Source organism: Purpureocillium lilacinum, assembly GCF_023168085.1.
Source record: "Purpureocillium lilacinum CBS 284.36 DNA, scaffold_1, whole genome shotgun sequence".
Taxonomy (NCBI): domain Eukaryota; kingdom Fungi; phylum Ascomycota; class Sordariomycetes; order Hypocreales; family Ophiocordycipitaceae; genus Purpureocillium; species Purpureocillium lilacinum.
The window spans coordinates 7,038,504-7,098,921 of NW_027072111.1; the positions used below are offsets into that span (position 1 = coordinate 7,038,504).

General features: G+C 60.6%; 13 protein-coding genes across 13 annotated transcripts in view; 6 read left to right on the top strand and 7 right to left on the bottom strand.

The window, feature by feature from the left end:
• Positions 1-1,078: 1,078 nt before the first annotated feature.
• Positions 1,079-8,050, top strand: PLICBS_001741 (acetyl-coenzyme-A carboxylase; the record flags this gene model as incomplete). Its single annotated transcript, XM_018317165.2, has 3 exons — positions 1,079-1,255; positions 1,326-6,456; positions 6,510-8,050. 3 exons carry the CDS (start codon positions 1,079-1,081, stop codon positions 8,048-8,050), a joined length of 6,849 nt encoding a protein of 2,282 aa, XP_018182690.2.
• Positions 8,051-8,459: 409 nt separating this feature from the next.
• PLICBS_001742 (uncharacterized protein) lies at positions 8,460-8,990 on the bottom strand (the record flags this gene model as incomplete). The annotated part of the gene is made up of 1 exon (XM_018317164.2): positions 8,460-8,990. One exon carries the CDS (start codon positions 8,988-8,990, stop codon positions 8,460-8,462), a length of 531 nt encoding a protein of 176 aa, XP_018182689.2.
• A 5,468-nt stretch (positions 8,991-14,458) lies between these two features.
• On the top strand, positions 14,459-17,298 carry PLICBS_001743 (uncharacterized protein; the record flags this gene model as incomplete). Its single annotated transcript, XM_018317163.1, has 3 exons — positions 14,459-14,575; positions 14,645-15,010; positions 15,145-17,298. 3 exons carry the CDS (start codon positions 14,459-14,461, stop codon positions 17,296-17,298), a joined length of 2,637 nt encoding a protein of 878 aa, XP_018182688.1.
• Positions 17,299-17,780: 482 nt separating this feature from the next.
• Positions 17,781-18,092, bottom strand: PLICBS_001744 (uncharacterized protein; the record flags this gene model as incomplete). The annotated part of the gene is made up of 1 exon (XM_065599898.1): positions 17,781-18,092. One exon carries the CDS (start codon positions 18,090-18,092, stop codon positions 17,781-17,783), a length of 312 nt encoding a protein of 103 aa, XP_065455970.1.
• A 1,689-nt stretch (positions 18,093-19,781) lies between these two features.
• On the bottom strand, positions 19,782-21,080 carry PLICBS_001745 (uncharacterized protein; the record flags this gene model as incomplete). Its single annotated transcript, XM_018317162.2, has 1 exon — positions 19,782-21,080. One exon carries the CDS (start codon positions 21,078-21,080, stop codon positions 19,782-19,784), a length of 1,299 nt encoding a protein of 432 aa, XP_018182687.2.
• A 1,261-nt stretch (positions 21,081-22,341) lies between these two features.
• PLICBS_001746 (uncharacterized protein) lies at positions 22,342-25,885 on the top strand (the record flags this gene model as incomplete). The annotated part of the gene is made up of 2 exons (XM_018317161.2): positions 22,342-24,103; positions 24,150-25,885. The coding sequence occupies 2 exons, from the start codon at positions 22,342-22,344 to the stop codon at positions 25,883-25,885; spliced, it is 3,498 nt and encodes a 1,165-aa protein (XP_018182686.1).
• Positions 25,886-26,193: 308 nt separating this feature from the next.
• PLICBS_001747 (uncharacterized protein) lies at positions 26,194-27,546 on the bottom strand (the record flags this gene model as incomplete). The annotated part of the gene is made up of 6 exons (XM_018317160.1): positions 26,194-26,340; positions 26,662-26,811; positions 26,951-27,030; positions 27,100-27,203; positions 27,376-27,415; positions 27,474-27,546. 6 exons carry the CDS (start codon positions 27,544-27,546, stop codon positions 26,194-26,196), a joined length of 594 nt encoding a protein of 197 aa, XP_018182685.1.
• Positions 27,547-29,048: 1,502 nt separating this feature from the next.
• On the bottom strand, positions 29,049-29,690 carry PLICBS_001748 (uncharacterized protein; the record flags this gene model as incomplete). The annotated part of the gene is made up of 2 exons (XM_018317159.2): positions 29,049-29,110; positions 29,177-29,690. The coding sequence occupies 2 exons, from the start codon at positions 29,688-29,690 to the stop codon at positions 29,049-29,051; spliced, it is 576 nt and encodes a 191-aa protein (XP_018182684.2).
• Positions 29,691-35,832: 6,142 nt separating this feature from the next.
• On the top strand, positions 35,833-36,480 carry PLICBS_001749 (uncharacterized protein; the record flags this gene model as incomplete). Its single annotated transcript, XM_018317157.2, has 1 exon — positions 35,833-36,480. One exon carries the CDS (start codon positions 35,833-35,835, stop codon positions 36,478-36,480), a length of 648 nt encoding a protein of 215 aa, XP_018182682.2.
• Positions 36,481-37,758: 1,278 nt separating this feature from the next.
• On the top strand, positions 37,759-39,462 carry PLICBS_001750 (uncharacterized protein; the record flags this gene model as incomplete). The annotated part of the gene is made up of 4 exons (XM_018317156.1): positions 37,759-37,934; positions 38,024-38,666; positions 38,784-39,262; positions 39,363-39,462. 4 exons carry the CDS (start codon positions 37,759-37,761, stop codon positions 39,460-39,462), a joined length of 1,398 nt encoding a protein of 465 aa, XP_018182681.1.
• A 438-nt stretch (positions 39,463-39,900) lies between these two features.
• PLICBS_001751 (uncharacterized protein) lies at positions 39,901-41,823 on the top strand (the record flags this gene model as incomplete). Its single annotated transcript, XM_018317155.2, has 1 exon — positions 39,901-41,823. One exon carries the CDS (start codon positions 39,901-39,903, stop codon positions 41,821-41,823), a length of 1,923 nt encoding a protein of 640 aa, XP_018182680.1.
• Positions 41,824-44,877: 3,054 nt separating this feature from the next.
• PLICBS_001752 (uncharacterized protein) lies at positions 44,878-46,578 on the bottom strand (the record flags this gene model as incomplete). Its single annotated transcript, XM_065599899.1, has 2 exons — positions 44,878-46,547; positions 46,572-46,578. 2 exons carry the CDS (start codon positions 46,576-46,578, stop codon positions 44,878-44,880), a joined length of 1,677 nt encoding a protein of 558 aa, XP_065455971.1.
• Positions 46,579-60,138: 13,560 nt separating this feature from the next.
• PLICBS_001753 (uncharacterized protein) overlaps positions 60,139-60,418 on the bottom strand; it is a gene marked incomplete at both ends in the record, with an annotated part of 1,955 nt that continues 1,675 nt past the window's right edge. The window contains 2 exons of the mRNA XM_018317150.2: positions 60,139-60,326; positions 60,413-60,418. The exon at positions 60,413-60,418 is cut by the window's right edge and continues 572 nt beyond it. Coding sequence (XP_018182675.1) covers positions 60,139-60,326; positions 60,413-60,418 — 194 coding nt within the window. The remainder of the gene's footprint in view (positions 60,327-60,412) is intronic.

Here is a 60,418-nt window from a genome sequence, read left to right on the forward strand (position 1 = left end):
CTCCTCCCAAATCCGGCCGTTGACCTGCCGGGCCGCCCATCAATTCGTCACGTCAGTCGCTGTCGCCGGTATCGTCGTCGGTGAACGGGACTCGGTGTAAGTTCCGCACCCGCCTCCACCGAGACCCAGGGACCGGTAATTGCGGCCGCTACTTGGTGCCCGCGACCGACCTCCTCACGAGACACTGTGCGCGCTGGGGAATCTAGAAGGGGAAGGGGTCCAGTGAAAGACGCCAGGCGGTCCTCGTCCCGCCCATTCAGCGGGCCTCCATCGAGCTGGCGCGGCCAGGCACTGTACCGCTGCGGCAGTACCGCCACCTCCACCGGGCCTCCAACTCGTCGCGGCAGTGGAGTGGCAGTTGGCACGTTGCAGCCCAGCAGCCCTGGCCGGCCTGGCGCCTCCCCGTCGCGTCCACCTCAATTTTTTTTTGGGCGCTCGCGCGCGCCGCACCCAAGATCGGACAGTGCCAACTGACGAGCCCCAACAGATTGCGATACCTGCCGTCCAGGTACTCCCCTGCGCCGGCCCGCCGCCAAAAGCTCCGTCTCGCCCCAAGTACCGCCGGTACCAAAGTACACGACACACACGTCCCCCGTCAAGGTTCCTCGCCGCCCGTCTCGTTCCCGGCCAACGACTTCCGGGGCCGCCTCCAAAACACTTTTCCTCGACCTCAACCTCGTCCCCGGTTGTCCGTCTTCCCACCTTATCCTCCCGATCCTGAACCTCCCTCTCCCTCTTCGCGAGCAGCCTGCCAATCCACCAACAACCCCCTTGACGCCCTACACGCCTTCTAATACCAAATCTCGCGGCGCGTCTTGTTCTTCTCTTTCCATTCTTCGTGCCTTTCTCTTAGCGGGTTGTGTAGGTAGTTGGCGTGGCGCAACCGCAACTACCCTTCCCCCCCAACGACTCGTCGAGATCCCTCCTTTGCGAATCACCTCGAACCTCTTGTCCTCCCAAGGGTTCATGACGGCTTGACGGGACAGCTTTCGCCTGCTGCGAGCCCGCCCGATTCGCTCTCGACACTCCCATCTTCTCCGACGCAATATCCTCTCCCTCGTACTCCATACATCACATCATGGCAGACGCCACGACAAACGGGCGGACGGTGCCCGTCGTCAACGGCAAGGCCTCGTACGCCGAGAAGCACAGCCTCGCAGACCACTTCATAGGGGGCAACAAGCTGGCCAATGCGCCTCCGAGCAAGGTCAAGGACTTTGTCGCCCAAAGTGACGGCCACACCGTCATCACAAACGTTGGTCTCTCCATAACCCCTTCCGGCGCCGGCGGGCGACCCTGAACTGGCCTACTGACGCTTTCCCCAGGTCCTCATCGCCAACAATGGTATCGCCGCCGTCAAGGAGATCCGCTCCGTGCGGAAATGGGCGTACGAGACGTTCGGCGACGAGCGCGCCATCCACTTCACCGTCATGGCCACCCCCGAGGATCTCCAGGCCAACGCCGACTACATCCGCATGGCCGACCACTACGTCGAGGTCCCCGGCGGCACCAACAACCACAACTACGCCAACGTCGAGCTCATCGTCGACATCGCCGAGCGCATGAACGTACACGCCGTCTGGGCCGGCTGGGGCCACGCCTCCGAGAACCCCAAGCTGCCCGAGTCGCTCGCCGCCTCCCCCAACAAGATCGTCTTCATTGGTCCCCCAGGATCCGCCATGCGCTCGCTCGGTGACAAGATCTCCTCCACAATCGTCGCCCAGCACGCCGACGTCCCCTGCATCCCCTGGTCTGGCACCGGCGTCAGCGAGGTCGAGCTGGATAACAAGGGCATCGTCACCGTCTCCGACAAGGTCTACGCCAAGGGCTGCGTCACCTCGTGGCAGGAGGGCCTCGAGAGGGCCAAGGAGATTGGCTTCCCCGTCATGATCAAGGCGTCAGAAGGCGGCGGTGGCAAGGGTATTCGCAAGGCCATGGGCGAGGAGGGCTTCGAGGCTCTTTACAAGGCCGCCGCCAGCGAGATCCCGGGCTCCCCCATCTTCATCATGAAGCTGGCCGGCAACGCCAGGCATCTCGAGGTCCAGCTCCTGGCTGATCAGTACGGCAACAACATCTCCCTGTTTGGCCGTGACTGCTCCGTCCAGCGCCGCCACCAGAAGATTATCGAAGAGGCCCCCGTCACCATCGCCAAGTCTGACACCTTCAAGGCCATGGAGGACGCCGCTGTGCGCCTGGGCAGGCTCGTCGGCTACGTCTCCGCGGGTACCGTCGAGTACCTGTACTCGCACGCCGATGACAAGTTCTACTTCCTCGAGCTGAACCCGCGTCTGCAGGTCGAGCACCCTACCACGGAAATGGTCAGCGGCGTAAACCTGCCCGCCGCCCAGCTCCAGATTGCCATGGGTGTTCCCCTGCATCGCATCCGCGACATCAGGGTGCTCTACGGCGTCGACCCCAAGACGACGAGCGAGATCGACTTCGAGTTCAAGCGCGAGGGCTCGTCCCAGTCGCTGCGCCGCCCGACGCCCACGGGTCACTGCACGGCTTGCCGTATCACCTCTGAGGACCCCGGCGAGGGCTTCAAGCCGTCCAACGGTGTCATGCACGAGCTCAACTTCCGCAGTAGCTCCAACGTCTGGGGCTACTTCTCCGTCGGAACGCAGGGTGGCATCCACAGCTTCTCCGACAGCCAGTTTGGTCACATCTTCGCCTACGGCGAGAACCGACAAGCTTCGCGAAAGCACATGGTCGTCGCGCTCAAGGAGCTGAGCATTCGCGGTGACTTCAGGACCACCGTCGAGTATCTCATCAAGCTGCTCGAGACGGAGGCCTTCGAGGACAACACCATCTCGACCGGCTGGCTGGACGAGCTGATTTCTAAGCGCCTCACCGCCGAGCGGCCCGACACCATGCTCGCCGTTGTCTGCGGCGCCGTCACCAAGGCGCACATTGCCAGCGAGACGTGCATGGCCGAGTACCGTGCCGGCCTGGAGAAGGGCCAGGTCCCCTCCAAGGACATCCTCAAGACCGTCTTCACCATCGACTTCATTTACGAGGGCTTCCGCTACAAGTTCACCGCCACCCGGGCCAGCTCGGACAGCTACCACCTGTTCATCAACGGCTCCAAGTGCTCGGTGGGCGTCCGCGCCCTCAGCGACGGCGGCCTTCTCATCTTGCTCGACGGCCACAGCCACAACGTGTACTGGAAGGAGGAGGTCGGCGCCACCCGTCTGTCCGTCGACAGCAAGACGTGTCTGCTCGAGCAGGAGAACGACCCCACCCAGCTCCGCACTCCCAGCCCTGGCAAGCTCGTCAAGTACTCGGTCGAGAACGGTGCCCACGTCAAGGCTGGCCAGACCTTTGCCGAGGTCGAGGTCATGAAGATGTACATGCCTCTGGTCACGCAGGAGGACGGTATTGTGCAGCTCATCAAGCAGCCCGGCGCCACGCTCGAGGCTGGTGACATCCTGGGAATCCTCGCCCTCGACGACCCTAGCCGCGTCAAGCAGGCTCAGGCCTTTGTCGACAAGCTGCCGCCGTACGGCGACCCCGTCGTTGTCGGCAACAAGGCTGCTCAACGCTTCGGTGTCCTCAAGAATATCATCATGAACATCTTGATGGGCTACGACAACTCGGTCATCATGGCCCCTTCGCTCAAGGAGCTCATTGAGGTGCTGCGCAACCCCGAGCTGCCCTACAGCGAGTGGAACGCGCAGTTCTCTGCCCTGCACGCTCGCATGCCGCAGAAGCTGGACTCCCTCTTTGGCCAGATTGTAGAAAAGGCCAGGTCGCGCCATGTCGAGTTCCCCGCCAAGGCTCTGCAAAAGGCTTTCCAGAAGTTCCTCGACGAGAGTGTCGCCGACTCTGACGCCGATATGCTGAAGACGACGCTGGCGCCTCTGACCGAGATCCTCGAGATCTACGCCGACGGCCAAAAGGCACGTGAGCTGCACTTTGTGCAGAGCCTGCTCGACGCATACTGGGAGGTCGAGCGCCTCTTCTCCACCCAGACCCAGGAGGACAGCGTCGTCCTGAAGCTGCGTGACCAGAACAAGGACAGCATCAACAAGGTCGTTCAGACGGTCCTCTCTCACAGCCGCGTCAGCGCCAAGAGCTCCCTCGTGCTCGCCATTCTGGACGAGTACCGTCCCAACAAGCCCAATGTCGGCAACATCAGCAAGTACCTGCGCGACTCGCTCCGCAGGCTTACCGAGCTGTCGTCTCGCGCCACCTCCAAGGTCTCGCTCAAGGCCCGCGAGATCATGATTCAGTGCTCGCTGCCCTCTCTGGAGGAGCGTACCGCCCAGATGGAGCACATTCTGCGCTCCTCCGTCGTCGAGTCCCGCTACGGCGAGAGCGGCTGGGACCACCGGGAACCCAACCTGGAGGTCATCAAGGAGGTCGTCGACTCCAAGTACACGGTCTTTGACGTGCTGCCGCTCTTCTTCGCCCACGAGGACCCCTGGGTGGCGCTGGCTTCGCTCGAGGTCTACGTCCGTCGCGCGTACCGTGCTTATATTCTCAAGCAGATTGAGTACCACAGCGACGAGACGGACTCGCCCCTCTTCGTGTCCTGGGACTTCCAGCTGCGCAAGATTGGCCAGTCCGAGTTCGGCCTTCCGCTCCAGTCGGCCGCGCCGTCGACGCCTGGCACACCCAGCGCCTCGAGCGACCTGAACATGAAGCGCATCTACTCCATCAGCGACATGTCGTACCTCACCAGCAAGTGGGAGGACGAGCCCACGCGCAAGGGTATCATCGTGCCCTGCAAGTACGTGGACGAGGCCGAGGAGTTGATCCAGAAGGCTCTCGAGACGCTCGCTTTCCACAACAAGCAGAAGAAGCAGCAGAACGGCACCCAGATCCTTGCTGACCTGAACGACAAGCGCAAGCCGCTCAGCTCCATCAAGAACGCCGCCAAGAGGGACGACGAGCTGTCGGCAGTCATCAACGTGGCGATCCGGGATGTCGAGGGTGCCGATGACCAGGAGCTCATGTCCCGTATCCGGCCGATTGTTCAGCAGTTCAAGGGCGAGCTGCTCGCCCGTGGTGTGCGTCGCCTGACGTTCATCTGCGGCCACAATGACGGCTCGTACCCTGGCTACTACACCTTCCGTGGCCCCGAGTACGAGGAGGATGACAGTATCCGTCACAGCGAGCCTGCCCTGGCCTTCCAGCTGGAGCTCGCGCGTCTCGGCAAGTTCCACATCAAGCCTGTGTTCACGGAAAACAAAAACATTCACGTGTACGAGGCTATTGGCAAGGCGGTCGACACCGACAAGCGCTACTTCACCCGTGCTGTGATCCGACCTGGCCGTCTTCGCGACGAGATCCCGACCGCCGAGTACCTCATCTCCGAGGCGGACCGTGTCATCAACGACATCTTTGATGCGCTTGAGATTATCGGCAACAACTCGTCGGATCTGAACCACATCTTCATGAACTTCAGCCCGGTCTTCCAGCTGGATCCTCAGCAGGTTGAGCAGAGTCTGCAGGGCTTCCTGGACCGCTTCGGCGCTCGCGGCTGGAGACTGCGTGTCGCCCAGGTCGAGATCCGCATCATCTGCACGGATCCCGCCACCGGTGCCCCGTACCCCCTGCGTGTCGTCATCACCAACACGTCCGGCTACGTTGTCGACGTCGACATGTACGCCGAGCGCAAGTCGGAGAAGGGTGACTGGGTCTTCCACAGCATCGGCGGTACCAAGGAGAAGGGCCCTCTGCACCTCCTGTCCGTCTCGACGCCTTACGCCACCAAGAACGCACTCCAGCCCAAGCGGTACAAGGCTCACCTCATGGGAACGCAGTACGTGTACGATTTCCCCGAGCTCTTCCGCCAAGCCATTCAGAACAGCTGGGTCAAGGCCGTCAAGAACCAGCCCGCCATCGCGTCGCAGCAGCCCAAGGTCGGCGAGTGCATCACCTTCACCGAGCTCGTCCTCGACGACAAGGACAACCTCGACGAGGTCAACCGCGAGCCGGGCACCAACACGTGCGGCATGGTCGGCTGGATCTTCAAGGCTCGCACGCCCGAGTACCCCGCGGGCCGCCGCTTCATCGTCGTTGCCAACGACATCACCTACAAGATCGGCTCGTTCGGCCCCAAGGAGGATAACTTCTTCCACAAGTGCACGGAGCTGGCTCGCAAGCTGGGCATCCCGCGCATCTACCTGTCGGCCAACTCGGGTGCACGCCTCGGCCTGGCTGAGGAGCTGATGCCTCACTTCAAGGTTGCCTGGAACGACGCCGAGAAGCAGGACCAGGGCTTCCGGTACCTGTACCTCGATGACAAGGCCCTGGAGCGTTTCAAGGACGATGTCATCACCGAGGAGGTGTCCGAGGATGGCGAGAAGCGCCACAAGATTGTCACCATCATTGGCAACGAGGACGGCCTCGGTGTTGAGTGCTTGAGGGGCTCCGGCTTGATTGCCGGCGCGACAAGCCGGGCGTACAATGACATTTTCACGGTGACGCTCGTCACCTGCCGATCTGTTGGTAAGTCTTGAGCCGTTTTCAGTTTGTTGATCAAAGAAGTCTAACAGCCGTAGGTATTGGTGCCTACCTTGTCCGTCTCGGACAGCGTGCAGTCCAGATTGAGGGCCAGCCCATCATTCTGACTGGTGCTCCGGCTCTCAACAATCTGCTGGGCCGCGAGGTCTACACGTCCAACCTGCAGCTCGGTGGCACGCAGATCATGTACCGCAACGGCGTGTCCCACATGACGGCCAACGACGACTTTGCCGGTGTCTCGCGCATTGTCGAGTGGATGTCCTTTGTGCCGGAGAAGCGCAACGGCCCCGTGCCCGTCAGCCCTAGCGCCGACGCCTGGGACCGCGACGTCGTCTACTGCCCGCCGCAGAAGCAGCCTTACGATGTGCGGTGGATGATCTCGGGTAAGCACGACGACGATGGCAGCTTCCAGAGCGGTCTCTTCGACAAGGACTCGTTCGTCGAGACGCTGGGTGGCTGGGCTCGTACCGTCGTCGTCGGTCGCGCCCGTCTCGGTGGCATCCCCATGGGTGTCATCGCCGTCGAGACGCGCAGCGTCGAGAACATCACGCCGGCCGACCCTGCCAACCCCGACTCGATGGAGCAGGTTAGCAACGAGGCGGGCGGCGTGTGGTACCCCAACTCGGCGTTCAAGACGGCGCAGGCCATCAACGACTTCAACAACGGCGAGCAGCTGCCGCTGATGATCCTGGCCAACTGGAGAGGTTTCTCTGGCGGCCAGCGCGACATGTACAACGAGGTGCTCAAGTACGGTTCGTTCATCGTCGACGCCCTCGTCAAGTACGAGCAGCCCATCTTCGTCTACATCCCGCCGTTTGGCGAGCTGCGCGGTGGCTCGTGGGTGGTGGTGGACCCTACTATCAACCCGACGGCCATGGAGATGTACGCCGACGTGGAGGCGCGTGGTGGTGTGCTGGAGCCTGAGGGCATCATCGGCATCAAGTACCGCAAGGAGAAGCAGCTGGAGACGATGGCTCGCAACGACCCGACGTACGCCAGCCTGAGGAAGCAGCTGGAGAACAAGGACCTCGCCCCCGAGGAGGCGGCGGCGATCAAGAAGCAGGTTGTGGCACGGGAGAAGCAGCTGCTGCCGGTGTACGCACAGATTGCGGTGCAGTTTGCGGACCTGCACGACCGGGCGGGCCGCATGAAGGCCAAGGGGACAATCCGCGAGGTGCTCGAGTGGAGCAACGCGCGCCGGTACTTCTACTGGCGCCTGCGCCGCAGACTCAACGAGGAGTACGTGCTCAAGCGGATGGCGACGAGCGCGGTGTCGACGGGCGCACAGCCCGGGTCGGCCAAGGCGACCGAGGTGCGGGAGCGCAACCTGCACCTGCTGGAGAGCTGGTCGGGCATCGTGGGCTGGTCGCACAACGACCGCGAGGCGGCCGAGTGGTACGAGCGGGAGCGCAAGACGATCGGGGACAAGGTGGAGGCGCTGAAGGCGGAGCAGCTGTCGGCGGAGCTGTCGGCACTTGTGCGCGGGCACAAGGAGGCGGGCTTCAAGGGCGTGCGCGAGGTGCTGAGGGTGATGCCCGTGGAGGAGCGGGAGGCCATCCTCAAGTACCTCAAGGAGTGAGGCGGCAACGCCGTGGGTTTTCTTCTTGGTTCATGTCCTGTTTGTTGTCACGCACGTATACCTCATGGGAGAAACGAGTGTATGGATGGCGCCTGTATTGTTATAGAGCATAATCATGAGCAATGTCCTTTAGTTTACGTCTGCGACGCCCCATTCGCGTGTCTTGTATGCCGTATTCTACAGATGATGTACAATGTGTGTGTGTGCGTGCGTATGTGTATCCGGCCGATGGTGTGAGGCGTATGATGGGTTTTGCAGCACTCCCTCTGGGCGATTGATCTCGTCCCTAGCCGTCAAGGCTTGCCGCGCCTGGCCACGATCCCGCTTCCCTCAAACCAGGCCCATAGATGCATCAACAAACCCCTCGCCCCATGCGTATATGCGCGCCAACGGTACCTAGGCTTACTTCTTACTCCTCCTCCTCGGGCACGACCGTACGAATCTGCACGCCGTGCCACTCCTTGACGCGGTCCCCCAGCGCGGCGTTGACCATGCGCTGCTGCTTGAGCAGCGTCTGGCCGCGGAAGGCGCGCGACGCGATCTGGATGGCGTACATGCTGCCGCAGCCGCCCGAGACGTCCTGCACGAGGACGAAGGTGGGGTCGAGGGCGGCGGAGAGGACGGCGGCGATGGAGGCCTCGGCGGGGGTCATGGCGGGGAGGGGGTCTTCGTCCTCGATGGAGGTGGGTTGGCGCTGCGGCGGCGTGGAGGAGGAGCTGTAGAGCCGTGCTGGCGTCGGAGAAGGGAGGGCGGCGGTGGATGAGGATGAGAGAGTGGCTCGGGAGCTGAGATGGCGCGGGGAGAGCGGTCGGCGCGGCGAGGCGGATGTTGAGAGGAGGGCTCGGGGGGCGATGACGATGGAGCGAGACGACGGGCGGAGGAGGGCGGCCGGAGGAGAGCGCTGCGTGCGCAGCGCGGCGCGGCAGGACGAGCAGATCATGGCTGGTGAGGGCGTCGCGATATCGATGCTACATGCAGGAGCGAAGAGAGAAGAGGGCCAATTGGGCGGGCAATTGGTGCTGTGGAAGCGGCGGCGGCGACAGCGGCGAGGATGCGGTGGTGAGGTGTTGACGTTGAATGGTGACGATGGGACCTCGGACGTTTCCGTGGACGAAGGAAAAGTTGAGAATTATTCAGCAGCTGGAGCATTTCATTGGGGACCGCGGGCGGGCGGGTTCGGTCGGCACTGGAACCGCTGTGGGCGCTGCGCCGCGCGCCGGCAATGGAGGGCCCAGGGCCGGCCGGGGATTTGCCGGCGCTCCGGACGGAGAGTCGGCCGGCGGGCAGGTCGGCGCATGGTGCCGTTGCATGCTGTGAGGGACAATTTTAGGAGAGGTCAATATGCTGTGGAGGGACGTGAGAATGGGACGATTCTTGAGAATGAGTTGGAACCAGATCAGACTTGCCCAAACCGCAGGGATGCTTGATGAGCTGCATGCGGCCTTGGCTCCTGGTGTAAGCCGTGTAAGTGTACATGTACCACTCCGTATTCCTTGGCGGGATCAGTAGGCTCTCCTTGTGAGTGCATCAGATTAGATTAATTTCGTAGCAGGCGTGGTCGCACATACTTTCTACGAAGCATTGCAGCCATCAAGATCACAGGCTATACACACGAAAATGTGGACGGAACATGAACACGCCGTGCACCAGCACAACCTGGCACCCACCTCCTTGAGTACTGCCTTCTCTAATACACACGCGACGCTGTGTATTCATAGAGTCTTGCATATAGCATACGCTATGTCGTAGATATTCAGTTAATCGGCGACTCTTGTACTCTTGTTAAGTGTAGGACTGCTGTCACTGCACTACTGTGCTTGAAGGCGTCAATGTGAGGCAGCATACGAGCATTGGAGTCAGAAAGGCTCAATGGAAGTGCCGCTTACGTCTGCGACGGCGCAGTAGTTACAGCAAGTTTCTCCCATTCCTCTCGACTTACGGGGTGACCTCGAGCGGGATCATTTCGGTAGACCATAGAGCACTTCATGACTTCATGTAAAAGCCTCTATGCGTACTGTCTGGTGCACGGCCTCGTATCAACTGCAAGTCCTCGGGCCAGTGTCTTGTAAATGGGCTGCTCAGCGTCCGTGTACTGTGAAACCTTCTGGCACTCTCTGCACATCACAACATGAGGACAGCGTCGTGACTACTGTGCCTCGCCCCCCACCCAAGTTAGGTCGGTCCGCGACGCGCGAGAGAGGCTTTATGTCCAAGACGTTGAGCTGAACACCTGGAGCGGGTGGGGTTGGGTAATATGCCCCGAGGCCTAGCTAAATGGGTGGTGGCGTTGGTCAACCGCAGTGCCCAGAGGCCAACGAGCTGAGAGCATCTCTGTTGGGCAATGGGACTCGCAAGATGCAAGTGCGACGTGCCTCAGGCCTTGTTGTACGGAGGGACGTGGAACTTGTGCGCAATATTGGCACAGTAAGCAACCATCGTACATGGGGGTGCTCAAGGCTCAACACCAACAACATGAGCCCACTCATCGGGCATGAGTTCAGGGCAACAAAGCACCACCAGACCTGCTAAGAGCGAGGCCGAACGCGCGAGGGCTGCACGGCATGACCGGAGCTGAGAGGAGGTTGGTAATATTGTGGAGTTGTGGCAGTAGAGAACCTGCCAGGTTCAAGAGATCGACACTTCAAAGGAGTTTTATGCGTCTGGTGCCTGATGATCCCTCGCGGGGCAGGCCGAATGCAACCGCAGCGTCGTGTTCCGCGCGGCCAAGTGGCCCCTCTCCGTTCGTCTCACGTATGGCAGTCTGCCCCGGGCGCGGTTCATAAACTTAAGCTTGTCTATAGTACTATGCGTGTCGGACGGCATGGCCCGGGTTCATATAGCGGCGGGGAGCCGTCCCTGCTGCGGAGGGCGGGCAACTGCTGGAGGTCGTCGCCCGCGGCGCGTATTTCTTCACCTCTTCTCGTTCCAACCACCATTTCAGGAACGGCTACCTACCAACGGTGGGCAAGGAGAGCCGCATGGCGTTTCCGAGTAACATTGCGTGCGGACCGGCCTTACTGGCCGTACGAGGACATCAACATGAAGTAACTGCCATGGGGTGTTGGGGAGACCGTCACCCATCTAATGCCAAGAGGAGGGCTATAAGTCAGATGCCAAATCCGGGGAAGGCTGACGGCGCATGTCAGCCACATCTGCAGCTGCCAGGGCCCATTCATTTCCTCGGCAGGCCCAGGAGGAGCAGGAGGAGGCGGCGGCGGCCAGATCGGTTGGGCGCTTGGCCTCATCGCCTCATGGATGGCGGGTGGCGCTACAGAAGTACCTCCTACTCCAAGAGGTCCAGGCCTGGGTGCGCTCCAGCCTTTGGATTACGGGACTGTATAACCTCATTCTTTATCGTTCATGTAATGAGGGCGCCGTTGCACAGAGCATGGCGCAATCGACAGCGACGAAGGAAAGCGACGAAATGATCGGTGTGCGTGCAAACAGAGACAGGCGGGAGAGAGACACTACTCATCTCGCCTCGCTCAGCCGAAATCAGTCGTCAGGGATCAATTGGAGGTGGCCACGGCGGAGCGGATGCGGCCGAAAGGCAGCCGGCCGTGTTACACGGAGGCGACATCAACACCGCCACCACTGGTCATACCAGACGAGATGATGATGAGGAGGACCGCAACAACCAAAGAAGAGGCAGCCAGAGACCAGGCAGTTCTCCCCCAAAGCAGACGCGCAAAAGGTCCCCAAAGGTCCCCAGCAGCACAGGCTGGACCGGACAAGGCCAGGCAATAGTCCGCGCATGCAGTGATACCGGACGGCGAAAGCTCCTGCTGTTTCTGGCCCGTGCCAGCTAGTTAGTGGTAATAATCTGGACCGCGTGTGGAGGAAGAGCGGGAAGAAAGGGCCAAGGCCGGCTGGGCAAGCCCCACGAACGCTCGTCGCGGGAGCCCGAGGACTTGACGACACAGCGTGAAGGCACAAGCTGGAAGTGCCGCAGCGGCGGGCGGCGGCGCCACGCCTGACAGGGGCCGGTGCAGCGTTAGCTTCTACCTTACTAAACGAGGCAAGGAGCCGCGATTGTTTATCGAGGGCAGCAGGGGAAAGTGGCACCGGCCCTGGGGCAGGGGTCTGGTGCTCCGATGGTGGGCTTGTGAGCGCGTGAGCCGCCATCGTCGTCTTCGCATCGTCGCCCGCTCTCCTTGACGCTAGGTTTTGTGGGAAACCCACCTCTACAGCGGTTGACGATGCTCATCAAAGGCGGAAGCGGTGATGACACGCTATGCTAATGAGATTCGTCACGGAGCGCGACCTGAATCGCCGGTCCGAGCGTCTTGTGCAAGCACAGCGCGGCATCCGACAAGTGCCGTGAGGTCCAAGTCCAAGTCCAAGTCAACCAGTCCACGGGAGTCGTAAACTCAATCGCCCCCCGGCTCGTCCCTGCGCCGGGGGCGGAGATGGAGGGGGAGGGGGCCCCTCGCCGCCGGGACCGCAGTGCAGCCGGGAGGCGCCGTGGCGGTGAACGAGGCTTGTGACAGAACGAGAAGGGTAAGCCCTCACGGTTCTTGACTCTTGACTCTTGACGAGAAAGAGGCGAGCGGCCGTCCGGCTTCCATGATTAAATGCTGCATGTTGTTGTTGCTCGTTCCCCGCTGATCGGCAGTTGACGCAAACGACGCTGCAGAGGCGAGACATGCGCTGGCGATGGCCCTCTGATCGTGCAAGACATGCATGAACGCGAACAACAAAAACTTGTTGCATGTGCTCGGTTGTAAGTCCAGTCCAGTTAGCCCTCCAATACTGTACCTATGTACGGGGGGCAACAGGCGGGCCATCCACCCAGATAAGAATCGCGCGCCCCGTTTGATCTTCGCCCAGAAAGCAGCAGCACCGGCAGTGGCACTGCCTGTCCCTGAGCGCGTTGTCCGTGCCCCCTCCGAGTCGGACCGCACTTGCAGAGCACTGCCGGCGGCGGGACAGGCTCTCCCGCTGTGTCAGCGCGCCCAGAATCATCCCGCCACGGTCCGCAGACGGCTCGCTGTCGAGTTGCTATACTTGGAATATTTCTTTTGGGCTTCGACAGTAAGCCGTACGATACGAGCGAGAGTGCATTGACAATAAACAGCAACAACAAACAGTCATGTTTGACGTGTAACTGGCGAACCGAGACACCTTGTCCAACATCGCGGATCGGGGGTGGGAGCACAAGAACTTGACATGAGCGGCCGTCCAGCCCTGGACCCGAGAGAGTCTCGTTCGCCCGCCGCTCTCTCACTCTCTCACTCTCTGTGTCTCCCCCGCACCGGCGACGGCAACAAAGTTCCTCTGTTTCTCCAACTCGGTCACTCGACTCACTCACTCATCATTGATCTGTCCAACTCCACCTGCGGGTCTAGTCCCCCTCCTCATCAGGCACACACACCTGCGGCTGCAGCACGGCCCCTGGGAGGCCCTGGCCCCCCTTTCCAGATCCAGCAGGTGAATGGCGGGCGCGCGGTGGCCTGGCTCAAGTCCCGCCCCAGTCTTCTCCCCCCACGGCCGCGCCGGGGGCTTCCAGACTCCAACGACGCGCAAGACGGGAAGCTCGAAAGCACGCGGGCATCGCTAACTAACGATGGGCTTGGCACAAAGGCACCCGTTAGTTCCAACATTGGCCGTTGTGCCTGCCTGCTTGCTTGCCTACCCTCGCCTCCAGCTCACTATCGCGTTCGCTTCTAATGCGCTGGGGCGGCCCTCCTCGACTGCCCGCGCCGACCTGCCCGGACGGGTGCAAGCGTGATGCTCTGTCAATAGCGAGCGAACCCCTCCTCCAGACTAAAGACATGGAGGAGAAGCGGCATGGAAGCGGGACTGGAACACGGCCAAGGCACCGCCCGTGAGGAGAAGGGACAAGAAGAGTGTCAATGGCCTCCCAGTCCTGCAGCTCCGGGAGCCGGCTCGCCGCCATGGCGCACGCGCGCTGCAACCCTCTCGTGCGCTCTCGCTCTCCCCAGTCGTGGACCCTGGCCCACGGGCCCCGGCGCGGCGCACGGCACCGACCAGGGTGTGGTGAGTGGGATGTCTCTGATCCGGCTGCAACTGGTGTTGTTGCTTGCTTGCTTCTGTTGAGAACAGACGCCGCCGCCCGCGCCGCCGGCCGCCCACGCGTGACGAAGATGTGCCAATGCAGCCATGCAGTCCGTTCGTCATGGGTCTCGAGTACAAACAGCACTACATAATACTCCGTACTAGTAGCAGCATCGGGTCGGCGGGCGGTGGTGGGAGAGAGATATATGAAGCGGCAGCTCGCCCGTCACGATCTTTGGCACCCCCCTTCCCTCTCGGCCTTTTGCCTGCCTTCCCCCAGCCGTCTCTTCACTCCATCGCCGCCTCGTCGTCCATTCGTTCGCTTCGAGGTCGTGAGGGAAGACTGAAGGAAAAGCACCTCCAAGTTGTGAGCAGCAGCAGCAGCCCAATATGGTGCGCTCATCGCTGCTCGTCTCGCTCGCGGCGGCGGCGGCCACCACCGTCGCCACCACCGCGTCGAGCAACATCCTTCCCGGCAGCTTCATCGTCGAGTTTGAGCCAGACCATGTAAGTCTTGGTGCTTCCCTTCTCCCCCTCAGTGTGTCGGTGTTGACCGCGGGGTGGTTGTAATGATAGGACACCAAGGCCGTGGTCGCCGCCGTCGAGAAGGAGGGCAAGACGCGCATGAAGCTCGACTACGAGCTCTTCAAGGGCGTCTCGGTCCAGCTCAACGACCCGAAAAAGGCCGATGAGAAGGCCGCCAAGCTCGCCGCCATGCCGGCCGTCAAGGCCGTCTACCCCGTGCGCCTGTACGACATGCCCAACCCGCGCGTCGAGTGGGTGGGCAAGGATCCCGAGGTGCACTTTGCCGACGTCGCGCGCCGTGCTGCTGCCAATGGCACTGACGACACGTACTCGACGCACGTCATGACGCAGGTCGACAAGCTGCGCAAGGAGGGCTATACTGGCAAGGGCGTCAGCATTGCCGTCATTGACACTGGTGTAAGTCTCTGGCCTGCAGCCCCCTGAACGAACACACACGTAGGGAGGGGCAAAGACGCCTCGCCGTACACGCCACAATCGACTTAGACCATGCCATCTTTAAAGTTTGTAGAGCGCTGTGCTGACCGTCGCAGATCGACTACAAGCATCCCGCTCTCGGCGGCTGCTTCGGCAAGGGCTGCCTCGTGACCAAGGGCCAGGACTTCGTCGGCGACGCCTACGACGGCTTCAACACGCCCGTCCCGGACCCGGACCCCATTGACTGCGGCGGCCACGGCTCCCACGTCGCCGGCATCATCGCCGCGCAGCCCAACAAGTTCGGCTTCACGGGCGCCGCCCCCGACGTCACCCTGCACGCCTACAAGGTGTTTGGCTGCACCGGCCAGGTCTCCAACGACGTGCTCATCGCTGCCTACAACCAGGCCTACCAGGACGGCGCCAACATCATCACCGCCTCCATCGGCGGCGCCAGCGGCTGGTCCGAGGACCCCTGGGCCGTCGCCGTCCAGCGCATCGTCGAGAAGGGCGTGCCCTGCACCGTCTCTGCCGGCAACGACGGCGCCCAGGGCCTTTTCTACGCCAGCGGCGCGTCTGACGGCAAGAAGGTCACCTCCATCGCCTCGTTTGATAACAGCGAGACCCCCATCCTCCTGTACGACGTCAACTACTCCATCGACGGCGGGGAGGATGTCAAGTTCGGCTATGTGCCTGGCGAGCCGGCCGAGTGGAAGGGCGTGACCCTTGAGGCATACGCCACCTCCACCGACCTCAACATCAAGAACGATGGTTGCGACCCGCTTCCCGACAGCACACCTGATCTGAGCAACAAGATTGTCCTCATTCGCCGTGGTAGCTGCGTCTTCACACAAAAGGCAGCTAACGCTGCCGCGAAGGGCGCCAAGTATATCATGATCCTTAACAACGTTGGCGGTGCCGGTGGTATCGACGTCCGGGCCGTTCCTGGCATTGTCGGCAGCGGCATGACCCTCAAGAGTGTCGGAGACACGTGGCTCACTGCCATCAAGGCCGGCAAGAAGGTGACGCTTAAGATGGCTGGCATCAAGGACACTAGCGTCTCCCTCATTGTCGTTCAGAACAACGTGACCGGCGGCGCCCTCAGCGGATATACGTCCTGGGGCCCGACTTGGGAAATGGACCTCAAGCCTCAGTTCGGCAGTCCTGGCGGAAACATTCTATCTACATACCCCTTGGCTTCAGGTGGCTACGCTGTTCTGTCGGGCACGTCAATGGCCTGCCCCCTCGCGGCCGGCATCGTCGCCCTCATCGGCCAGGTCCGCGGCACGTTCGACCCCGCCACCATCGAGCAGCTGCTCTCTGGTAACGCCAACCCGCAACTCTTCAATGACGGCTCGAGGTTCTATCCGTTCCTGGCCCCCACGGCCCAGCAGGGCGGTGGCCTCATCCAGGCCTGGGACGCCGCGCACGCCACCATGGTCATTGAGCCCTCTGGCCTCGCCTTCAACGACACCGACAACTTCAAGAAGGAGCTCAAGTTCAAGATCCAGAACATTGGCAAGAAGGAGATCACCTATAAGCTGTCTCACGTTCCCGCAATTAGCATGTATACGCTCCCCAAGGACAAGATCTACCCTGCCGCCTTCCCCAACGAGGCCATCCAGGTCGCGGCCAGCCTGAAGCTCAGCCCGGAGTCGGTGACCATTGCTCCCGGTCGGACTGCCACTATACGCGTCGAGGCTTCGCCTCCTTCTGGCGTCGATGGCAAGCGACTGGCTGTGTGGGGAGGCTGGGTCGCCGTCAACGGCACCGACGGCTCCTCGCAGTCCATCCCCTACCAGGGTCTTACCGGATCGCTCCACAGCTCGAAGGTCTTGGCCGAGGACGACACTTGGATCACGAAGTCCAACGATGACAAGTTGAATCCCGTCAACCCCAATGCGACATTTGCCATCCCCGCTCCCGGTAACGCCGACGGGAGCTCGGTTCTTCCCGCGCTGGCCGTCAACCTGGCGCTCGGCTCGGCCCTCATGCGCGCCGACATCGTCCCCATGACCACCTGCCCCCCCAAGAACCTGACCAGTGAGGTCTGGGGTGTCAAGACCATCGGACAGCCGTACGGCTTTCCTGCTCGGTGGATCACGCGCGGTGCCGCAAAGTATGCTTGGGACGGCCGCCTCGACTCGGGCAACTACGCGCCTCCGGGCAAGTACAAGTTTGTCGTCCGGGCGCTGAAGATCTTTGGCGACGACAGCAAGAAGTCGGAATACGACGTCAGCGAGTCGCCGAGCTTCTATATCAAGTATCAGTAGGCGCAAAAACATGGGGCGCTTGGTAAATACGTACAATAGGAGAGGAGGTGTAGCGAGGATGCGAATCTCGTTTGCGTGTAGATACTTTGGCCATGATACATCAGGCCTGTTGAATACCTTTAGACTCTGGTGTCCATTTGAAGTGTTTTGCGACGTACTGGCCCGTACTCATGCTTGCCTCAACCTGTCCTCCAGTCGCGCTACTCTCAAGTTGCATGCTCGACTCCATGTCCAGCGTCTCGCAGCATCTCCACAATCTCGGCCCTGACGTTTTCATCTTCTATGGCGGTAGATCGCAAGGTCGCCTTTATCAGCGTTGGAACCGCTATCGGTACAGCAGGCGCTGCATGGCTGAGCAGAAGTTTGACTGTTCCTACATGCCCCATTATTACACGCCACACCATGAGGTCCTCTCCGTCATGGTCGACCATGGCATCAGTACAAACTCGACGGTCCAGAAGCAGCTCGACCATCGACGCATGTCATCCGTGGCATGCCTGCTGGACCGGGCTGAACCCTCTGTAGAGTGTCTCCATAGTCATATCGCCGGCTTCCAAGAGGATCTTAGCCACCTCGTCGTGTCCCATGAAGCACGCTGCGTGGAGAGCTGTCGAGTTCCATGATATGCCCTGGCCCAGGCCAAGCATTGCTCTCACCTTATCCGCGTCGCCTTCAAGTGAAAAGGTTGTAAGCACGGACCCAAATATGCTGTGCGCCGTCTCCTCGCTGGTGCTGTCGAGGATAGCGCGGACCGTCTCGTCATCTCCGGTGGAAACAGCGGTTACAAAGTCCATGTGCGTGTAGCCTGGAGGTAAGATGCGAACACCTCTGCCTAGTAGCATCCGAGTGACCTCTACGTTTCCTGCGTCTATCGCTACTTCAAGAGTAGTTCGGTGCTGTCTATCGTTGTGGACCTCGGCGCCGCTGTCGAGTAAAAGCTCCACTACTTTCAGTTGAGCGTGAGGAATGTTTGAAGGAGGTAGATGGTGGCCGTCGGGCTCAAGGAACCACCTTGCCTGTTCAATGGCCCTCATGACATGTAACCGTTGTCCGCATACCAACTCAAGGGCCGTCCTGGTTGTCAACCAGCTATTCGAAGCATTGACATCCGCGCCATGCTCGATAAGCAATGAGAGAATCTCCGGGCAAACAGCCACCGAGGCAGCCAATGCTGCCGTGCTGAGGCAATGCTGGCTGAGGTTGACTTCTGCCTTTCGAGCCAACAGAAGCCTTACGACGTTGATACGACTGCCCCAAGAAGCTGCTATCAACGCCGACTCGTAGGCTCTGTCCAGTCCGTTTGACGGTCGCAAGTCGGTTGAGCAAGAAGTCCACCACGCTGATGTGACCTCTGGCCGCAGCCACTTCCAGGGGCGTGTCACATGCCACCTTGGGACCTAGCACAGGCTCATTATCCACTGAAAATGTGACTATTTCCCTGAAGCCGCAAATCGCAGCTGCCTCGAAGGGGGCTACTTCCGTAACGATCCCATTAGGGTCAGCCCCTCTCTTGAGAAGCGCGTCAATAGTTGACAGATGGCCGTTCAGTGCTGCCGCGTGAAGTGCCAGATCTAGAATCTCAGCTCTCACAAGTAGCCTGTCACGGCTTGTGCCAACATTTCGGCCGGCGAACGGGCTGTCGAGCAGGGCAATCAAGACATCATCAAGCCCGTGCTCCGCTGCCCAAGGCACCGCAGCGTCTTCGTAATCGGCGAAATGGCTATTCTGCAGTAGGAGAGCCGTCGCAAAGGCAAGTTTGTCCTTCAAGAGCCGGATAACGAGGCTCGTGGCAAGAGAGCGGTCAGAACGACTGCTCACATTCTTGTAGTGTGTCATCCAGTTACGGATCAAGTACGGTGGAAACGTCTCCCACCGGAAGATTGGATCGTACCAAGAACGGGATTGTGAGCCAAGTTTCGAATTCTCTCGTAGAAGGATTAAACCAATGGTGGCTAGCTCTGAGTTCCCTCGGCTTTTGTCGATACGAAAGGTTCTCGCCCGATGGTCCCAGCTGCCGATTGCCTCGGACTTGAGATACTCCTGCACCGAGAAGTGTGCGATGCGGAGCCACCGCCTTTGTCTCCGGTCCCCATGGTCCACAACGGCCGCCTCGATGAAGTTGGGGCAAAGCGACAGGATATCGGCTCCCGGAAGCAGGTTGTCCGGATCGAATACTGCGTTGTCTTGTATTTCCACAGCGACGGCGAGGCCTAATTCTTCAACTGACACTGGTTGCTCCGCGCAGCAGAGGATGGTCAAAACACGCCTAGCATGTTCGATTCGGGATTTCGGGATGCTTGCTAGCACACGCTCGTACGTTTCGCTCAATGACGACGGCAGAGTCTCCAAAGCCAGCTTCAACTGCTTTGGTGATGTAAGACAGTTTTCGAGTGCATTGAGTTGGCACTCCACCCAGCGGAAACTATGCAGTGGTCCGAGTTACTGAGCTCATGAGGCACTTAGCATCGAGCGCGGTCGCGGCCTTACATTCCCTGAGCACGGTGGGTAAGCTCAGCCTGTATCAACTCACGTTGCGCTGCGAATCTCTTCAGGCGTCGTCTTTCCTTCAACTGTGTCGAAATGAAGTTTTCAATGTCACGAAGTTCATTGTTCATCAAGCTGACAACCTGGGCTTCTGTGGGCTCTAGGGCCTCTCGAATGTCGGGCTCGTCACGGCTTGTCGTGAAAATATGTAGCCCCGGCTCATTGAACCTCCGCATGCTAGATATTGTCTGGAGCACGTCGTCGCGGGCGCTGCGGTCGTCGCAAGGGCTCTCGTCCAGCGCATCCAGGAAGAGATACACGTGATTGAAGGATCGGACAAATTGAAGTAAGCAGTCCATCAGAGCCTCATCCGGTGGCGATGCAATGGGATATTTCTGGTGAAGCGCTTCGAGGCGTGTATGCCCATCCTGGTGCTGTACTGACAGCTGTAGGACGAGCGAGCGGAGCATGCCCGAAGTCGTTTGTTTGCTGGCGTCGCTGAAGCTGAAGAAGAAGAACGCCAGGCCGATGCGAGGATTGGACCGCCGGTGCCGATAAGCGTGCTGAACTGCGGTGCAGAATAAGAAGGACTTGCCCGTCCCCGCGAAGCCGTTGAGCCATAACAAGGAGTTGGGGGCCGTCAGCCAGCTGTCGAAGGCGGTCCCTTTTGCCACGAGCCAGCGGCCTGTATCAGCCTGCTTCTTCCTGCAAATTTCATGGTATACGCTGGTAGGGTCGGGGGCTTTGAGCCAGGTCGTGAGGGCGTGCGAAAGCCCTGTATGCCTAACCAGGCTCAGCACAGACTTGATGTCCTTCAGGTCATCTCGAGTATCGGATGCATGTTTCTGCTGTAGAAGATCCAAAGCTGAGGCAATGTTTGACTTTACTCGTTCTACGTCCGCGCTGAGCTTGTGGAGGGTTGTCTGCTCAAAGGGAAACGCGAGCCGCCGGGCGCCCGAGATGGTCTTTGCCCAGATGCCAGGTTTGGAAGTTTTCTTAAACTTGTCAAACTTTCGAAGGCGGTCCTGCAAATCTTCCATGGATAGCTCGCAGTTGTCCACGTAACCCTCTACCGCCCGAATCAGGGCATGCTCGTCATGTTGAAACTTGCGACTGGCGAGGTGTTGCTGTAGGGTCTGGAGGATCGTGACGAGAGTGCCTAGGTCGTCTGCAACCTGGTTGATGCTACCATCTTGATCCGAATAGGCCCTATAGAATGCAACAAGGCGAGTCGACACATCGAGGGACAGAGAGATGAAGCCGGCGACGGCAGCGGATACGGATAGCGGATCAGCCATGGCGGCCGGTTGTGTGTGTCTCGCCTGATTGAGTCGCACGAGCTGGTGCGCTCATCAGGGGTACTTATCACCACGGCTCCCTGAGCGATTGGGCAGCAGGGGCCTCTACAGTTCCATGCATCTTCCTGCCAGCAGTGGCCCAGCCGCACGGCTGTGCTCGCAGGTCGGCCATGGGACGAGTGCATGCGTGCCAATCATCCATCGGGGCGCGTACGGCGTACGCCTACGAAAGGCAGGTTGTGACATGGACGAGGCGGGCTGCAGGCATGCAGTTGCAGATGTGCACTTTGTGTCGTGAAGCAGGGAGTTGGCACAGCGCGAGGTGAGAGGAGCAACAAGACCACGGGCATTGCATCTCGGGCTCTCAGGCTACCCCTTCAGGCTCAGGGTAGGCAGGTTTCCCCCGAGTCCTGCGGCCCCTGCCTCCCCTTCTCCACGGCTACCCACGTGCCACATCGCGTGACCATGGCGGCAGGACGGACGGACGGACGCTCCTGCCTGTCGGCAGTGCTCACGCCAGACGATGGTCCCCCACCGGCGTCGCCCACCGCCCAATCAGAGGGGCAGGTGCGTCGGCTGTCTCAGCGGGGCCTCATTGGCCACGACCAGGCTGCGTCGACGCCCGCCAATGGGGACGGTCGGGGGCTGTTTGCTGGCCAGGCAGCAGCATTCTGTCCAGTCGGTCCCCGCTGCTGATGAGACGCCGGCCGGGGCGACTGACACGCGCCGGGTCGTTGACGATGCAGGCAGCCAGATAACCGCCTTCATTTCATGACGACGCCGCCCGTGGACTGCTCCCTCGCCAACGCCGCAAGCCTCTCGCCCCGACCCTGCTGAGTGAGAAGCAGACCTCGCCTCACCTCTCCTCACCTCCAGCTCACGTGCTGGCGCTGTCGCTCGCAGGAACCGCCTGCCTTGGGGACCGACATCCCCCCTCCCCCAACGGCGACGACGCCCAACGACGAGCCTCACTAACGCATCCATCCCTAAAGCGCACCAAGCGATACGAGTGCTGCTCTGTCCGTCCAGTCTCGTACGCCTGCGCAGTGCTGCACAGTACAGTACAGGACAGTAAAAGACGCTGCCTGGAACACAGCAACATTCACCCCGCGCTCTGGGCCATGTGTGCTCTCACCCGCTGAGCACTTGCTGGTCAGGTCAAGACGCAGCTACAACCAGGCGTTGTCCCCGACGACACCTCAGCGATACTTGATCTGATCGCTCACCACTCCCTTCGCCCTGCCCGCCTGTCCCTCCCGCCATGGAGTCCTTCCTTCCTGTGGGCGGCTTCCAGCTGCCCTTCCAGAAGCGCCTCAGCCGCCTTTATAATGACACCAAGAAGTCGAGCGAATTCGTCAAGGAGCCGGTCCGGAATGAGGAGGATCCTGAGATCAAGGCCTTGCACCGCAAGCTGCGCATTCAGAAAGACCGCCTCGTCAGCTGGGGCATTGAGTGGTCTGACCCCAGCCAGTCCGCCGAGATTGACGAGTCTCTCTCCAAGGCCGGCCTCAGCGAGGTCGTCGGCAGCATCATGTCGACCATCAAGGACATTTTGGCTGAAGCTGAGCCCCTCTGGTTGAGCTCGAAGCGCATTGTCGAGGGCCCGCGCTCGTCGCCCGACAAGAAGCCGCCGCTGGTTCAGTGGGACAAGGGCCGCTTCGAAGACCTTGTCCGCGACCTCACCTCTTCCATCGACACGCTCTATGACCTGTCCCGGACCCGCTCCGGCGGCATCCCGCGTCGCATGTCCAAGACGGCCACCTTCAAGTCGTCGGTGGACGACTTCCGACCCTTTGAGTCGAGTCGCATGCAGACACCACAGCACATCGATCCGCAGACACTCACCCATCTGCGATCGACGGACGGCACCCACGGCGCCAACGCCCGCCAAGTCGTCTTCATGAGCAAGACTGCCTACTCGGAGCTCACGCAGGGCACCACGCGCGAGCCCTGGGCCCCTCTGCTCCTCGAGTATGCCACCTTTGACTCAATCTACGCAACGACGGGCATCATGCCCCCCATGGCCCGCTTCGAGAAGCTGTCGGCTGGTCTGCAGCAGGATCCGCAGCGAGCGCCTGGCACCTGGACAGGTCTGCCACGCCTCTTGGGCTACTTTGAGGACATGGAGAACTCGAGGCTGGGCCTCGTCTATCGGTTTCCGCCGTCATTCAACGCCGTTTCGTTCGAGAAGCTCACTCAGAACCCCCTCTATAGTCTTCCAACCCTGGGCGGCCTTTTGTCGAGCCCTGATACTGAACCATTGCTCGAGGCTAAATTTCGACTTGCGTATAATCTCACAAACACCATTTTCGACATGCACGCGCGCGGCGTCACCCATGGCAACCTGGTCGATGCCAACATCTCGTTTTGCGATTCGCCCAAATTGGCAGATGGCGCGAAGAAGACGGTCGATATTCGACGGCCACTTGTGTCGTCCTTCGACCTGTTCCCCGAGGATGATGCAGCAGCGGGCTTATCCCTCTGGCGCCATCCTCTGGATCCCCGAATGTTCAAGATGTCACCACTGAACAAATCAACGGATGAGCGAGTGCTCGAGTTGTACTCGCTCGCCATGGTTCTCCTGTCTGTCGGTCTGTGGGCAAAACTCGAGAGTCTAGCTCCTGAGCTTGCGATTGACCCCAGTTCTGCCGTCCTCCCTGACTCGCTCATGGACCGGCTGGCCGTCAAATGCGGCAGCCTGTATGCAAAGGCCGTCGAGGCATGCTGGCTGGCCCCCGACGAGGAGTTGTCTGGAAAGGCCGGCGGCGAGGCGCTGCTCTCGTCAATTCAGGTGCGCGTGAGTCGCTACCTAGAGGCGTGCTGCATACTCGATGGCGTCAGTGGCCTCGAGGATCGGTTGACGCAAGAGCTGCATGGCAATACGACGGAGAATCCGCAACCCGCAGAGTCGTCTGTTAAATCACCGATCAAGTACCCCGGCGACCGAAAGGTTTCGGTACAAGAACCAAGCTGTGCCCCGAAGAACCCAGAAAAGGCCGATGTGGCTGAAGTCGAATCCGATGGTAAGCTCTCTCCCAGGCATGCAAATCAGGATGCTGACTGTAATAGGCGTGTCAGGTACTCCTGCCCTTAAGATGAGGCTGTACCCTCACGTCCCGCTCGCGCCAGATGTTGTCGAGAAGTGGAATGTGATTCTGATGCCTCAGATCAACCACGCCCTCCGCCATTTCTACCGCAAGCACCCTGAGTCGGTTGAAATCTCCCTCGAATCGGTCGGCCCAAGTCCAAACAAGACACAGCCGACAGTCTTGGTGGTCTGTACGTCGGTCGGGAAAGTGCGCGCCATTCTGAAGAAGCGCCTTGGGGATTTGTTCGACGGCACCACGGGCTTCTCACTCAAGGTCTGCCGCGGCCAAGTTTTGCGCTCGCGCAGACACGCCACTTCAGTTCGTCGCTCCATGGCGCGCACCCACGACGGCGAAGACGACGAGACGGAAGCAGTCAACCCAGAGTTCCAACAGCGCCCCGGAAATGGCGCGAGCATCGGCGCCTGGATCGGTGACCGCCACTTGCCGCCTGTTAGTTTCGGCGGCTTGGTTTTGATCGATGACAAGCCCTACGGCATGACGGTCCACCACATGCTGGACGACCCGGACCGCGAGCTTGGAAACGCTGAGACTCTCCGCAGCAGCGCCAGACCCGGACACGATTGGCTCGCCGACACGGCAGTGGAGAGCGCGGACGACGAAGACGACGACGACGACGGTTATGCTTTTGGGTTGTCGGACACTGAGTCAGAGCCGTATTCAGATACGGACATTACCAGCGACTACGAAGACGACGAGGAAGAGGACGAATTCGAGCCTGGCGATATTCCCGGCATCGAGCCAGGCTGCGGAGACGGCTACATTGTGACTCAGCCAGCATTGGACGACGTGGAAGACGGGTTCTACCCGTGCGCCGAGACCGAAGACGATGACCACCTCGACACATTTAGCCTTGGCGAGGTCTTTGCGTCCAGTGGCATCCGCCGCAAACAGGCCAACGGGCTCGTTCATGAGGTGGACTGGGCATTGTTCGAATTTGCCGACGGTCGCTTGCCGGACGATAACACCATTCCGCAGGTGTCAGGCAGGAAGGCTCTGCCTACGACTAAGCCAGAAGAGAACACCCTTTTACACCCCACAACTGTCGCGCCGTCGGCATCGCTGCCAGGCATGGAAGTGCAGTGCATCGCCCGCACCAGCGGGCTGCAGACCGGTCAGATCTTGCCATCCTTGACGAGCGTCAAGATCTACGGCCGGGCATCCCCCAGCCACACGTATCAAATCACCAGTATGCCGTCTTCGGCGGCGGAGGGCTCACGCACAGAGCGGAATCGGCCGATGGGCATCCCAGGAGACAGCGGCGCGTGGGTCGTGGATCGCCAGCACAGCCAGCTATGCGGCCACATCTTGGCGTGGAGCCAGCGGAAGCATGTTGCATACATATGTCCCATGGACGTTTTGCTCCTAGACGTTGCACAAACCCTCGAGGCCACTGAGGTCCGACTCCCGGGCGGTGAGCCCGTTGTGGCGCTCGGAGACCCAAATGAAAGCGGTCTGGCGAGCCATGGACACGACATTGGAGGCGGAGACGAGGACCTGGAAGATCTCGTGGAAGAGGAGCACGACGGGAATGAAGATGGCGTTCCCCAACTGATCCAAAGCACGCAAAATATTAGCTTGCGCGATCAGGGGTCGTCGAGCCCGATCCGCTTGGAGGCGTCGAGCGAGCTGAGGGGATTGACGAGCCGACTGGAGGACATGAAGCTGGGACGGACCCAGAGGATTGGCGTCAACTGAGCTGCCGTGCGATTGCCGCACAGCTCGCTTTGTCTGCATGGGAGGGCTAGAGTGCGCACTGTGACGTTTGGATAGGCAATACCCTGGTGCGTTAAACAAAAGGAATCGCTGGACCACCGAGCCACCAGCGGGCTGGAAACGGGAAGTTTGGCTCTTGGCTGTGCAGCGTGCTTTACCCGGGTGTTTTGGGACAGCTCGTGGGGGGACAGGCAGACGATTGGCAAGTAGGTTACGAAGTGACGCTTGATGCAAATGCTCCAACGAATAGAACCAGAACCATGCCTGGCACACCTCTCTCAGCACATCCATCACATGAAGTCGTCCTCCCAGTTCTCGGCGCGGTCCTGGTTGCTCGTCGCAGCCATGTTCTCCTCGGTGAAGAGCTCGTCGTAGGCGTGGTCCTTCTGCCACTTCTTTTCCTTCCACTCTTGTGCCTGCCTAGCCTCTTCTTTTCTCTGTGGCGTGGAGAGGGCGAAAAGCAGTCAGCTTCGGGGTTCGCGGGCGGCAGGCGGCAATTTGATTCGTAGGCAGACGGATTGATTTCGGAACGCGCGGGAACAGAGCAAGGCAGGAGGGCGTGCTGGGACGTGTGGGAGCGGGATGGCAGTAGGCAGCCACCAGACGCAGGGCATGGCAATTTTGGAGCCTGGAGGGTGGGCCGGAGCGGGTGTGTGCATGAACAGTGGGTGTATGGATGGGGTGAAAGGTGCAATGCAAGGTGGTGAAGAAGAAGAGGAAGAAAGGAGGAATAGGAAATGGAATGGAGGAGGACGTACCCTCTGCAGCATCTCGGCCTGGTCGCGCCGGCGCAGCTCCTTGAGGCGGTCGTCACGCTCCTGTTTGAGATCGGGCTTCTTCTCGACCTTTGTCTTGTTGAGGCGGTTGACGATGGGGTTCTCGCGCTGCGGGACGAGCACGCGCTTGACCTGCGGGGGGACATTCTTCAAGTCAGAAAGACCAGCCTCACAATGTAGCAAAACAGGCTCATGGATGAGCTGTGAGAGAGGGGGGGGGAAGCAAAGAATAAAAAAAGAGACTTGCCTTGCGCTGGTCCTTGAAGCTGACCTGGCCGACGTCCATGCTGCCGTCCTTTTTGAGGTTGGACCATGGCGTGTAGATGATGGTGATGTTGTCCTTTTTGTTACCTGATACCATCAATGTTGGTCATCCCATTAGTGCAAAGGCAGCAAAAGAAGAAGAATTGAAGCCCATACCCTCAATGGAGTTGGCCTTGGTGAGCTGCGCGAGGTCCGTCACGAGGTCCTCGGGCAGGTTGTCCCAGGTCTGGCCCTCCTGCATGCGGAGGTAGATGTGCGCGCTTGACAGCTTGTCAACGTGAAACTAAAGCAACGTGTAAGTTCCCATCTGGCACCCGACGCGCGTGTAGTGAGAGTGAAGCATGGCATCGTACCCTGTGTGAGCAGCTTTGTGAGTTTCATGGCGATACGAGATGGGGCTCAACACCCGACAAGTTGGGCGGGCGCACATACCAGACATCTTCCTCCCAGCCGTACTTTATCAAGTCCTCATCTGTTTCGCGTGTGAGAAGATGCGATATGAGAGAAGAGGCGCGGCTCGGCTCACTTACTCTCAAACTTGTCTTTGCCGACGTAGATGAAGCCGGAGGGCTCAACGACGTTGGAGGTGAAGTAGTACACCATGGCTGCGGCTGCTGGCCCGACTGGGAGTTTGATCGATGCAGATGTGAACGATATGCTCAACGAGTCCGGGCAAGGGCCGACACTTCGGCTGCAGCGCGTGTATAAGCTGGCTTGTTGACCGACCGCTCAGCGGGAGTGCATTGCCCGAGAAGATTTGTGAGGAGAGTGGTGAATGTGAAGCTGGGGCGGTACATGGCCGCTAACATGCTCCACAGGGCACCTGGCGTTTGTGTGGTTGATGGCAGGTACCCTCACTCTCGGCCACGTGATTGCGCGCCCGTGTCGTTCTGGCGTCTGTCGTCGCCCACTGTGACCGCCACCCAGTGCGTTTCTTTGCTCTGCCACCGCCGGCCAGCGATTTGCATCGGCCACGATGTACACGGTCACATCGCATCGCGACATCAACCTCGATGTCAGCCATCGCATCACCACGCTCGTCTCGCTACTCCAACATGCCACGACCAGCGCACGCACTTGGTAGCAGCCCCGCGAGCAATTAAACGACCCACGGGCCGATGAGGAAAGAGACTGCTACACCGGCCCCAAGGCCGACCCGACAGACGGGTAGACTTACACACTGGCCCGCCTCCATGTCTCAAACCCTTTTGCCTGCTGCTCGTATCCTAACCTATCAAGGCCCGCCGTTGGGCTTTGACACACTGTCGCTCCAATAATAAAGGGGTGTTGCGTAGTGTGTATGAGATGCCCTGCGCCAAAACGGTCAGTGCCAGATCACGATTCGGCGAGACGAGGCCCCTGGTGTCTGCCTGTCTTCACCGCGGCGCGGGCCCCGGACGACGCTGGGCTGCGTCGACTTTGACTCAGACGAATAGGCAAACTCCCCATGCAAGATACCCGTTGCGGCTACACGGCGGGCGCCGCCATGGGCGTGCCCCGGGCTGCGACCAAGACCCCCCCGGCTCCGGCCCGAAAATCGTCGGCCCCGTCTTTCACGTCGGTGTCGGCATGGAGGCGCTGCTGGGCCGGCGATGCGGGTCGTTCCCCCCCGGGCCGCAGCATAGTGGCAGGATGCCAGGGTCGCGGGGCGCGCGTTCCTGTCTCACGGTCTCAACGCTCGACGGGGGGTTTTGACGTGTCGTGTCCAGGCTGTCGGGCCTCGATCGAGCTTGGCGCAGCGGTAGCTCAACGTCTCCGGCAGATCGGTTACGTCCGAGTCGGGCGCCGTGCAGTAGCTCAACGTCACTCGCGGGCTACGTGGGTATCTACTGTGTGTAGGTGCAAGTGGATCGCGAACATTCAACGTCATTTGGATATCGGCCTCTGGTCTCTCTAACTGGTAGTATTCCGCAAACTTCAAGGATCGATCGCTCGACTCGACAACAGCATCCAGTAACAGCCTGAAAAGGATTCCAATCTAGTAACATTGCCAGTTTCCATAGCACGCTTTGACCCGCCCAAGTGTTGTCTATCACGGTACGCCGTACTCAACGCAGCAAGCTCAACATGACATTTCCAAAACGGTTCACCCAGTTTTGCCCCCATCATGCGGGCAGCGGCAGTCCCGCGTCACGGGCCTTGCGCATCAGCGACCGCTCATCTGACGCTGTAGTTGTCATGTTAGCGCGAGGTCGTGCCGTGATTGCCGGCGCCGATTCGCAGAGAAACTTACATGGACTTTCCGTTGCTGCTTCGCCGGCCACGACGGAGATGGCCCGCGTGCCCAGCTGCGCTACCAGAGCCGCGCCGGCGTAGTCGCCCGGCACGAACTGGTACACGTCGATGCGGATCGTGAACGTGCCGGCATGCGCTATTGACAGGTCCGCAAAGGGGAACACAAACGACGCCGTAGAGCTTTTGGAGCTGGCCACCTCGTACCGGCTCGCCGCCTTGGTGCCCTCCAGGTAGCCGTCGACCACGGCGCCGCGCCGATTGAGAAGCACCGCTGTGGCGAAGTAGTCGACGTCACCCTCCGGTCGTCGGACCGAGTGCTTTGCGATGACGGGCGGGTACAGGTAGGCGCCGGCCTGGGCCTTCTTGGGAGGCTGGACGCCAATCTGGAACTCGGGCATGTTGAAGCAGGTGGTGGTGAAGGTGTCGTGAAGCTGTTGTTGTTGTACCTCTGGGTGGGTGAAGAGTCGTTGCGTCTCGCTGTCTGCGGACACGTAAGAGACCTTGGTCGGCATGGCGGATGCCCTTGATATATATGTTGTTCAACGAAGTCTCGCCTCCCGGGGCCGGTCCTCTGGTAAGGATACGCCCTTGTCGGTCAGGGCCGCCGCCGCACCCTCGCTCAAATCACAGACAAGAAGATTCCACCGGTCACCGAATTCGGTGAAGGATGGCGGACGCGGATAGACTCAGCACAGCTGCGGGAACCCGACAAATGTCGCGGCGCAACGTCCCACGCACGTTCTCTCGCAGCCCGGATACGCCCCGGAGGTGACACCGCGATGCAGGGCGAGGGTAGGGGTCCGCTGCTGCAGAGTAGCAGGAGCGTGTGTGCCTTGCTTGGTTGCTCTCGCTTGATGCCCGAAGAGATGACGAGTCTGCCTGTACGGTGGGTGCGGACGAGTAACAAGGCGCGCGCGGAAAAGGGCGAGGTGCGCGTGCGTGTGCGTGTGTGTGAGGCTTCCCTCAGGAACAAGGCGGTCACGAAGCGAGCGACAGGACAGGGTCGTATATATCTTGTGTCACACGGGGTGGGAAGGGAAGGGCGGCGAGGAAGTCAAGGACCCCCCTCCCCGGAGGCCGAGTCAGGTGCATCGGTGCCTCCCGCAAGGAGTGTGATGCATATCAGACATGGGACGAACTGCTTCGCGGAGAGTTGTTTGCGTATGCGGCTTGTATTCCCTGCGGCGACCGGGGGGTGTAAGAAGGGGGAGGGGGGCAAGGAAAGGAAAGAAAACTGCATAATACCCAGGTAAGCTACGGAGCAGCCGTAGCTGAGTTACCGGGCCTGCTGGAGATGTTGTCTCGCGCTTCCTTTGTCTCACGCCCAAGGAGGAGGGCAGAGCGTCACCGGCGGCGCGCAGCTGGTGGTGCTGTCATTGCCCTGTTCGGACGGAGCGTGGGATGAACGAAACGAACGAACAAGGGGGGCGGCGCTGGCGTTCCCGGGGCGAATGGGGTCGCGTACCAGGGGGCCTTGGGGGCCATCGATTTCCCAGCCCATCGGATCGGGTCCGCGCCAGTGCGGGCTGGGCGCGGGAAGAGTCTGCTCGTGGTGGTCCCTTGGTACATGTCCTACATCCAGGGAGCGGGCGACAGGTGGCCCTGGATCCCAGTTCCAGTTCCAGTTCCAACAGGGCTGGGCAGAGATGGGATGCATCGTGTTGCCTGTCGAGTGATTGACCCGACGGAGGCACTCGCTTGCCCTGTTCCTTGACAGCTCTCACTTTCGCACTCTCTCGACACCCGGACCATTCAAAGACATTTGGGACACGCGCCGATCACTAATCCCGTCACATCTGATCTCAGACCTCGAGGGTCTGCCTGGATCTGGCAAGAGACCCGAACGAAACGGGCACCCAGAAAAGAAAGAAGGAAGCAGGTTCAATGACTTTCTCGGGAAGCCGCGTTGGCCGCCGAGAGGCGTCGCCGCCGCCGCCAGCCCAGGTGGGCTGGGCTGGGCTGCGTGGGTTGCCGAAAAGAGACAGCGCCTGCTGGGAACCTTGGCTTGGGAAAGGCAAAAGAGAAGGACTGCCCGCGACACTTGTCTCACAGGAGATGACCTCGACAATGGGTCATGGGCTGATGTCTGGGCGTTGAAGAGCCTGCGCGTTGTCACTTTAGGTTGCATGCCAGCTTTTTTCTGGAGCGGAACCGGGAACGGCTAATGGGATCGGGAAGCGAGCGAGCGGGCGAGCTGCTAGCCTCCGTCTAAGAAGCTTGTAGCGAGCTGGACTGGAGTGCGCAAAGAGACGACAATCCGGGGGACATGGACAGTTTCCTCGCCTGTTCTCTCAACGCCCGGCCCTTGGTGTTCAAGCTGCTGTGCCGCTGTCCGGGGCACGGAGAACGATGTAAGTTGTAGTAGGCGCTGTTCCGGCGCTCGCGATGAGGAAACAAGGTCGGCCGATTGAGCCAATACGCCCGCCCGTAAAGGGGCACAGCAGCGCCAGGCAGGCGAGCAAGCCGGGTAAAAAATAAAAAGTGATGTATAAAAAAGACAACTCGGGTGAAAAAAAGATGACAGAACAAAAGAAACCAGGGCTGAAAGCCGCAAAGGAGCGTGAAAAAGGGCCTTGCGCTGGGGAAGCTCGAGATTGCAATCCCTGGACAAGCACGATCTTGCACTGTCCGTCACGACCGTCACGACCGACCGGGGGTCGTGGAGATCGGGCGCCGCACGACAGTGTGCAGCCACTGCAGCGCCTCACCCAGGGCCCCGGGACCTGTGGCGCTGGGAGCTGGCCTGCGCTGCCCGCGTTGGGGGTGTTTGGCGAGGTTGGACAAGCAGGGGTTCTGGCGAACAAGGGGGGTGACGGGGCTGGAGGAGGAGGGAGATGGCGACGATGACGTGAAGGCTACGGAAAGCAGGAACAAGACAAAAGCAAAGAAACGTGTCTGCTGGCCCCCCCTTCCCGTGCCTGGGCATCCAGACCAGGCCGAGGGCCATGCCATGCCGGATCCCAATACCAATACAGAGAGGAGAGCAAGGCTGCTGTTTCTCCCGCGACGACCTGTCAGCTTTCGACACGCCCCCGTCGAGATGATGTGCGCCGCACATGACGTCGCGCGTTCGCCTTTCGCTGGGAGCAAGTTTGTTTGCTTGTCGGGGATGAGCTCCAGGGACATGGAGCCATTTGGGGCCTGGCTGGTCGCCGTCCTGACTCAATTACAAACATGCTCGTAAGCGACCGGGCCGGCAGTCAAATGCCCTTGAGATGGTCGCATCTGCCGAAGAGGCTTCCTGGCATCATATCCGTGCCTGCTGCGGCGCCTCGCAAGGCCGGGGGCGTGTGATACGCAAGCGCCTGGAGGCTTGCTCTTATTCACGTGCCTGGTGCATGTATGTGCTCGGATTGCGCTCGTGTGAGCCGGGCCTTGCGATGTGCGACGCCCTTTCATGTCGACACAACGCGCGAATGATTGGGGACTGACTCTGCGTCACGCGCTCTGTGTTGTTACATCGTATGGATTCGTGCGCTGGCCACCCGGGCGAGACTGAAGCTGCTGGTGCGACGGAATATCACGGACCATACCACCGTCGATGTGCCCGGCTGGCCGGAGCTAAATCTCGTTCGTGCATGTGGCTCCGTGGTTGCGTGGCTACGTACGTACGTACAAGCGAACCTTGGAAGAGCCTGAAGCGTGGCGCGATGTATCCAGGAGCGTGGCGCGATGTCTCAGCGTGCAGCTGGGTCGGGTCGCATATCAAGAGACACGGTCTCGAAGATGGAAGCCCGATCTTTCTTCCGGCACCATGAGGGTGGCGGCGGCGACGACCGATTGGGAGAAACGGCGGTCTTCCCGGTCTCGTCCGCCGGGCAGCGGCAGCACCCTCCCTCCCTTCCGTCGTCGTCGTGACCCAGATAAGGATGGAAGCCGTGCAAGGTCTACCTGTTTGGGCGACGTGCATTCGATGCCCCCCGTTGCGCGCAGCAGCCCCTCGGAAGAGAATCTTCGAGGGATCGTTCCCTCACTTATGAGAGGTGACACGTCACGCACTGCGGGTTTGACACGCGCGCACGCGTGGGGTTGCGACTTGCAGGACTGGGCAGAGAGAGAGAGGGTGGGAGGCATGCATAGATGGATGGCGAGAGGGAGAGGGGAGCCTGCGTGTCTACGATTGCAAGGCTGCCAGGAGCCAATGCCGTGTGAATGCCTCGCAGAGGCCAGCTGAAAGCAACATGAAAAGGAAAAAAGGGCCGCTGAAGAATGTGGAAGGGCTTGCGGGTGCGAGTTCCGGTGTGGTAGGGCTGGGCAGCTCGCGCGTGTTCAATGGCAACGGGCAAGGCTATTAGCTAGTATGGGATGGACAGTAAGTGGCTGCGCGACGAGCTGTGCGTGTTTAACCTTGTTTTCAGTGTATAACTGTACATCCCTTGTCCTATGCGCCGCAGCGAGCACGGAGCATGAGCGAGGCGTGGATACTCGGCGGTCCGCACTCGCTCAAACAAGAGAGCTGAGGCCATGCGCAAAGGCTGGTCCATGCTGGTGGGTTTGGTTTTCGCGGAGAGCCTAGTAGCGCTTCGTTACGTTAATACCGCGGCAAAGGACGTGAGGTCGGGGCAGCCAAGGTGTAGGCTGGGCTGTATGCCCTACGCATTGTCTGCGTTTCAACCAGTTTCGCACACAGGCCAGTGCGTATGCAGCGGCGCGAGCCCAGGTTAGACGCCTGCAGTCGTTCGGGCACGACGCCCTTGCGACGTCTGGGTGAAAGCCGCCGGGCAACATAAACGGGGTTTGAGAGAGCAGCCACCAACGCTCAACTGCGTCGCGTCGCAGTGGCATGTGGACTATAAGGCAAGAGGCTCCTGGCTCGGGATGAAAGAAGCTTTTGGTCTGCCTCGCCTGAAATTATGAGCATGGGCGAAAACGAGTGAAGCTATATTGATCAGGCGTCGAAATGAAGTTCACAACGGCATTGACCTTTTGCGTCGCGCTTGCGGGCGAGGCAAGTTCTTGTCACTCTCCGAGATCTGCAGGCCATCAAGTCATGTTGCTAACGTCAAGCGCCTTGGGATCAATTAGGTTCTCCTCACCCAAGCAGCTCGATCAGACAAAGGCGACGAGTCGATGAAGCTGGGGCAGGGCGGCCCGCCGCCGAGGGGGCCGCACGCGGAGAAGCGATGGCACGGGGACAAGCATAAAGACAAGCAGTAATCCGAGAAATCCGCGGAACTCAAGCCATTTGATTCCAACCTGTACCCCAAAGTCATTTGCGGTAGATGGAAGAGCTCGAGCCGTGACGACTTTGAGCTAGCGCGTAAGAGAATCCGCGAATTTCTCGACGCCGAGGACGTGCACCGCGGACTGGCTCTGAAGCCACCCCAGAAGTACAAGTACGATGCCGGGCCGGACAATTGCAAAAGAATTTCTTGCGAAAGGACCAAGGGAAACGACATTGGATTGTGGTTTTGCAATGAGGTGAGGGCAATGGATGGCGCCTATGACGCTTTCCTAGGCTGCGGGACAGCATCTGGAGCAAATTTTACTGACGGTGTGGTACAGAAAAAGGAGTCCTTTCAGAGGAAGGGGAATGGTCTCCCTTATGGGGCCCTCTACTCCATACAGAGCATCACGCACAGGGAGGGCAAGCTGTGTACTGAGGAAGACTGGAACAAATTTTCGGTCCAGATGTTTAGCAAGGATGGCTGGAGCGTCATCCTCAGCGCCAAGGAGGGCCTGAACTGCGACGACTGAATGCGCGTTGCCACTCTTCTTCGCCAGCTTAGCGGCCGCCGCGGCGGCCGCCAATGCCAGCATATGTCAACGACGACGATAGCAGGACCGATGTGGCAGAGGATGACGGCACGAGATCGGCGACATAGCCATGCGTGGGCTGGTGCTTGAGAGTGACTGGAGGTGCATAGGTCCAACTCGGGAATCAACGACAGGAGGTGCCGCTAGAGGACGAAAGGCGAATATTGTCTGACAGGAAACATTTATGTGTCAGGAAAGAGGCGCTATATATATGTGTGCAACAGGCGTTGAATTCATGGGAAACAATCTTTACAATCCAGCGAATCGCTTTCCGACGCCATCTGCGAGCATGAGCAGTCGACATGCCAGGCTCGAGCCGCCGCGGCGGGACTTGCAGAATTGACGCTGTGAGGAGCGCACAAGCTACATGTAGAAACCGTTGCCATGATGACTTAATGCGGCGACGTTGCCCGAGAGCAAGAGGGCTTACCGGTCCTTTAAATGCCAGCACACACACATGTGCAGACGCCAGTAGTTGGTGGCCTTCTGCTGTCATCTTCTCTTGAAGTTGACGTGGCTTTGGCGCTGCGAGGAGGCAAACTCTACTCTAAAGATTTGCGGGTTGGGGCGCGCTTGTCGCGACGGCCTCACGCCCAGCACGTGCTACGAGACAAACTCAAATCTTCACCCAAGAGCTGAATAAAAAGACTCTGTGCACGTCTTGCTTGTTCTCTATTTCTTCACCATTTGCATCACCTTGAAGAACACAACTGGTTGCTCCTAAGGCCACTTCAAACTCCTACTCCGCTTCCACCACAGCTCAGCTCTGTCGGCTTGTGTATTCGCACTTGCAGACAGTTTCGTTACGTCTATACCCACCTTCAAAGTCCATACAGCTTCATTATGGTACGCATCGCCGCCGGGTTGGCTGTGGCGGCGGCCTTGTCGAGCACGCAGATGGCGGCAGCTCGGTCCATCGCGCCGCACGACAAGGTCAACAGCACCACGCCCACACAACTGGTCGAGCCAAGCTCAAACGACACCGCAGACGACCACACGGGAATGCAAGATGTCCGAGACGCCATCGCGCGAGCTTCAATGAAGGCCATCGCCGCCGGGGGCAAGAACAACAAAGGCGCGCTCGGCGACGCACCGCCTATGCCAGGCGTCGACACCACCGCCGGCGTCACGCCCGCCCACGGGCAGGTCGTCACGCTGCCGCTGCGCATGGACCTGCGCTGCCGCTGGAACTACATCAGCGACCAGAAGGACGTCAAGGTGTACCGGGCGTTTATGCGGCCGGGCCGCGACAACCCCCAGCAGATGGACGAGTGGTGCGACGAGGTGCGGGATAAGCTTCAGAAGCGCTGCGAGGGCGACTACGGCAAGGGCAACTTCACGTGGCACCGGTGCGCGGGGGACAGCAAGGACCTGCTCAGCTGGGGGCCCAAGGGCGCGGTGGCGACGTGGGAGATTCCCGTCGCGGAAGGGGAGAAGCCAAAGTGCGTGCGCCAGGCGCTGGAGAAGGCGGCTGGCGGGTGGCTGGTGGACTGGATGGGGTTCGAGGGATGCTACCAGGCGTTTGGGTTCGAGATCGAGTATTGAGGGTTGGAAGGGTAGGCTGCATGGTTGCACTGGAAGGCAGATGTTGACTGTGTAGGGTCTCGTCTGGTCACTGTGGTGTGTGTACTGGGGCATTGATGGCCAGGCCGGGCGACACGGATCTGCCTTCTTGTCCAAGTCAACCTCAACACCACCATGCCTGCATCCCACTCAGCTCTTGTTTAGAAACCACCACTGTTGCTCTCCACTCCCCATTCACGCACGTGTTTCCGTATTGCGAAGAAAAAAAAAACAGTTATGTTATTCTTACATTATACCCCGGGGGGAACCGACGCCGGCCGCCAGCGCGCCCTCCGAGTCCGGTGCCCCGATCGGGAAGGAGGCGGCCGGCCCGGCGCCGAAGCTGGCCGAGCGACACGGGAGCGGCGCCCCGGAACCTGCGGCCACGCACCCTCACTGTACCAGTCGCTCAGGGGGGATTTGTAGTTGGGGCAACACCTCGGAAAAGGGCGCAGACGAAACGGGCCCGCGTATCCGCACACGGTGACGTCTCGTGTGGGTGCGCTTGCATGAATTTTCCTCCCCATTCTCCTCCGGCTCGTTCCACAAGCGGCGCGCTGGTTGCTCTGCTTGTTCCCTTTGCTAAGGTTTGCTTGCTGGCACACACACAATCCCGTGGGCAGCCGCTGCGGGACTGACGCACCTCATGCGGCCGTCACCCACCCACATCACACCTACGGCCAATCATGAATTGCCCGTCAACAGCAAGAGAGCTGCTACCGTACCCGGAGGGCCCCCCCTGGTCCGCCTCTGACAGCACCAGCAGCAGGGAAAGCTACCCCGCCAGGCGGGGGTCCTGCGGGCTCTTTATCGGCGGCGGCGGGCTTGGGGTTTGTTGCTGCGCCGTGCCCTGCCGTGTCCGTCTTCAGGATCCCTCCACCACCACAGTCACCACCACCCACCTCGTCGGGGCCCATGAAGCCAATGGCAGCGTGGCAGTTGGCCGGTAGCACCACTTCGGGTCGCTGTCTGCATCGCGGGGCCGCCGCATTTTGTTTGTCTGCCGCTGCTGCCCCTCCTCCTCTTCTGCCTCCGCCGCCGCTGGGCCGCCGTCGTCATCTGCAGGCCCGTCGTTTCGCGTCTTCCGTGCCGCAGCTACTCTCCTCTTCCTTCCCTCCTCTTTCTCCTCCTCGTCTCCCATCATCATCACACCCGAGAATAGCCTCCTCTCGACCACGTCGCGCGCCTGCCAACCACACAAGCACGACAGCGACATACCGAATCCCCCCCCGAGCGCCGTACAGCAGCAGCACCGCCGCAATGGTCGCCCAAGACTTCGAGGCCGTCCTCAAGGGCAAGTACCCGGCCAAGGCGCACGCCCGGCGCGTGCTCGACATCCTCCGCCAGAAGGCGCCCAAGGCCGGCAGCGGCGTCTTCTACCTCGAGAGCACCCGGACCAAGCTGCAGGAGGACAATGACTCTCCGGAGCACTTTAGGTACGCCGACACAGCTCCTTCGTGCCTCGGCCCGTAGCCGATGGTTCCCTCGACCGACTGGAGGCTGACAAGCAACTTCAAAATCGCAGGCAGCGCCGCTTCTTCTACTACCTCACCGGGTGCAACATGGCCGACTGCTCCGTCGCCTACGACGCCGCCGCCGACAAGCTGATCCTCTTCATCCCGCCCATCGACCCCGACGACGTCATCTGGTCCGGCCTGCCCGTCAGCATCGACGACGCCCTCGCGCGCTGGGACGTCGACGAGGTGCGCTACACCAACGAGGTCAACGCGACGCTCACGCAGCTCGCCTCGCGCGCCGGCGCCGACGCCACCGTCTTCGCCCTCGCCGGCCAGGTCTCCGACGACGTCACCTTCCTCGAGTTCGCGCACAAGGACTTTGACGCCCTCAAGCCCGCCGTCGAGACGGCCCGCGTCGTCAAGGACGAGTTCGAGGTGGCCATGATCCGCAAGGCCAACCACATCTCCAGCCTCGCCCACAAGGCCGTCATCCAGCGCGCCCGCTCCGCCCGTTACGAGCGCGAGCTCGAGGCCGCCTTCCTCGAGCGCTGCGTCGCCCACGGCGCAAAGGAGATGGCCTACCACCCCATCCTCGCCGGAGGCAAGGCCGCCGCCACGCTGCACTACGTCGACAACAACGCGCCGCTCGAGGGCAAGCAGAACGTGCTGATTGACGCGGGCGCCGAGTGGGAGAATTACGCCTCGGACATTGTGCGTCTTTTTGACTGTTTTCCTCCTTTCCACACCACCTGTGTCTTTCTCGTTTCTTCATGCGCAGAGAGCACATTACACTCGTAAGAGATCATGATACTGACGTTGGCCTTCCAGACGCGCACGTTCCCCTTGTCGGGCAAGTTCACCAAGGAGTCGCGCGACATCTACGACATCGTCTACAAGATGCAGCAGGACTGCACCGACATGATCAAGGCGGGCATGCTCTGGGACGACATCCACCTGCACGCGCACAAGATCGCCATCGCCGGCCTGCTGGCGCTCGGCATCCTGCGCGGCGACGCCAGCGAGATCCTGGCCGCGCGCACCAGCGCCGCCTTCTTCCCCCACGGCCTGGGCCACTACCTCGGCCTCGACACGCACGACGTCGGCGGCAACCCCAACCGCGGCGACAAGGACGCCCTGTTCCGCTACCTGCGCCTGCGCGGCGTCATCCCCGCCGGCAGCGTCGTCACCGTCGAGCCCGGCGTCTATTTCTGCGAGTTCATCATCCGGCCGTACCTCGACGACCCTGTCCACAGCAAGTTCATTGACGCGGCGGTGCTGGACCGCTACTGGGACGTTGGCGGTGTCCGGTGAGTTCTGCCCTCCGTCTCCCCTATTTTTCTTTTCTCTCCTCTTTGCTCTGTTTTGGTGGTGAATCAATGGTGCATTTGGCTGACAGAATTGCTGCAGCATCGAGGACAACATCCTCGTCACCGAGACGGGCTACGAGAACCTCACGACGGCCATCAAGGAGGCCGCTGAGATTGAGGCCACCGTTGCCTCGGGCTAGAGACTAGAGCCTCGGAAGAAATAAATAGAAAAAGACAAAGAAAAAAAATACAGTCCATAGGGTCCCGAAAATGGTCCCATGATGCAATCCTCTTCACTGTCGTGACGCCAATTGCCGGCGCTTCCTGAAACGCTTGTCGATTGCAAAGAGATCCCCCGCGAGGCCCGGAGATTGGCTGTCGTAATACCGTGCTAGCTGGTGCAAATTACCACGACGCAGCACTGTGCCCCGGGGCTGGGTGACGAGGCGCTTCTTTGTCTCGCCAAGCGTCTCTCATTTGCCCACTCGACAAGGGATGAGGGCGAGGCGCGCCTCAACAATGGGGGCTTCCATCATGACTTCTTTCTTTTCTTCCCGTCTCCTCTGCTAAAACCCACCGCGCGTTTCGCATCTTGTAAGATGTCGGGCCAGCAGTAGCTGAGCAAGACGGAGAGAAGCATGGAGGCTGTCCCTCGCCGCCGGCCGCTGGCCAGCCGGTCGCCCAACGGATCCTACCTCACGGTGCAGCAGCCGCAGCCGCCGCCTCCGGGCCTCCCGCCGAGTGCTCGCCCGGGCGTCCTCCGGCCCTGCCGATCGGCGGCCCAGCTGCGTGCCAACGGCGCTCGCCAGGAACAACGACCCGAACCCTTGAACTCTACTCGCGGTGGGCACGCCGAAGTTGGCTTTCCGATCGACGACCTTCCTCCGCCGTACTCGCCCTATGCTCCGGCCTCGCACAGCACCACCGGCGGCAATGGCGGCGGCGGCGGCGAACTGCGTCGCGTGCAGAGCTCCTCGGCCCTCTCGCAGGCCGCCCGCGACGCGCCTTCACCCAACGCCTCGTTCCTGTGCGCCGCGCCATCATCGCCATCTTCATCTACCGCATCACAGGCGTCAAAGCCGTCGAGATGGAAAGCCGCCTTCACCGAGGCCCAGTACGTCGCCGGCGGGCTCGTCAGCCGACCCGCCGAGTCGACGCGCCACTACAGCATCATCCGCCACTCCCACGCCCTGGTCTGGTACCGCGGCCCCTCCACCTCCGTCTCCGTCACCATCCTCGCGGACGAGCCCCTCCCGCCCGGCCGCAAGCTCTGGCTCCAGGAAAAGGGTTACTCTGGCGGCCTCGGCATGACGGTCAAGGCCTTCATGGGCTCCACGGGCAGCTGGCTCGACGTGACGCCAGCGCGCGAGGCCCGCCCGGAGCATATCCCCGAGGTGGACGAGCGCGGCATCCAGCGCGACCTGCGGCGCTTCGCGAAGCGCGCCTCGGGACGGCTCAAGGCGCATGTGGCGCGGGAGACGCATGTGGTGCGCATACCCGCGACGGCGACGGACGGGTACTTTCGCCTCGTGCTGTGCGCCGGCGAGAAGGAAAAGGACAAGGACTCCAAGAAGGTGCTGTGCGGCAGCCCCGTGTTTCGCATCGCCAGCACATCGACGGACGTGGCCATCGTGCGCGGCGCGAGCCTCAGCACCATGCCGCTCGAGCTCGGCGTCAAGGTCGCGAGCACCATCGGTCAGCAGGTGGCCAAGAAGTACACGGGCGTCGCGGGCGCCGTCGTGCAGAACCGCGCCGCCAAGGTGGCTCACTACGCGGCGGCCAAGACGGCCGGCAAGACCGTCCTCGAGACGTATCACAAGGTCGGGCTGGCGGACTCGGTCAACGATAGCTGGCAGCGGAGCAGGCAGGGGCAGTACGGCCAGCATCTGCTGGAGCCGACCATCACGGTCATCGGATCCGACGCTGGGCCCTCTCCCCCGTTTCCCTTGAAGTTCGACGGCAAGGTCGCCGCCGCGAGCGGGCGGTCCGTGGTAGAGCTGGGCTACCCGACCGCGAACCTCAAGGACGTGTCCGACGCCATCAAGACGCGCCTCGGCGGCGTGTTCGCGGCGTGGGTCATGATCGTCCCGGCAAAGGGACTCGAAGACGTCGACAGCGACTGGCACGAAGCCGTCGTCACCATCGCCCCTCCGCGCGACGCGCCCCCAAGCGTCGCCATGCGAAACAGCGTCGCGGTGCACATCGCATTCGACTTTGACGGGGTGACTTTTTACGACGCCAGGCTCAAGGTCCTACTCATGGGCTACCTCCACGCCGCGTCGCTGTCAAGCAACACTGGCGAGCTGGCCGACGAGCACGCCCAGGACGTCATGACGACCCTCGCGAGCCTCGGGCGGGACAACTGGCAGCCCCACGACACGGTCACGCAGATGCGGTCGATCCGCAGCGAGAGGAGCTTCTCCGACAGGCTGACCGAGGCGACGGGCAAGGTGCAGGAGCAGGTTGACCGGATACCGCTGCACTGGGCGGGCGTGCGGTCCGACTCGGGGACCGCGCGGGACCAGATGTACGGCAACGGGGGCATTTGGATTGCGAGATAGCATTTACGTGGGAAGCGAGTGCTGCAGCGACTTATATGGCATCTAGCGTGTACAAAATTGGAAATCGTTTTGGCAACATGAAGCAAGTTCACGAACAGGACGGTGACAGGGCAGCGACTGGAGCCACAAACCTGGCCATGGACTTCGGCGATAGTTACTGCGAGGACGGTCGACCATGCCCCTGTCCAAAGTGCAGAGTGCTTGATGGACCGCTCGCTTACTGAAGGCTCTCACATATCTTGAGGTCGACCCGGAGGAGTCTGCAGGTCGGCCAGTGCCGGCATCGTAGACGTCCATGGGCTGTGCTATATTTGTCAAACAACGTTGGTGGCCAGAATCGCGCACCTCAATAAGGTTGCCTTTACGGCCAAACCACCGACGGTAGTTGTAGCAGGTGCAGAACCGGTCGGAGCGCTACGTCTCTCTCACTATGAATGTGCCATTTACATCACAAAACGTCGCGCGGAGGTCCGCCTCGAGCCCTGTACACCAACCCCCGACGTCGGACACAATGGTGCCGTTCCGACGCCTAGGTTGAGATATTGCAAAGAGGCTCAATTACGGCAACATGCTTCAATGTTTCACACTCAGCTGGACTGCGTATCCGCCATCGAGATCAGATTGCCGCATCTCCGTACTCCGAGATCTGTCACTGATGATCATGTGCCACGAACATGGCGGCATCTCGCATCCCAGGGCGCTCTTGGTCCTACACAGCCCCCACCAGTTCTCCATACACGATCGAACGTCCTCAGATCATCGTCTGTGACTCCAGTCTGCGCCACGGACCGTATCTGGATTCCACACACCCCATAATCCGGACCGACACGCTCCATCTCAAACGCCAACGCTGGGTAATGGTTCATCGCCAGTGGCGTCCGTGTTCATGTCTCTCACACAAGCCTGTCTCACAGCCATTTCCTCACCTGCCGGTCCCAACTTTGGCTCAATGTAGTAGCAACGGCGAGTTCGGTAGAGCCCGCCGTATATGCACGGCAGCCAGCCAGCCACCGCGGCGTGCTGCGACGTGCCGCTCAGCCGCAAGTCGAATGGAAACATGCTTCTGGGGTGCGCAGTCGGGCGGACGACGCGTGACCACCAGCACCAAGCAGAAGCACGACGTCTCCTCCTCCTCCTACGCCTCCATGTCCGCGAGCGCCGCCGCCGATGTCGCCGTTTCGTCGAACCTTCTACTCGTTAGCTCCAGATTGCCGGCCTTCCACACCGCTTCTCCGTCTTCTTCGCCGAGCTTGGCTGCGGCGGCGGCGAATATGCTGCTAGACATCCCACCGCTCTAGTATGTAGTTCCGTACCATATCTCATGCCGTTGGTGGGATCGATCTCGCCGCGCGGCAAACAGGGTGCTACCTTGCACCTTGCCCCTGCTGCTGCTACGAAGCACCACGTACATATGTCCCGCGTTGCAAGTGCCGAAACCCGCGCGCCCCTGATCCATGGATCCCTTCTTCCCTCGAGATGCTCCTCCTTCAGCCCCACGAGGGAGCTGAATGGGCAAAAGGGCGGCCATGGACGGCCGATCTATCGATTCCCGGCATCGCGCCCAACCGCCGCCCCTTCCCGTGACCGGACCGCGATGCGGGGGATCTTCACCGACGCCAGCCAGCCACTGCCTGCGCAACGGCCGCAGTGCAGTGCGGGGAAGGGAGGGCGTCTTCACTCCCCCAGGTGGTTCGTCCGCCTCCATGTGCCCGTCGTTTCTTTTTCCCCCAAGCCACCATGATCTAAATGCTGTCCGAGATTCTGCGTTTGAGACATGCTTTCGCGCAGTCCGAGAGTGCGGCGCACACATGTAGGGGGTGGTCACGTTCGTGGGTTCATGCCTCACTGCTCAGCCTCAACATTCGGCGGTGAGCGATGACCGCCTAAGGTTTCGTTCCACTCATCAGTCTCACATCACATCACATCACATCACATCATGCATAGCGCGCTCAAAAGGTTCAGCCCATTATCGTGTCATCTCTTGTCTGCGTGTGCTCATCCTACCAATAGCAGAAAAACGCTTTCAAAGTCAACCGTTATGCCGTAGCATCGATGAGCGATGCATCCATCCCATGCCAGCCAACCAACCATTTCCAGGACCGTAACAATTCTCATTCCATCCGTCGTCCTCGCCATGCTTTGCAAGAAGAGCAGGCTAGTCTCCAAGACAATGTGAAAAGCGTCATTATAATTTTTCAACCGCCGCCCGAGCCCATTTTCCAGGCCGTGATGTAAAACAGCCGTAGCCGTGCCAAAGGTGCAAAGGAAAGTGAAATAAACACCATGATTCAAAAGCCCAATGTCGCCTCTTTGATGCAACGAGAGTGCACAATCTGCAAACCGGTTCCGTAAACGCCTGCCGTGAAAGACCTAAGCCAGCAATGCTAAACAGTTTGAAACACAAAATCCAACGCTCCTCGTGTCGTGAGGGGAGTCTTTGTCAGGCACCATTGTGCCCCAAGCGCGTGTGACTCAGTCGGTCGCTTCAAAAATCCGAGTTCATGGTGGCTCGGCTCACAAATCGATCAGACGCTTGATCTATCGTTCGCTGAGCTTCTAGCCGCGAATCGCCGTCGCGGACTGAGATTCCGTACTCCAGGGGAAACGATCCGACAACTGTGTACTGTGATAAGACACGTCGCTCGCGGGCGTCCCAGCTCCAGAGGCCAGCGCAGAAGGCGTGGCCCGGGTGGAACTCCTCGTCGCAGACGTAGAGCGATGTTCGCTTGGCCCAAAATTGACCAAATTTTGCATCGCCGTCGGCGCAGGTACCGATACCGTCATCAGGGAAGGAAAGTACGGGTTCGAGCTGCCGAGTCTGATCGAGTGATGGGTGGCCGTCGGCTCGACTCGACGGCTCTCGACAGTGCTCTTTGCCTCGATGTCCCCCGCGGGTCCGTCATATGATCCGTTCTTCAGAGTCCCGTCCTTGATGGTGGGACTCGACTTGGAAGAGCCAAACTGTGCCCTCCCGTTAGTTCAATGTTCCTTCCGTCATGTCTTGCGCATCATCTCCAGGCACCAAGCGTCGCCATCGAAAAGGGGTTGGGCGGGCTATGCCGTCGCGGGGGATTCGGTGAGGCTAAAGTGCAATCCAGGGGTACGTACAAAGCAGTATTTGTTGACGAGCTCCTCATACGACGCGCTAGCGAGGCTCGGGGTCGGCGAGAGTGAGCCGTTCGGGGAGTGTTCGCTGCTCGAGCTCGGCGATGCAGCTGCCACCGCCGGTTGGGGAACGCCCAGCGAGGATCCGAAGCCGCGGACGTTGCGTTTCATATACAGCGCGTCCTTGTCCTTTGCCGCCGCGTCTTTAGCCACCTGCATGGCGGCGCTGAGCGAAGCACCAAAGTCATATCGGTTGGAGAAGGCGACGCCGCTGGGTGACGTGAGGTTCGTGGCGATGTTGTCGCTAGCCAGGTTGGCCGTCGACTTGGTCTTGAGCCGCAGGGGTCCAGACTCTCCGAGGTACTCGTGGATGGGCTGATCGAACGCGAGCTTGTTGGGCTCGCTGCCAAAGGCGTCCAGAGACACGGGCACTGACACGGGTCGCAGCGCGCTCGGCGGATTATGCCTGCGGTTGCTGCTGCGCGGCAGGCCATTGGCAGAGCGAGACGTAGCGCCCCCGAAGTTGTTCTTACCGTTTTGGGGCAGGTGCTTCTTCTTGAAGTCGACCTGGAAGTTTGTCGAGCTGTTGTTGTCCCAAAACTCCTGGCCGTTTACCGAGTAGCGCACGCAGAAGAAGAGCGTCTTCGATTCAAGATTGGCCATGTCTGAGAGCTTGATGGTGAAGGTGAAGCGGTCGTAGCTCACAGGTGTTTCCCGAGGTCGGATCTCGTGGCTGTACTCGGCGGCGACCTCGGACACTGTCTTCCAGTAGTCGAGCGTGAAGCGGCACGAGACCTGTTTGTGGAAGGCCAGGTTGGCAACGGCGATGGAGCCAAGCAGTGACTTTTGATCACTCGACAGCCACACCTTCTCCAGCCTGACGGGCATCGCCTTGCGGTGGTGCGAGTCATGCGGGAAGTTGGCTGTGACGAGTTCCCATTCGAACGGCGGCGTGCGAGTTCCCTGCTTGCCGTTACCAGGAAAGGGATATTCCCCGTCACTCTCGTAGTTCTCCACCGGCGAAGACCCCGCGCTGACGGCCAGAGGACGATCGACCTGCAGGAAATGCCGTACGTGCTCCAGGTGTGAGTCGAAGTGAACGGCCTTGGAGAAGATGGGGGTTCCGGGCATGCTCGTCGGCCGCCGGTGAGAAGCACGCAGCGCAGGCCGTACAAGCTCTCCAGACTTTTTCCGGACCATCTGCGGCTTATACTTCAGGTCCTCATCAGAGTCCTCCTCGGAGCCCATGACGGAGTTATCGGCGGATTTGGGGGTGGTGATGGTAGACTCTGTTGCGGACCGCACGTGGCCGAGCTTGCGGCCGACTTTGGGCAGGTTAGCGAGGGCGCTCGTGCTCAAGCACAAGCGTACCCCGTGAGATTCAGCAGCCTCCGTTTCTTGCTTGCCATCGTTTGAGGGAGCCGGTGATGTTGCAGGCAGAGGAATCTGGCTGACAGCATCGCGCAAGTTCTTCAGCGTGTCCCGATCCCGTCCCAGAATCTCGATGGGCTCCTCGTCGTCGCTCCCTGAAGTTGCCGACTCGGGCGGAGAGACGATGGCCCCCTTGGGTATCAGCTCCCGCGCATCCGTCGGCGGCGGCGGTGATTGCCGCACGCTCCCTCCCAAGCCCCCGTTCACGACACCCTTCATGGTCGTGGTGAGAGACTCCGTCTGGACGTCATCGAGGCTGGTGATAGAAGGGGTGCGGCGGTGCTTGTTGAGGTACGAGGCAGATCGGGGAAGTGATGGCCGTGGCCCAGACTGGAAAGATGAGCGACGGCTCACATCAGGGGACCCGGAGGCTGAAGAGGCAGGTGATCGATGTGAGGGCGGCGTATAAGGCATCCCAAACACGGGCGGCCTGTAGATAGAGCTATAATCGGGATTGCAGAGGGGGATAAGTGTGAGCGTTTGCGATGTAAGGGTGTAGGTGGTGGTCGGCGAGCGACAAGTGGCTAGATGACTTGGCTCGGGGATGGAATCATAGGTCGTCGGGGTTTATGAAGACAGCGCCGTAGGACGAGACGAATGAACCTGCTAAGTAGCGGATTGTTAGCCGCATAACCATGCAGGGGAGTGCGAACGTGAGTAGGGGAAGCGTGTCTTGCATGCCCGCATGGCGCTGGCTGTGCAAGGAGAACGGCGAGCAGACGCTACGAGTGCTCGCCAAAGATTGATGTCGTGCGCATATTATGCGTCACCGAGTCCGTGGTCGTTGCAAAAGGGAGCGGGACGTACCTTGAGGGGCAACAAGGCAGGCGGCTGTCGAAGAGGTTCCAAATGCGGCGCGTCACACAAGGCAGATTCGGGCAATATTCCAGCAACCGAGACAGACCAAGCGGGAAGCAAGAGCGTATTAATCCAACCCAAGAAGCGAAGAAATCGGAGGCGGAGACGGAGAAGGCGAGAGCAGGACGCGGAAGGTGCCGTCTAAGAAGGCGTCGTTTCGTGCAGGCAGGGCCGGGACGGACGGAGCGCCGTTGGCAGAAAAAAAATGCACGACGTCACTGTGGCCTGCTGCGGCTCGTCGATAAGACACTGGTCGGTTCCGCCGTTACCGTGCCTTGGTGAGATGGTCGAAGGGGAAGCTGTTCGAGTCAACAGCCCGCCTATGCTTTCGTGTCGAGAGAGGAAAGCCTCGATCTCGTGAATTGGGTGATTCTCTGGGAGAAGGAGAGATTGGTGGTGGGCAGCAAGAGCCAGGAAGAGCCGGGGCGGGGAGCGGGTTGATTTTGTTGCACTTCGGAGGCGGCGGCGGCGGGCGCTGACGGCGGGACTGACAACTGAGATGGCACACACTCAGACGCCCATTCCCACCCCAGGCCGGACGCTATTTTTCCAACAGTGCAACGGCAGGTACTGCACTGAAAGGCACTAAATCTTGCTACCAGCATTACGGGGGGGGGTGGCCAAGGATCTGGGTGAAGTGGAGGGAGGGGGGCCTGGCCAGGCGCAGCTTCATCAAGGACATGGAGGTCCGGGCTCGGCAGCCCGTCTTTGCCTGCCCGGATTGTGTGCTATCAGCGGCTCGGCGAGGCGAAGCGAGTCTTGCATCTCCTGCTTGGCTGAGCCGGCTCTCCGGGTTTTTGACTTTCAGCGGTTGACGTCTCCCTTTTCTGCTCCTGTACGCACGCAGCGGCCACGAGGCAAAACGTGATCCAACGGCGCTGCGTGAGGGGACGACGCATCGGGGCGGCGGCGGCGGCGCACTTTGAGACGAGCCTCAGACGAAGGCAAACTCAACCGCTGGCTGGCTGCTGGCTGGCCTGCGAGAAATCACAGCAGCGGCGCCTGGACGCACGCCATGAGCAACGCCAACGCGACGAACTGGGGGGCCGAGCCAGACAGGGGGCAGGATACGCCATGCCGCGCAGACACGGCAGCGCGGCGTGTGTTGAGGCGCTTGGGGAGGTCTGGGTCTAGCGCTGGCTGGCTGGCTGCAAGCCTTGGTGTCGTTTGGTGGAGCCCGTGAAAAAGTATCGTCGATCGGGGGGGACGAGGGGAGCGGGGGGGGGAGGGCAAGGGGGGTGCGTGGTTGTTGGTGGACAGGGGGCTTTGCAGACGGGTGGCCTGTTGGATGGCTCGATGGCTTGGCCGCCAAGGCGACAATGCAAGACAGGCCCTGGCCTGGCCGGGCATGGCATGGCCTGGCATGGCACGGGCGCCGTCTCTGCGGCAGCGCATCGCATCGAGGCTGCACAGCAGCAGAGGCGAGCGGAGGAGGAGTTGGACGAAGAGGGCAAGCCACACGGCTCCGCCTCGCATCTGTCTGCCTGTCGTCTACGCTGCAGCAGGCCACAGCAGCAACAGCATGGCGAAAGGGAGGGGACGAGATCGACTTTGAATCCCCGCTGCCGTCGTCGTCTCGCAGCTTCGTCACCCGGTGGCAATGCGTTTCTGTGCCGCTACAGGTAACTCCATGCATGATCCGCCCGCCGAGATACGAAGCACCATACACGGCGCGGAGATGAGCCAGTGCCGGACCTCCGGATCGGGGCGTGCTTCTCTCTCCCTCCCTCTCTACAATCCCTGAGGGGACCCTCAGTATTAGCTTTCCCACGTTGCGATTCCGTGCTCCGTCCGAGACGCCGAGCCCTCGCCCTCCGTTTACTGCCGACGCGTGATGATGTAGATGTAGTGCCACGGAGAAGATGGAAGCCCGCGGGGAACATCCATCTATGCTTTTTCGAAGCACAAGAAGCTTCCGTCACCTCATCGGCGGCGGCGGATCCCGTCCACCATCATCTCGCCTCGATGTCATGTCAGCCGTCAGGGAGGGGGAGGAGGCATTCAGCGCGACGCCACACGTCAATTGATGAGGGGTTCGCTAACCTCCATGTCATGGAGAGGCTCCAGATGCTTGTGGCACAATACCTACATGCAACACTGCACTTGCCGGGTCCGTCAAGCCAAGCCCGCGTCTGGTCCTACGGTGGTGCCAGGTCCGTGCTGCGGTGGCTGAACACTCAACGGCACGTCAAAAGTACGTGATATCAGGCCAGCAGCAGCACCGGACTTGGGACGGTCGCCGAGCATACATCCATGCCTACATTATATGTGGACATGGACACAAGTGCCGCTGATGAGAGCAATGTCCGGGCTGGCCAATGCAGCGCCAAGAACGGCGCACACGCCCTCGAGGCCGCGTGCCCTTGCGGCATCATCAGCACCAATCCGTCGCCGGGGACGTGTAGAGTGTCGTCTGCATTCCAAGCCCCAACATGGTCTGAACGCCCACAGCCCGCAGCCAACAACGGTCATGTTTCTGACGGGGGGAAAACTTTTTTTGCAGTCCTCGCTTCCCCCTGAGATAACTATCGACAGGACGTAACCAACAATCGTACGGCATAAAATTTTGTCGAACATGCAGACCAAAAACCCAATTCATCCGCGTTTCGCCGTGCAGTGACAGAGGGGAGAGATCGCTCCATCTTGCCCAAAGGGGCTGCCGACCAGCTAGCGCGGCGCCTCTCCAGGCTGATGTGGACTCGCCTGGCCTTGCCGCCGCAGACTTTTTGCTCACCGACAGACGAGACCAAGGCACGGGAGATTCGTTGGCCGTCCGAGTAGCCAAAGATCGGACAGTAACAGGTGAAGAAGCGCATCCATACAAGCATTATTACTGTGCTCCGCCTCCAGTGTTGCACGCTAGCATCATCCCTCCCCTGCGCGTCCCGGAGCAGTAGTAGTTAGTCGTTGCAACGGTCGACTGATTGATTGCTACGGCCAACTGAGGAGAGAGCCCAGTTGCCCAGGCAGGCCAGGCCAACCCCCCTGTCGGAGCCGGGGGTGAGCCCACGAGGCCCTCACAAGTGCTCGCAGCATCGCTTGCTGGAGCAAGGGCCGCAAGCCCACTCGATGACGTATCGATTGTTTGTTTGACGCGCCAGCAGCACGCACAAGCGAACACACAGAAACACAACCAACGATTTATTTGCGACTCGAGAATGTGAAGCCGCGATGAAGCTTGCTGCTCGCGCAGCGTCGCTCGCGACTCAGTGTTGAGAACTATGAGATCCTGACCCTACGTCCAGACCGGTCCGCGAGAGAAAGCCATGAACTCTAATCCCCCCACGGACACGGCGGCGCGCCGAAAGCGACGGCCGCTGGACGGGCGGGCGAGAGTCAGACCCGGCAAAGTCTGGCGCCTACCGAGGGGCCGGCCTTTTTGCGCCACCGGCTACCGCTGTCGCCGCCCTCGACCCATGGGGCCACGATGGCTTACCTTATCGCTTACTATTACCATATCGCGGTTTTTGCGATGACTGATGCGGAGGCTGGCTGGCTCTCGGACTGCAATGTTCCGGGGCCATGGTGCAGCACTGCAGTAGTAAACCAGGGTTGCGCTGTCCGGTCCCTGGAGTGGCAATTACTTGAGTATGTAATTGAGATCGTGGTGCTTCTGAGCCATGCACTTTATGAGATGCGTTATCTGAAACCACGAGTGCAGCCTTGCGTGGGAGCGCTGCCGAGTCGCATCGCGGACAATGACCGGCCTGCCTCATCCGAGCGCTCGCGATGGCGATGAGCGAGGCCGTTGGAGCCACGGTCCGCATCAATCAATGATGGAACAGATTTTCATCTCCGCATCTTGCTTTCCCCAGACGAGCGCACAACCCTCTCCAGATTCCGCTTTGGATACGACCGAGGAAAAAATTTTGGCATCCATCGATCCATCCATACATCCACCCATCGCATATCGTATCGTATCGCTCCCGCTCTCGCCAAACACGCACGACCCGCAACAACGGCGGCCCAGAGCGCGGGCGCCAGCAGACTGGAGCGGGCGTCGGCTCGGCGGCGCTGCTCCACTCACTCTCTCACCTCACACCTCAACGGGCCATGGCGCGCCGCCGCCGCCGCCGTCGCCGCCGCCAGAGATAAGGATGGGGCCCGGATGGGTCAGGGTTGGCTGGCAGGCTGGCAAGCTGGCTTAGCTTTGTGTCTCTGGCGCGAAAACCGGTGGGGCTGCGAGACACTGCTGGGCTTTGCTCTGATACGCAACGAGACAGCACGGAGATGCCGCCTTCAACACCACACTATACCACGCTGCAGTATTGCATCAATGGTAATGTGCCGTGCCCATTGCGACGTTGTATTTTGCTTTCAAGCCATTGTTCTCCTCCGATCACTTACGGAGTACTGATCAGTACTCATGCTGCATGCTAGGCTGAGAATAAGACCAGACTGAAGGGGACACCAGTGCCAGCAAGCTTCAGGGTCTCTGCGGCGCACACGCTAGATGTGTTAATGCAACTTTGAAGATGATGTGCGAGCATCCATCCCCATCCACCCACAGCTGCCCGCACCCCAGACTTCAGGTTGTCAACTGCGGATTCGGATTCTCCACTTCACCTCACCGGGGTGCGGTCCTACGTACGTACTGCTCTTACGTCTCTGCAGGCCAGCCGCAGCCATGGGTTCTTGACGGCGGATAAACTGCCTGCTTGCTTCATCATGAACCCGCCGCCAGCATGCATGCAACGACTCGCGCTGGCCCCGTCCGGCCCGCAACTTATTAACACAAGGCAAGGGCCGAGCTGCAGGCATCGCCCAGCCGCACTCTTCATGTAGCTATGTGCATCACTGCAGACGAAGACTTGCAGAACAAGCGCTGCTTCTAATTTCATCGCCCCTCCCTCTCCTCCCGGCGTCAAGCTAGTACGCAGCCGTGTCAGCTCCCGCGACGAAGACGACGGCCGCAGGTCGGGGGCCGGGGCGACGACTGCTTCTCTCGGCCAACCGCTGCCGCCTCTCTTTGATGACCCGGCGACGCGCCAGCCGTAGCAATCCACAAAGCAGTGCAGCTTCTGACCGCCTATGCAAGTCCTGTCTCTTGTGGTTGTGTCTTGCGGCAAGATTACGGGGCGGCGCGCGGTCTTGGGGCCCTTTAGGTCCCTTGGCCCTCACACCATCTTCACGTCGATTCTGCATGAGCCCAGTGGCGATTCCCATCCCCAACGACTTCAAGTGTGTGTGTGTCTGTGCTGCCGCGGGCCCGCCACCACTAGACATTGAATGGGCCTTCGGCTCGGACGCCGCGCCTCCACTCGCTCCGCGCGTCGAGTAAAATGTCACCACCCCTTTTCTTTGGACCCTGTGAAGATACCTGCTTGGATGTTGGCAGTTGCAACAGCTTCGAGAGCAACGACAGCGGCGGGTATGTGCGCGCAGCCCGGTGGAGCAGTAGGGAGTGCAGCGACGCGGGAGCTGTTGGGAGGGGCGTCTCGCGCGCGGATTGAAACGCGCATCCAGTCCCCTGCAGCATGCAGAGTGATCAGTGTGCTGTACGAACGCGAATACCACGTACGAAGTAGTACATGCAACGGGCCAGGCTGCGAGTGAGTGAACCGGTTGGTGGTGGTGGTGCAAAGATCGTGCTGCCATATCTCGCGAGTCTGCGTCTGAGAGCGTCTGTCGCGGTCGGGCGGCAGTAGTTGCGCTTACTCCTCTCCCTGCTGATGATCTCGACTCGGAGCATTTGGCCATGTAAGAGCTACCCGGACTTGCACATACCGCTCCGGCGCTTGTGCCTGATCGACCGCCGAGGCCGCGCGCCATTACGCCCGTCGCCGGGCATGCTCTCGAATGCCAGCTAGCGTCACATCGTCGTATGTACGTAGCGCCATAGGAGGTCCGGCTGGCGGCCCAAGAACGAAGACGGAGTTTCGCGAGGCCAAAGGCCCTCCCGAGCCGACATGCCTCGTCGCCTTGTTCGCGGGCTCCAGGGGCTGCTGGGGGGCTGCGCAAAATGCCCGCCCGTGATGCTGCCGCCATGCAGCGCAGCGCCTCGCGTCGCATTGCAGTCCGTGTTCTACCCACCCGTTGGAGCATGGCGGCGGCCCAGCACAGCAATCATGGCCAGTGCAGTTCATGTGGTGGTGCAGCGGCGAGCGACTTGCGGGACATGGGAAAAATCCTCAACACCACCATCACGACACGCAGTGGTAGTCGCGCATCTCGATGATGGTGCCATCTGCGAATCGTGATTGGCCCGCCCGAGTTCTTCTGCGATCAGGTCTCGTCCGTTCCAGCCCCTGTTGCGGCTTTGCGCTTGGGCTAGCAGGGGGGCAAGCTGCCTTGGATGCTTGGCTGCATCGTTGAATCCACACCGACGAAGCACGACAGGGCCAAGGGGGGTGGGATGAGACGAGCGAGCGAGCGCGCGAGCTTTTCGCTGAGTGGGCTTGCTAGCCGTTTGGCTGGTGCTTTTCTTGACACCTGCTGTGGAGCTGGCAGGGGGAGAACCTGTCACCAAGCTCGAACTTCTCTTGTTAGCCGTTGAAGCTAACTAACACGTCCAACGATGCGGCTGAGATGCTCGTTGGTGGACGTTTGGTTCCGGGTTCAGAGACGAGACACTGCAATTAGAGCAATTGCGCGGCCCAGATCAAATACATGTTGTATGCATGTACGAAGTACTGTAGAGTACATGCGTAGAACACCATCAGCTCTATTACTTTGTGCATACGAGTTCTCCGTCTGGCCACGCAGTTCCACTGGATAGCTATGCAATCCTGCCCCGCGAGGTCCGACAACGGACGCATATGTCTTTGCCACTGGTGCTTTGGGGGGGGGGGCTCAGTTTGCATTGGTGTCGGATGGCGAGCTGCAGCCACGCCCAACATTTTCTTCACGAATCGCATCCAGCGAGCTCTGCTGCTGGTGCTATTGTTCGCAGGGACCAAGAGGCAAAGTTCGCGCATTTTCGTGGACAAACTCGCGCCGTGCAGCGACCGTCCACGGCTAAAGTCTCCGGCGCGACGACACCCTGCACACTGCACGCAGGCAAGCCGCCGTCCCAGGTTCCCACCACCCCCTTCTTTGATGCCGGCAGCGGCCCCACCTCACGATGTCTGTCGTGCCGCTGCCGCATCAGCAAGTCACGAAGCTAAGATGCCATGCGGCCCCAGCTGCTCCTCCCCTCCTCCTTCTCCTTCTCCTCCTCGCGGCGGCGCCTCTTCCAGGTTGGGGCTTGGCGGGGTCTAGCTGAACGGACGGGCGAGAGCGTTGTTACCCTTTCCCAGCGGGTTTGCGCCATGAACGATGGCTGAGCGGCGGCGTCTGGGCTAAGAACAGTAAAGGAACTCTGGCCGAGCCGATACGATTTATCCGAGTACGTACGTACATGGAGAATGCGCAATGCCTCCCAAGCCGCCCGCCGTTCAAGGGTCGACAGACGCCCGCCCGCCGCCTGCCTGCCTGATGGCGCAATGCGCAATGAGGGGGAGGAAAGAAGGGCGCAGGCGATGAGAGTGCCGCGCCGGGATCGTCCTGAGGCAACATACGACGAGACGTCATTGTCATTGGCAGCAGCCGTCGTCGTTCCGAGGAGGTTCCCTTCTCAGCAGTCGACGACTAGGGGTCCAATGGACCCTGTTTCCATCGGTCACCCTGATATACTAGCATGGGGATGTCATTGCGGAGTTCGTGCCTAGGGGTTACCCGACGCCGATTATGCAACTTACACGTAACAAGTTGAGAACTCACTTGCACGGCTGCGCCGCGAGCACAGGCACGTAGCGGCCAAAGTCAACATGCCGCCATGTGCCTTCCCGGCACAAGATCTGAAGCCCGCAAGCCAAGGGGCGCCATCGCATATCTCCCTCAAGGCAGGAAATCAGGTTACGGATGCGTCGTGGCTTCACCGACATTACTGGGCTAGGTATGGATGGACCCCTAAGTTTGCCTCCGTGCTTGCGCCTGCTCCATTCACATCCATCAGCAACCCATCCTTCGTCGTCGGCCGGTCTCCCTTTCGAGACCCAGTCTGGAATCCCGAGATGTTGGCAGTGGCAACGGCGTCGGCGTCAACAAGGCAGAACCCACAGATATCTCCGCAGGATTGGCATGGAAGTGGTGTGCCCTAACGCGCGAGCGGCCTCGCCCAGACGGCGTCACGCCGAGACTGAATGCCTGCGCAGGCCACAAAGGGGGCTGCCTGCGCCAAACACGCCGCTGCTTGGCTGCTTGCTGGGAACGACGCCACTGCGGCGTCAAGACGGCGGCACGCGGGAGTGCTCCTGCCTGGGCTTGCTCGGCCGCCCGCCCCAGCCCGCTCCACGGGTTGCCATGTCGGGGGAGGGGGCAGGCGGCGCAGTCACACTTCCCATGGCGAGGCCGCGGGAGTTTGCCTCTGCAGTTGGGAGGCTTGCGTGATGGTGTCCAGCTGTCCGAGCTGTCGAAGAAGCGGGGGATACCTGGAGGGGGCTTGACCCCCTCTTCTCCGGGGCCCGGGTCCTGTCGCATGCAACCGGTGAGGGCCGTTTGCCTCTGGGGCGGGATCTGATGCCGTTAGGAGGTGGCAATGCCCCTGCCGCCCGCAGCCCCTTGGACTCCATGGATCGGTTCGTGCGGGATGGAGACGTCTATTGTTCGATGGCGAAGCAAAATCGCCACTGACGAACATCTCGATAGGCAATCGAGAAAGTCCCGGAAAGCACTTTGTCCATGGCAAAAGTGCTGGAATTGCTGGGGCCTCGTATGACCAACACGTAACTCGGAGCGACATGTCACGCCATACAACAGCAAGCGCGAGAGGCCCAACTCCGACGCATCCGCTTGCAGGAGTCCAGCGGCAGCGACATGCGGTCCAGGGAACTGACTTGCCGGGCGGGCACGTCAGAGCTCTCCAAACCGCCCTGCCTGTAGCTACCCCAGTCCCCATGCCTCCGACGTATTTGCTTTCCATCTCCTCATTCTCTCAGCCTTGGGGAGGGGAAGGCCTGCAGCCAAGTCAGTAGTCAGCCAGCTATCGACGGCTGTGGGCAGACATGGAGCATCGCCGACCCCAGGTTCTGCAACCAGCCGCGATTGTGGGCGGACCAATCACGGGCGCACTGGCAATCTCTCCCATGCTCGGGGGGCTTGCATTGCATCACGGTCTTTCCCCCATGGGCCCGGAAGCTTTTCAGTGAAGGGGACGCTGTTGGGAGCGGGGACCTTGATGAAACGGACATGGCCGTCAATGATGGGATGGCCCGGTCACGAGCAGGCGGCATCATGGCCTGACCGCCTCTCGAGAGAGAGAGAGAGACCGTCAGCGCGACAGTGATTGGAATGTCGCGGTCCGTTGTGGTAAGCCGTAGCAGCTGCGGCAGTTAGTTAGTTACATGGTGCGGCCAGATCGAGCGGTGGCCGAGGAGGCTTATTGACACACAACGATCAACTCCTCCTTCAACTGGCTGGCGAGTCACAGTCGCAAGCCAGGTCACGGGGAGGGAAGACGAAACGCCAAACCCTCGACCTGCGGCGGGGGTGGCCGCCAAACTGTTTAGTTTGCGATGGGGACGGCGCCGATGCAACGCACGTTCTTGCCCGGTGGCTTTTCAACTCCAGACATGTTCTCCTCCTCAATCTCATTCTCCGCCTCCCTGCTTGCCGTTTACCCCAGACTCTCCGGGCTGCACGCGCCATGCCGAAGCCGGTGAGCAGCCAGGATCGACATTGCGGTTTGCTGCCGGCAAGTGCATGCCTGATCTGTTGCCCTGTCGTCGCGCTGACTGCCTACCTATAGCAGATTGCTGCTAATGCTGCTGCCGGTGGTGCTGATCTCATCATCGCCTCGCGACCGCGGGAGATCATCAATCACCAAGCTGACCTTGGCTTGGATGGTTGGTTGGTTGGCCCCGGGTTGCTTCAGCTGCTGCCCTCGCTTCCCAATGGAGGTGGCGAGCACGTTTTACGATCAGCGCAAACCCAGATAAGCTCGCGCAGCGTCATTGACCAGCAAGGGGCGCGAGATAGATCACTGATGATAGCCAGCCTGTCCCCCGTACGGAGTCGTCTGCACTGCTCCGCTCTTCATGGCAAACCCCCCAGCGTAGGAGGCTCAGGGTCCTCGAGAAGTGAAACTTGCCCATGGCCGGCCGGCTGGCCAGCCGACAAGCTGGGGCAGTCTGACAGGCGGCAAGCCCATCATCATTGTGGCTTCTCGTATCGCCGGCCACAGACCTCATGCACCACGCACCACGCACCTCTTGCGGGGGGCCCGTCCCTCCCGTCGCAGCCACGGCCACGAACCACCTGTGCGTGTCCAACCAGCAGCGTCCCGCCATCCTGGACTGCTGCTGCTGCTTCCATCGCCGACCACCGCAACTTGCACTTCGGCGAAGCGTCTGTTACTCCGCACCGCGTTCGTCTCACCCCCTCACGTCAACGGCGGCGGCGGCGGCCTGCGGCGCGGGCGCCTGATGCGATGGGGAGACCTCTCGCGCAAGCCACAGCGCCTGCCTGGGTTGAACGAACGATACACGCCAGCCTGTGGCTGGATGCAAGGCGCAGGCAGCGTTGCTCGTGGTCCGGGGTGGGGGAACCATGCTCGCTGCTGCTGCTGCTGCTGCTGCAGCAGCACCAGAGAGGCCACCCCCGCTGGGGTGCGATGCTAGCAAGGCGGAGAAGCATCTCGTCACTCTCTCACTCCCCCTGCGCTGTGCTCACGCGGGACGGTCGCCGGAGGAGACACTCCCCGGAGGCCTTGTGCGAGCCGGACGTGGACACTTGCTGCGCTGCCGCTCACCGAGGTCACCGCCGATGCGGGCGCGACGTTCAGTCGAGCTCAATGGGCGGGAGAGGGTTTCATTGAAGATGGAAAGTTGAAGCCCGGGACGAGCCCATCAGAGCATCAAACGCCTGGACCGCAGTCGCCTTTCAGTCTCGACTCGGCGTCTCGCCATCCATTACCACCACCACCTCCTCCAACACCACTACTAACACCACCAACTAGCCCCCCTTCCTCTTGACCGCAACTGCTGCAGCGCCCGCGCCAGTCCAGACGCGTCGTAACACGGGAGAGTGAGGGCGGCACACTCCCTTGATGCCCCCTCCATCCCGGTGCCATCGCGCATGCACGCCATCCTGCTGATGCCACCTCGTGCCGCGCATGCTGGCGCGCATTCCCAACTCACCGATATGCACGCCAAATGCGGAGTTGTGTAGATTGTGCCTTGTTCAATCTGCATGCCTCTCATGCTGTGTGCCGCGACGACGAGCCAAGCAGAGAAGCATGCTGCCTCAGGCATTGGCCTTGCGCGTAGTCTCCTCGGCCTCTACGATCACGCCGTCCCGACCCGGTGTCCTCCATCACGGGATGGCTCACGTACAGGCCGGGGGGCGACTGGGGATACTGTACGCCCCCGACATGGACTCTCGGGACGCGCGGCAAACGAGCTCCAGTTAGTTTTCCAGCTGCAGCATGTAGGCGTGAATCCAAAAGTCGCGTGGTCTCAAGGTTCCTCGGGTCTGGGGTCGGGGACTCTGGGGTAGTTCATGTCGCAAGTCGTACGATGACATCGTCACTGCCGGACTGATGCGTCTTTAGCGAGATTGCCTTCGCGCACGACACGTGTAGGGCTCTATAGAGTGGGCATGCGTAAGGGAAGTTTCGTGTTTCCCAACAGTTTCTGTTGTCCATCTGTCACGAGATATAGTGCTTGCCAAGTCGCCGCTATTCTCCGGAATGGACTTCGATGTCTGCGTGCGGTGCGGCGGAAGCGACTCGTCACGGTATAGGGTAGGCAGTGCTGCCTCTTGACACTCCAAGACAACCGTGATCAGGCACCGAGGAGAGAGAAAAGAAGATCTGGGCAGGCTGTAAGGACAAGTAATGGCTTCCGGATCGTTCTAATGCTCGAAGGGTTGCCTTTAGCTGGTCGCCCGCGGCGCATGTATTGCGTCCTGCGTGGCTGAGAATTCGAACTTTGAACATGAACTCAACTTTGAACCTTGAACATTGAACATTGAAGTTGCACGAACACGACACACGCAGCTGGCAGCGTCCCTGTCTTCTTCGCAAGAGATGCGCCCCTCCTTCTGGACCGCCTCGTAGATGTTGGAGTCCAGTCGCAGCTTCTTCCGGCCCATGGCGCTCTTGAGTTCGATGAGCAGTGCGCTGATGACCTTGCCGTATCCTCCAGCGAGTTCCCGGCCTCGATGCTGCTTGGGGCGCTCGGGTGAGTACAGTGACCTCAACTCGTACACTTCATCTCGCGCACTTGGTGGCAAATGGCCCTGTGAAAGTTCTCCATAAGCATCTCCATCTTCTTGACCTCGGTCGAGTACACCTAGCTGGTGACGTCCGGGCAGAAGGGGATCTTGGTACCGTTGCGGAGAAGGAATCGCGTAACAGAACACGAACGTTCGCGTCGGGCTTGATATGTCGTCCTGCGGCCTCATGAACCCTGACAGCCACCAGCACAGTGCTGGGATTCTGGGACTCGTAGCTGTGCGATTTAATACCGGCTGCTCAAAGAACAAACCCGTATAACCGCGTGATAACATGTCCGCCCATGACGGACCTTGACGACTTACATGCAAATCGTTCAAGACCGCCGGCGGTCCAGGGTAACTTCACTGGGAGGTCAGTGTTCGCAACGCGCCGCGAGCAACAGCACCATCATCGCTACCGGCGTTCAAATTGCTGTGAGTCGCTGTGTTTGTTGTCTGTCGGACGGAGAAGCATGCCAAAAGGGATATGTGCATGTGCCCTGGCGACCAGCAACGATCGCGCTCCCGCCGATTCTCTCACATGCGGACTGGCCCCGTCCCCCCGTTCATACATCTTCGCGACAGAGCATTCGCTCGAATGGTATAGACATTGGATGCTATGAAATACGTACATTCGTCGGACCGCGCTGTTCCCAAAAATATCACACAGCAGCAGGCGGCCCTCGCCAACCGAGCCCTCGCCACGCAGACACGGCATCCCGTCGTCTACATGGTGTGCTGGTGCTCGCCCGCGACGGGCGGGCCGGCGTAGTTCTTGTGTCCCCAGACCCAGTACCAGAGTGCGGAGATGCCCGTGGCGGCGACGAAGACGGCCGGCGCGTAGTTGACGGTCGTGGCGGTGACGGGGAGGGCGGAGGGCATGCAGAACAGCGGCAGAGCCAGGAGGGACCAAGCTGGAGATAGACGGGTCAGCCAATGTCGCAGAACGAGCACTACACGCGGGAAGAGTAGAGTAGGGGGCAAAGGGAGGGAAACATACCAATGG